The sequence below is a fragment of the Pteropus vampyrus genome, unplaced genomic scaffold, assembly GCF_000151845.1.
Source record: "Pteropus vampyrus isolate Shadow unplaced genomic scaffold, Pvam_2.0 Scaffold453, whole genome shotgun sequence".
Lineage (NCBI taxonomy): Eukaryota > Metazoa > Chordata > Mammalia > Chiroptera > Pteropodidae > Pteropus > Pteropus vampyrus.
The window spans coordinates 1020978-1093066 of NW_011889234.1; the positions used below are offsets into that span (position 1 = coordinate 1020978).

General features: G+C 35.9%; 1 protein-coding gene across 1 annotated transcript; it reads left to right on the top strand.

The window, feature by feature from the left end:
* The first annotated feature begins 2906 nt into the window (after positions 1–2906).
* PELI1 (pellino E3 ubiquitin protein ligase 1) lies at positions 2907–48856 on the top strand. The gene is made up of 7 exons (XM_011381865.2): positions 2907–3290; positions 37352–37490; positions 39020–39149; positions 42166–42267; positions 45414–45611; positions 45705–45893; positions 46449–48856. The coding sequence occupies exons 2-7, from the start codon at positions 37420–37422 to the stop codon at positions 47013–47015; spliced, it is 1257 nt and encodes a 418-aa protein (XP_011380167.1). The 5' UTR covers positions 2907–3290; positions 37352–37419; the 3' UTR covers positions 47016–48856.
* The last annotated feature ends 23233 nt before the right edge of the window (positions 48857–72089 follow it).

Consider the following 72089-nt stretch of genomic DNA (forward strand, 5'->3'; position numbering starts at 1 on the left):
ATCCTTTATTTTGTCTAAATTTCTACTGGTATGCTCTCAAATTTACTAATCTTTTCTTCTGAGTGCTTAATCTACTTCTGAGTGTTAATCCCTTCCAGTGAAATTTTTATTTCAGAAGTTGCAATTTAATCTCTACAAATTCCTTTTCTTATGTTTTTAATTTCTCTCTTTCAGCAAATGGAGCATATTTATCATAACAGTTTTAATGTTGTTGACTGCTAATTCTACCATCTCTGTCATTTCTAGCTGTGTTTATGTTGACTAACTTTTATCCTGGTTATAGATAACATTTTCCTACTCCTTTGTATGTCCTAGTTCTCTTGCTAGTGCCCAGGCATTTTCATGATCTTCCTGCCCACTCCTTAAGTGCTAGTATTCTCCAGGGTGCTATTATTGACTCCTCCTTTTTTCTGTGCATACTTTCCCTGGGTGATCTCATCCATTCCCATAATTTCAACCACCATGATGGTATATTCAAATATTCAGATGGTATCTTCTACAGTCCAGATCTCTCTTCACAGCACTAGAGTCATATAGAGTCATATAGCTCATTCCACTTCTCAACTTAGATGTCCAGAGACATCTTGAACCCAACATAGCCAAAGTAAACTCAACAGATTCCCCTTCAAAAGTTGTTCAATCTCCTGTATTCCCTACCTCTGTGAATGGCATCACTAGCTCATAATCACAGAAGCCAGAAATCTGTGACTCATTCCTCTCCTTCCTTGTAGTAGATATTGTGATCCTCCCACTTTCGTTCTCAGCTTCAATTCTTCTTTTGGGTAACTTTCATTGAGATATCCACACCTCCTCATCATAGCTTTGTGAGAAGCTGACTCCTTTGGGTATAGGGGCAGGACATATGTCTTTATCCTAAGATACTCAGTTTCATGCCATCCCCTAGCCACCATTTTTAGTTTATGTAGACACATGAATCAATTCTTGAGGCTTCTGGGAAAGTAGTTTTCTTTCTGAAAGAGTTTCCAAAAATGACTCTCTGTTCTTGTCTCTTCTTGGACCTCATGGCAAAACTTACAGCCACAGGAATTGTTGGCAACTGTCTGTCATTTGACCATAAAAAGTTAATACTAAAGAAGGAAATGCAATGAAACAAGAAAGAAATGTGTCCTTAATGACATCTGGAGCTGTTGGAATCATTCGGCCCTGTAGTCCATCTTTTTGCTGGACTTTTTATCTAGACAGATCACTGTTGGTTTATTGGTTAAGCCAGTTAGAGCTGGATTTTTCATTGCTTGTAACCAAAAACATCATGAAGAATAACTTTCCTTTATCCTTTATTCCCGAACACAGGCAATTACACACTAGGTTCTATTAATTCTTTCCCTCAAACAGTGTCTGATTACCCAGCTCTGTCGCCTGCCCCTGCCAGCTTAGGTGCTCTGCTGAATCAAAACACTCTCGGGTCTCATGCCTCTAGTACTTCTTGCTGCCCTCTACCCCCATCCCGAATTCTCTTACCCACTTCTGTCTTCCCACTCCTCTACCAAAATACACAAACACATTAACTCCTAGTCACCCTCAAGTTCAAAAGTTCTCTGGAGTGTTTTCTGATCTGGCCTGAGTCTGGAGGTAGCTGTATATCAAAGCACCTGGCATACTTTCTAATTACAGTATTCATCACACTGAGGCTGTTTATTTACCTGCCTCCTCCGCACAGTAAGTACTTTGAAAATAAGGAATGTTTCTTTTATATTCTTGTATTTCTGCTTCTGGGACCTAATAAAGTGCTTGGGATGTAGTATACTCAATAAATTTTTTTGAGTGAATAATTATGTGGTGTACAAATATAAAGATTTCTAATCTTGAGACTCAACTTTTCCTGCTCTAAATGTGTTTCCGATTTCTATGCATTATCTTTTTTTCTTCTATGGTATGGGGTTCTAGGTAGGCAGAGAAAGAAAACAAGATCTTGGGATAGGTTGCTTTTAGTCAGTCCTCTGGAAATCCATTAATGTGTCCTGCCTTTCATCACCCTCCTCCACTACCTACCTATGCACACCCGGATGCCCAGTATGGGTGTTGACTTAGCTCACCAGCCCAACAGCATACTCAGACCTTGGTTCAGACTAATCTTATTGCTAAATGGAAGTCTGCCAACATATATATAGTAAACAATTTTCAACTTTCCACTTATCTTTTGAATTTATACTTTATGAAATTCATACTTCTTAAAAATTGTAGGCCTTAAAATAATCTGGATTATTTTACACTGATCAAGTAAAATATAGAGATCTTAACCTTGAACTTTACCTCTGCTGGCCTTAAAGTTAGATGTGCCTAAGTAAAGAAATTAATTATGAGATCCTGATAGCGAATCAGATTCTGATTCTAACAGTTTTATAACCTAATTGTTAAATTACTAGAAGCAACTACATGTCTACAAGTCCTAGGTAAAACAAACAAAAACAAACAAACAAACAAACAAACAAAACCCATGAATCTAAGGCCGAAAGTTTTCGCTTGAAGGAAGGGAAGGAAATGGGTATTTGTGATTCAGGATTTGTGGACTAAAATTAAACAGCAGAGAAGACCGAAATATCGGGATGCCAGATTTCATTGCGGACTTGTGAGTGGTGAGGCTAGGAGTTGGGGGTGGAGCGAAGTAGGAAGGACTAGCTAAGGGCGGGATACCTAACAGCACCATAATACAAGAAAGGCCTTGTTTAGTCAGCAGCACTAAACAAGTTCTCTTCCTTAGTGTGTCGGTGACCATAGTAACAGTGGAGGCTGACCCTCTCTCCCCGAGCATGCGCAGTGCAGAGCGAGAGGGACGCTTCAACAATGTATCCCTTTTTCCCTTCGGTGGGGGAACTACAACTCCCAAGAGACCACAAGGCGCCGCGGCACCGCCTCCCGCTGTGGCTCGGCCCTGTCCCCTCCCTCCTGCCCCGCCCTCCTGCTAGTCCCCTCCCCTCCCACCGAGTGTGTGTCAGTGACCCAGAGGCGGTGTGAGGCGGAGGGACCGTCGGGGGGGGCGCCGCCGCCGCCGCCGCCGCCTCCACCAGCAGCACAAGCCTTGCCGCGCGCTCGGATTTGCGTCGAGCCCTCGGGAGCGCACCACAAAGCGGACCCCGCGCCTCTCCCTCCGCCCGCGGCCCCTCAGCGCTCGGCTCCTCAGCCAACTTCCCGTCGCCCGGCTTGGCCGGCTGGCGAGGAAGGCGGCGGCGAAACGCCGCGCTGTCTGCTCGCGCGACCGGCGCACGCACACTTCACCCCCTCGCTCCGGGTTTCGGAGCCGTGCTGGGATTCCGGCCACCAGCGGTTGTCCGGTGAGTGGCCGCAGCGCGCCGCGGGAGGGGTCGCGGCGGGGTTGGTGAAGGGTGCGGGCAAGGTGGGCGCGCAACTTCCTCGGCGGCTTCCCGGGGTGGCGGGCCGCCTGCGCGCCCCCGCGCCGGAGGCGGCCAGGAGCGGAGTTTGCGGCGCCTGCATCCCGCGTCCTAGCAGGAGGAAGCGCCTTTGTCAGGAGCCGGCGGGGCGCGCCCTCCCCCTCCGCCTGAGAGCGGGGCGCGCGGCGGCCGGGTCCGAGCCCAGAGCCCAGCGCTGGCCGCCAGCTGCGCGAGGGGAGCTGTGCGGGGGTAGGGAGGAAGAGAGAAATGAAAGAAACAAAGGGGGCGGTAGGCTTTTCTTTTGTTTGTGAGAATCTGATAACTTCTTTCTCCTTCCTTACATAACGCAGACTTCTAAGTTAGTCATTCTTTTTATTGTTATGATTATTGTCATCATGTCTGAGTGGCTCTCGCCTTTCCTTTCATCTCTGGATCTCACAGCATTTTAAAACACTGATTAATTACACCTCCGGGCCCCCAAAGAAACAAGTTAATACGCCCGTTTCTGTAAGTGGATAAACTGAGGCCCGGAAGAGCCCTCTAATTGATGGATATGCTTGATCTGCCAACCGCGCCTGGGATTTGAGGAGCTGAAAGCATTTATGAGTAGGAACTCGTTCTCCAAAGTTAAAGATGCTCATTTTACTTATAGGTTAACAGAAGTCTAAAAGAAGTCTGGGTAATTGTTAGGTAGTTCAAACAATAACTCTTTTTACATAGTGTTTGTTTCTTAAAACCTCAAAGGACTCTTTAAAAAGGCTCCAAGTGGGGAAAATGCTGTAAATCATAAAGTCACCTCACCATCTACTTTTATTTTTGTACATGCAGGTCTCTTACAAGGCAAGAGAGCGATGATGGAGTGGGAGGGCAGAGATTTTTAAATGTAGGTTTAACAGATTTTAATCTCTGCACACAAGGAAATGGGTCTTGGTTTTTACAGCACCATCAACCTTTCCATCGTTTAGTCACCAACAAATGTTAAGTGAGCACTTTATCCATAGGTGCTGGTTGTGCTAAAGGCTGAAGCTTTGAGTGTATGAAGAGGTCGTCTATTTGTTTTGGTTCTGAGGCTGTGTACCTATTCTGCAAAATGTCATTTTGTTTTCATAGCAGTTGATCTTTTGTTTCAGAACTGCCTTTGTCTTTTTCAACATTGAATATGTATTTCATGATTGAGGGGAAACGTAAGAGTTTTAAAAAATTATTTAGTTTGCATAATAGTGTGAATATAAAATTTTAAATTGTGAAGAAGGTTCAGTTTCTACAGTTGTTTCAGTTTATGATGTGTTCTTTATAACTAACAAAATGTTTTCCCAGGGTGATCAGATATACATCTCTCAAAACATTGTCCTTACTGTAAATACAATATATGAATTCCTTGTTTATTCATACCAACAGCCTCTTCTGAAGGAAAATACTTAACTCTGAGGACAAGTTTATTTATTTTGGTAGTTGAACCAAACTGGAAGGTGCCAAAAATTTAAATCAAGCGTCATTTCTACTAGTTATTTCCTGAGGTGAATAATGGTCAGAACTGTAGTAACCGTGTGTACTTTCACTTATCTTAAATTCTTTTTAATTTAATTTTGTATTACTAGTTGCCCCCAGATTTTAGACTGTGGTAGTTCCATTAGAAAAGGAAAGTGAGACATCTGTTATTTTGATATTTTCCCCCCAGTCATCTAACTAGTTCCCTTTCTGTAACATATTAAAATAGATCTTGAATTTAAAACAATTGGAAAATAAAACAGTTAAATGTATGGAAAGTTGCATGTAGTGAAGTGGTTATAATGACTCGTCTAATAAATTTACAACTTTTAAGGAGAAAACTGTCACCTAGTTTTTTTATTAGTGTTATGGAAGGCTGTAATGTTAATTGTTGACTTGAAAAAAGTGAAATAGAAATCGTGGCTTAGTGGCAAATTTTTTGGAGGGATGTGGAATCTGTGCTCTCCTTAAAATTATCTTTAAGTGATCTTACAGTTGGTTATGTTGAACTTTTTCTGTAGCATTTACAAATCAAGTTTATCAGAGGTATTTTACTTTAAGGAAGCTACTAGCACAATGTCTTTGCTCAATCACTAAAGTCCAAAGGCAGAAGTTAGTGTTGACCAGCGAAAGCTGGCATCGCAGGTTTCTTGATTTTTGGGGGGACCCCTTAAAGGAAATGACTGAAAAGTACAAGGCAGGGAACTGAGTCTCTAGTACTGCCTAATGGTACAGAGGCAAGTTTCAAGGGGAAGCCTAAGTATGTTTCCATTTGACTTTGTTTCAACTTCATTTCAGGTTGTCAAAATGTCACTGGTGTATTCAGAGTATACGTCAGAATATACCTGTGTTCAGTAGGTCATATGATAAGAACTATAGTAGTTCTGTGAATAACAGTTTTCACTCAGAAATTTCTGTAGCTGATAAAGATTTTAAGCCAAAAGACTTAGAACTTAAAACTATCTTTCTAACTTTCTCAAATATATACATCTTAACCATGGCACATCAATATGAAACTATCCTAGTATTTGTTAAATCAGAAAGGCTTATATGGATTGTCTTATTACATATATTTTAACTATATTAAAATTCCATGATGACAAGTATATGGTGGCACTGAGATGGTTCTAGGAGTTTCTTTGGAAAAATTATGTTATTCCAAAAGTTACATTTGTGTCTTTTAATTGAGGAGAATACAACAAATTTAAGAGCCAGTAGAAAAAAGGAAGACAATCAATAGAATGAAGGAAACCTGATGAAGATGTTTTTAAAGAGTCCTGGCAACATTATTCTAGCTAAAATCTATAAACAGTGAATTCCACTTAGCACTTTCTGTTTATAGATTTCTAGCCATCCTTTTCAGATTCCCTCTAAATAGATCACACAGGAAAAGTAAATAGAAATCATTCTTTCCAGGGATTTGGGCTGTTGGAGATTTTTTTACACATGTGGTAGTGGCTGTTTATTGTTTTCTTGGTTTGAGTTTGATCTCTGCCAGAGAAAAATTTCCCCAGACTGAAGTGTGAGAACCTCAAAATAAGAAATATTGGTCACCAAAAGAACTTGACATAATTTTAAGTTATACCACTAGCTTTTTTTTAATGTTATCTTGAAAGACCACTAATAATAATTTTTCCTTCCAGAGGTTAAAAATAATTGCGTAATATATTATACACGTAGTAGGTCCTACATAATTTTTGATGTTACCAAATGAATTTGCAGGTAATAAAGGGAAAGCACAAGATTTCTTGAGTGAATGTCAAGGAATTTCTGATTTTTTTAATAGAAATAAGTATTGGAGATATATGAACATCTGATTGGAGCCTTTCAATTAGCATAGCTTTCTTCAGAGATAAACTTAGGAAAAGAGAGCTTCATCAGGTAATTTAAGAGAAATGAATTGTAAATGAGTCTAAGACATTATTTTTTCAGAATATTGTACAAAATGTTTTAATTTTTTTTATTTTTTTGCCACAATAAACTTTTATTTCCGAAAAAGTGAGTTCTATATAGTAGTCCTTGTATCACTTCTGTAACAACTTTTATACAGCTCAAAATACCATTTACAGAAAAATAGAATGTGTTGCTGGTGCCTATAAATGGGAAGATCCTGACATTCGTCATCCCCCAGTTAATCTTGGTCATTCATGTTGTTTTTCTTAAAAAAAAGTTTTTAATTCAAAACACATACAATTTACTTCCTTTTCAAAAAATTTATTGCTAATTTTATTTTATAATGAATCTCTTGGGATGTCGCTAATTTTAAATATATGTAGTACCCCTGGTTTCCCACCATCTTCTGCAGTTTCTTTTTTCTGTTAGTGTTTTGGCTACAATTTGCTTTTTCCCCTAAATTGTAAAATAAGCTAAGAAATGTTTAAACATACTTGACAAGAAAGACAGTAATTTATCATGCTAAACTTCAGCGCAGTTTCAACATACAAAGTATTCAACATACAAAGTATGTTGAATCTGTTTTGGAGATAGAAGTACACTTATTTCGAAGGGGGCGAAAGCAGGGATAATAAATAGATTTCACTTTGGGTACCAAATCCGATTGTTTGGTGGTGGCTGCCTAGAGTGTTTGAACATTATTCAGAAAATTGGGAGTCCTTAGTTAGACTCAGCAGGAAAGAGTACCTGTGATTAGCAATTTCTGCTGTTGAGTGGACAGTAGACCTTTGGCATAAATGTTAAATATTCCTTAAGTATTTATTGCATGCCTTTTAGTGTCAGGCACTGGTTTACATGCTGCTATTACACAGGCTAAAATCCCTGCCTTGTGGTGTTCACATTCTAATAATATGACATAGACAATAGATAAATAAATAAAATATTTAATGTTTTAAGGACAAATGACCTGGCTTCTTCAAGAAATAAATAGCAAGAAATAGCAAGAAGTAAGAGACGGAAAGGGAACTATAAGATTAAAAGAGACTTAAAAGACATATCCACCAAATGCAGTGTGGACCAACCTTACTTAGATCCTACTTTGAGCAAACTAACTGTTAAGAAGACATTTATGAAAACTTGGAGGAAATTAGGACATTGACTGGATATTTGGTGAAAAGGAATTGTTAATTTTTTTCGTTGTGGTAATGTGTTACAGTTTTTAAACAAGAGTCCTTACCTTTTAGAAATACAATGTATTTATGAATTAAACTATGATGATCTCAGGATTTTTAATTTAAAATAATTTAGAGGGGAAAGGAGCATAGATGAAACAAGATGGTCTATATTATTGAAAATTGTTGAAGGTAGATGATGGACACATGAGATTTCTTATATTCTCTCTAATTTTGTGTATGTTTGAAAATTTATATAATGAGTAGTATTACATACACACACGAAAATAAAGAAGGGATGTGAGTTTGGGGAGGGAGGAAGATGCAGAAAAGACCTCATTGAGAAAGTGATAGATATTTGAGTAAAGACCTGAAAGAAGTGAGGGAGTAAGTCTTGCAGGTAATCTTGGGCAAGACATTCTAGGCAGAAGGAACAGCTGGCCCTGAGACAGGAGCTTGACTAGAATGCAAGAAACTACAAGAAGACCAGTGTGGCTGGATTAGAGTGAGAGAGCGTAGCAGGAAATTAAGTCAGAAAGATAAAGGCAGGGTAGAGGAGACCAGATTGAGTAGGGCCTGGTTGTCCATCTTTGCTTTAAAGTAAGGATATTTATTTTATGCACATTCAAAATAAGTCTGCTTTAGTCACCCTTGAAGCTATACACTTATTTCAACAATATTAGCATTACTCAAAATATTTTTGGAACTGTTCAAAAAATTGCTTTCCTAGCCAGTTTAAGACAATAGCTCATTACTATATATACTTTATATTTGCTTCTTGTTTTTAAGGAAAATGGGAGTATTAGTCACATGATATCTCATTTTATTTATTAGATATGACTCAGAAAGGATTTTGACAGAATGAAAATAAGGAATAACTTTAGGCTCTTTCTAAAATCAGATCCATTCTGTTTGTAAAAATCAAATCCATCCATAGATTAAAAAGGAGTTTTAATAATGTTCTGGACAATTGTAGAATCGTTTAGAATAAGGATATAACCTTTGAAAGTGACTAAAATGGATGAGGCTTTGTTTGGATATTTAAGTTCTGTTTGATACATTAAAACATATACACTTATACACAACAAGACCATGACCATTTCTTAATACTTAAGTACTCAAAGTAGTTATGCAGGTAAGCTCATTTGTAACATACATTCAAGACTGAAGAGATGGCATTTATAATGAAATTGTATAACTTTCTTGTTGCTATGTCACACACTGTGGAACTGAAAGACTAGCATACTTTTAGCTAGATGAATCTGGCTCTCAGGTCTTTTTATTCATGCTTCAATTATCGGGTTAGTAGTTTCAAGAACATGCTGATTTCCCATAAAGAACTGTTTTGAAGTCTTTATTATTAAAATTATAGAAAAATTGGATCTTACCCTTCAAATGCTTTAAAGCCCCCCCCCCAAAACCCTCTATAAACATGGATTTTCTACATATTCTACTCATGTGACAATATACATGAAGAGATGACTAATTTTGAATGGTTTTTTATAGGAATCATTTTTTACAGGAATACATTTTCTAACCTGAAAAACTAAACTTTTTAATGATTTTTACTCTACTGATAACATTGAATAAATAAAACCATTCTTTTTCTAGTTAATTATGCATAATGGGAGGGCACAATGTTTTCTTTTGTATTTTTAGCCAGTAATATGCAGAATTTAATGGAAGAAAGTAGAATTTGTGAACCTTTATTATATAATAAATCGCATAGTGACCACTAAGAATATAGGTATATAAATGTATAAGGAACACTTCAACAAAGCTTCCAGGTTTAAATGTTTTTTAGAAAATTATTAGGAATCTAGTTCTTTAATTCATTCAGTTTTTGTTCCTTTGCTGTACATATGTGTATATGTGTGTGTACAGATGGGTAGCCAGACTCTTTCTTCATTTACTCTACATATTACCAGGATGAAGCTGTGAGGCTGGATTATTTAATGTGTTTTAAACATTAACTTATTAGGATGGAACACAGAGCCCATGTTTAATTCCTGGGCTTTCCTTTAACCCTGAAAGTCTTTAACAGGCTATCCTTAATTCATCTGTAAAATTAAAATGGCAATTTTTCATGAAGAACTTTGAAATTCTACGATGACGTTATTAATATGGAGTTCCTTTTAAAAATAGCTTTCAGTCTGTTGATTTGGTAGTAGGGTTATGAATCTGGTTTTCATTTTTGTTTTTGTGGAATATATAAATAACAGGATAGAGGAGGAAGAGAAAGAGAGAGGGGGAGGGATAAAGAAAAGGAAGGAAAGAAAAAAATTGGTTCTCACAAAATCGTAAACATGACCATGGATCCAAAATGTCTATGACCTAATGAGCTGAGGATGCAAATTTACAAATGAAACACAGAATTGTAATAGTACAGCCTCTATTCCAAGGAAAAAAGTTGCTTTGCAAAAGGAACATTATATATTTCATGTTGACTTAAACATTATGACCACTATAAAGCCTGTACTTAATTTGGAATTATTAATAATGATAGTTAACAATTAAGAATTATTTAAAAATTCCATTTATTAAGCTCTATCGATTTTTGCAGCATCAGGTTTCAGGTTATTCTTTTTCAGCTTATACATTACAAGATACTTGTATTCCATATCCCTGCCTCTCTCACGTCATCTCTCACTTTCATCTTTTCATCGCTCTTCCAGTAGCTGTTTATCTTCCTTTGCCAGCTTAGTAGTGCCCATTGCGCTTCCACAGTTTTCTACATTTGTCTGCTATTTTGTATACTTATAATATAGGCTTGGAGTGAATTAAGGGCCTTAAACAAATTACATATTGGACAGATGTAATACTTTTCCTTTTTGTCTTACCTATGTAACTTTATCTTTTCTTTCCCTTGTTATTGGTGCCTATTCTGTGGGAGAGACGGTAGATTAAGATAACTGTGTGACGTATAGGATGCACTACTTTTTGAACTGAATAATATTGGAAACAGTAATAAACTCACTAATTTTAAATCCTCATGAGTTAATCCTACATTTGTCCAGAACTGATACCTAAACTGGCAATATTTGATAATGGAATTAATAGCATAGTGGAATTTCAAAAGCTCTTTTCAGCTCTTGGTATATGTTATATTTTCCAAAAACGTCAAATAAACAGGATCTTCATCATCACTGTAATATTAGGTTAATTGTAAATGGCCTTGGGGAAAAACTGTGCCTGGACTTCTGTTGAGCTTTTTGACAGTCAAGAGGAAAAGATAAAAAGGTCAGTTAATGTGGTGAAGAAGTTTGTAACTTCTCTCCTTCCATCCATGGCCAAGGTGATTGGCCCTGATTTTTTGCTACTTGGTAGATGCCTGTTGTAGTGTTCAGCATAGTTGGCTTAATCTTTAGAAGGCATATTGAAGTTCAGTTTTGTTTTTTAACAAGTGAAAACAGTTGGAAGTGCTTTGTTGGTTCTTCAGAACCCTAGTGTTGTATTCCTGGTTCTCGGCAGATATATCCACAGTACTTCACGTTCCTCAGGGTTTACGCCAAATTTAATGGACTGCATGTACTGGAAGCACTAAAAGCTGATTTCCTTTCATTTTAGACTACAGTTAACACAGTGGATTTTTCTTCAAATCGTTTCTCACCACCACACTTTTAAATTTACCAACAGACCAAAACATTCCAAATTACAAAACTAGTTAACTTTATCACTCATGAGCAAATGTGTTAAAAATGTGTCTTTTGTAAAGTACTACCTGCTTCTAATTAGAAACCACAGTACTATAGACAGACTTCATGTATCTGAAAGCTTTTTAAATTTACTTATTACTTTTCTGTAATTTTCATTTAAAATGGGATAATTCAGTCTCTGAACTAGTCCTCAAAGAAGCAATGAATTGTGAGGTGGACTCTTAAACTATTCAACATAGAACAGATCTGTAACTTCTGTGATACCAGACCTTTTTTTCAATTCATCAGAGACATTTATTCAACAATAAGAAAATCCCAATTTTCTGAAGCTTCTTTGTTGTGTCTCTTTTAGAAATGGCATGCCAATTTATTTGTGTATAGTTCAGCTCTTACAGATCAGTCTTTTAAGGCTTTAGCCAGAATTTGCCTCTTGAAGCTGTCTTTAAAATGGCTTCCAAAAAGGATTTGCTAGGTTTCAGAACTGAGTAGGCTGTTAATGATTCAATATGCCCCCTCATTCTCCACCCACTTCTTAAATTGAAAGCTCCATCATAGCACCTAGGTTCCCTGCATCATCATGGCTAAACTCTACAGAATTGTCACATGGAAAAATTCACCATAAAGTAAAATTGTCAGAAAACAATCTGAGTCAGAGATCATTCATTGATTATAATGATACAACCTAGAGGTTGTGGGTTTCATTTAAGCCTCTGAATTTATTTACACGTACATGTAAATCTTTATTATAGGGCTTGTAAATTCCGAGGACTTGTTTATTCCCAGTTAAATTTTAATTTGTTTGATTTTTATTATCTATTACATGAAAATCATTTTATTTTTTTATCGAATAAATGTATCAGGAGAAGCAGTGTGATTTGGGATAAAAACCGCTATACCAGAAGTCAACAGACCTAGAGTTCGGGTCCATTTATTATGTGCCTCATATATTTCTCTTAACCTCCGGGCCTTAGTTTCCTTATCTTTTAAGGTCAGCAACTCTATGATAGCCTTCTTTAGAATCAGCCCATGGCAAATATAACTAATCACTGACCCCAAACCAGCTTCAGACTCCTTTTAGGTACAGCATGGTCAGCAGCTGTATGGCTGGCATTCTAGATGAACTCTCTCTGTCATCTCAACCTTGTAAGGTCTCTTCCAGCTCCATATTCCATGATTCCATGACTATAAATGATTTACTATGACTTTAAATGATTTGCCTATAGAAAATGTCTCTAGTTTCTGTGTCTTTACTGCTTCTTCACATTGAGCATTCAGGATTGAAACTTACTGTGTGAACTGAAGAATTCTTTATAGTCAGGGTTATAGCATGTTTGTGTTTCATGTAGTACTAATAGACTGAATGATTTTTGCCCCTCCACCCCAATTCATATGTTGAGACCTAATCTCCATTATGATGGTATTTGGAGGTGTAGAGCCTTTGAGGGGTGATTAGGCAATGAAGGCAGCTGAGCTCTCTTGAATGAGATTAATGACATTATAAAAGACCCCAGAGAAATCCCTCCCTCCTTTTGTCATGTGAGGAGACAGCAAAAAGATAGCTTTCAGTGAACCAGGAATCAGATCCTCACCTGACACTGAATCTACCAGTGCCTTGATCTTGGACTTCCCAGTTTCCAGAACTGTGGGAAATAAATCTCTGTTGTTTATAAGCCATCTAGTCTACGGTATTCTGTTATAGCAGCCTGAATGGACTAAGACATTTGTGATGTTAAAAAAAATGATTGGAGAAAATTCATGGGGGCACTTAAAATTCCAGGTGGAGTGGAAACAAATCAAAATGGTCAGTAAAAACCTGATTTAAACTCATTTCAACTCCTAAATGTTTCTGTGGCCAAAACCTCAGGTTAATGAAGTTCAGAGTTATATTGTGTCTGTTTGGAGGGAACCTAAAGAAGCAGAATCAGTACAAGACTGAGAGACTAGAGTTCTAACAAACTGTTTTTTTAACCTGTTCAGTGTCTTCATCTATGCAATGGTATTAGGCCAGTGCTTCTCAAACATTAATGTCTTGTGAGAACTACCTGTGGATCATATTGAGATGCATAGTCTCAATAAGTCTGGATGGGCCTTGAGATTCTACATTTTTAACAATCTCCCAGATACGTTACTGCTGTGTGCCATGGACAACACTTTATAGAAGTACATGATAGTATGAGGCCCCTTCTGACTTAGAAGGTCTTTAAATCATAACTTTACTTCTTTGTCTCTAGCTGGTTTACATCAAGTTTTATTAAACTTGTTCTTTTCGCAGTCTCTTGTTCTTAGACTCATTCCCTATTTTCTCAGTCTGATAGCTTCTTTAGCTTTGCTGGTTTTCCCTTTCCAGAACCAACTTCATAGGTGGTCATTCAAGTTAGAGGTTAGTGTAATAGAAAGAGGCTTTGGTTTGAAGAAAACTGTATCCATACCTCTCCCCCACTGATTAGCAGCTCTGTTCCCTTGGGCAGTTGACTCAGTTTACTTCTCAAAGCTTTGAATGCGTTCCTAGTAAGATTCTTGAAAGGAAAAGAAATATTATACAAAGCTTTCAGTTCAGTGTCAAGCACAAAGTAGATGCTCAAAAATTGGAAAGTATTTTTATTATTATTGGCACCCTGATTTGGTTTAGTAGAGGAGAAAAAAGAGAGGGGACGATCTGTCCCCAGCCCAGGACCTCCCTTCTGTGTATATTAACTAAAATTCTTCAAACTTACCATGGTCAAAAAAGACCTCTTTATTTTTCTTTCCTTATCTGTTCTGCCTCCTTCAATCCTAATGGAAGTTAATGGATCACTCTCTACATGCCCAAGTCAGGAACCTGTTGATTCTGCCTTGGTTTGGTTTCTCAAGTACTGCTTTTTCTATCTTTTACTTCTATCATTTTGACAAGGTTTGCTCTTCATAATCTTTCACCTGGGCTGTTTTTATCTGTTCTCGCTGGTACTAGTCTTTTCACGTTTCTCACATCCTCCTCCTCCTCTTCACACATCCTCCATACTGCTTTCAAAGTTATTTTCCCACACAGTCTTTAAAAAAATATTTCTTGAATGCCTACTATGTAGAAGACACTGCAGGCATTGAGTATACAGTGAGAGGACAAAATGAGACAGTTCTTTCCTAATGAAAATCACAGGCTAGGAAGGGAGATAGTTTTAAATACAAGTAAATCAGAACAAGGTGTTATGAGAGAGAATAATGATTATATTGGGTGGTCAGAGAAAGCAGTTCTTAACTCTTGAACACTTAAGCTGCTATCTCAAGTGTTCGAGAATGAGGAGACAGCTAGGCAAAGAGCAGGACAATAAAGAGCAGAACAAAAAAGAGCAGGAGAGTTGAGTATGTTTTAGTAGTGAAATAATAAGACATGGTAATGGACAGGATGTGGAGGATGAGGAAGAAGGTGGTATTAAGGACTTCCAGGTTTTCAGTATGAGCAATCACTGGGTTAATAGTGGTACCATTTACAGAAATAGAAAGATTGGGGCAGAACAGGTTGGAGCAGGGGGTGGAATAAATGTAATTATGTCAGTCCCATCTCTAATTCCCCATTTGCTGTAAAATCTGTTCCAAATTCTGTCTTGGCTTGTAAAGTTCTTAAATAGTTGGACTTTTGACCTTCACTTACCTCTCTAGCTTCTCCCTCAGTTTCTCTTCATTACTGTGCTTAAGTCATAATGAAATTCTTACTGTTCTCAAAACACTTTTGAACCTTTGCATATGTTACTCCCTTTGCCTGGAATAAATGTCTCTGGCTGGGGCCTTTTCATCCTTCAAAGCCCATCATGAGTATTATCCTTCTGTAGAGTCTTCTCCAGCTCAGCCAGTTTTAGGTTAGGGTCTCAGGCCTTTTTATTGTTATTTAGTTAACATTTGTTTAATACCTGTTATAGCACTTACCACATTGTATTAGAATTTCTCTTTTAACATGTCTGGACATATTTCACTAAACCATGAATTACACGGGTACAGAGGTCTAACTAAGCTTATTTTTGTGTTCCCAGGATCTAGCATACAAGGTACATAAGAGCTACTCAGAAAATGAACGAGTGGATATTGTTTGTCTGTAAGCAGTCAAACCCCACCCCCTGAACTGGGATGAATGTTCTTTGTTTCTGTGGAGTCGAGACACTGCTTTTACTATACTATATTGAAATTAAATTATCTTACATAAGTTTCCTGAAAACAGGAACTGAATGCTGTTGTTTTTTCTTTCTTTCTTTTTCTTTCATTCTTTTTTTCTTTTTCTTTTTCTTTTTTATTTTTATTTTTTGCGGGGGGAGAGGTCTTCCTAGTTAGTGCCTAATGCGGTGCTTAACTTAAAATCAGGAAAATGCCATTAGACTGTAGTTCCATTACAGAATGCCTCACCAATAGTGTCTTTGGTAGATGGGCATTATGGGGGCTGGAGATAGTAGGAAGGTAGATCCAGTATAATTATAAACATATCTCAAATGCTTGTTATTCTTGATAAAAAGATATGTAAGTATGCTCTAAATAAAATAATAAAATTTAATTATTTGAAATAGCTGTGGAGATCACCTATTATCTCCATATTGCAAAGTCTCAGCAGCATATTTGACACTGTCGACCACATTTTCCTACTTTTTAAAACATGCTTCACTTTACACCACACACAGCTTGATGCTGTTACTTTTTTATTTCCAGAGATGCTGCTGCTTTTTCAGATTACTAAATTTTTGAATTCCTCAAGACTTAGTCTTAGGCTCTCTTCTCTTACTCCAAGGTAATTTAATTTCATCTGTATGTTGAAGAGTTCCAGGTTTGTGTTTCCCATATGGGTAAATATTACCAAATCTCCCCATGGATGTCTCAAAGGTACCACAGATTCCCATGCCCAAGTTCAAATTCGCGGGAGCCTCAGGAGTACCAGACTAAAGAATTTTTTGAAGAATGATTTATTACTTCATAAAAATTAATTTCCAGAATTATCCCTCTCCCTAAAAATTTCTGTTTAGCAAGAGTTGTTTCTATACTAAAATAATCATTTCTAAATAATTGATAATATAAATATTCAAATAAAGAGAAATTGAATATCAGAAGAATTGTAACAATAAACTTTTATTGAGCTACTGTTATATGCTAAGCACTTTGTTTAATTTTCATAACAATCATTTGAGGTAGGTAATATGTTATCGAAAGGTAATAGACTATAATGATTGTAAGTATAGACTCTTAGTCAGAACTTCTCAGGTTTTCATCCCAGATAGCTATGTGACCTCAGGTAATTTCTCTAATCTGGGCCTCAGTTTCTTCATCTGTAAAACAGAAATGGTAATATTATTTATCTCCTAAGAACATTATTAGGAGTGAAAGAATTAATATGTAAAGATCTTTGTAAAATGCCCGGTACTTATTATGATAGGCACTGCATACATGTTAATATTATTTACTTATATTATCTTAGATTTACAGGTAAGGAAATGACAGCTATTAAATGATAGTGCCAGGAGACAAACCTAGACAGTCTGACTCCAGAACTCTTTTAACCACTCTGTTACTTTATTCAACTAATAATAATTTATCTCATCCTTTTGCACACAGACTCTATAGTAATAGTCTCATTGTGATCATAAGAGTATTATAAGAGCATTCACACCTGGTATTTAAAATGTAGATCTAAAATACGCAAGTAGAAGCTCACTTCAGTTAATCTGAGAAGCACAAAGATATTCATCTTAATGTTTTATTCTATGCTTTGTTTGTTTTTCTCCCTTTCTTGTTAGTTAAGTCACCAAGATCCCTGGAAAGTAGAAGTACTACTTCCATATTACTCTTACATATCTTTAGTTGTTGCAATTTACATACTCTGTTAAATCTTCTTTTTCTAAACATTTTTAGAATGACTTGAATCAATAGTATGTCATATTTACAGAATATTTAAAATCAGTAATTTTGGTATAAGTATTACCTCTTTTGAAATTATATAGTGATTTGTCTATTTCAGTTTCCCAAGGAGTTTTCCTTTGAATTTTGATTTTATTGGCTGCTTTTTCAATAGAAACTTTGATTTTAGTATTTTGATATCTTTGCATTAGTCAATATGTAGTTGAATATGCTTAATAGTATCAGCTTTAGTCTCTGACTCTTATTTAGGCCTTTAATAAAAACACACATCTGGTTACTATTTACAGCTTCTATAGATGATTTGCTCCCCCTGTACTTGTTATTTCTTTTTTCCATTGTTGGCTTTTTATTCTTATTCATTCATTTGTGACACCAAAAAAATTTCCTTTGTGTTAGGACAGTATAAAGCAGAAGATATAAAGTCTTGTAGCCTTTGAACTTAGCAAGGAGTTCTTGAGATTGGACTTTGAAAAACTAGAATCATCTATGAAGCAAGGTGATTTTTTTTGTACCTTGTTTTTGAAACTGAGGTCTAGTGTATTTATTCTTGTGGAAACAATTACACTTAAAATAGTGTTTCTATCAGTTAAGACTCTATATTGTGACATAAAACTCCACTCAAACTGGCTTAAATGGGGAAAAGATTTATTGGTTTGTATAAACTAGCCTGGGATAGGTGTGGCTTCAAGAATGCCTCCACCCAAGGCTCAAACAATGTCATCAGGACTTGATTTCTTTACGTTTTTTAGCACTGCTTCCACAGTTTTGGCTTTATTCTCCAGCCCTACATGAGTAAAAGATAACTTCAATCCCTTCAGCCCCTAAGTCCTCACAGTCTCTTGTGTGTCTGGAAAGAGTGACCATCTTTTCCTAGAAGACCCAGCAGAGGTCTCACTGCATCTCATTTTTTTCAGACTGGCTATTCCCCTTATAGACAGGGGAAATGAAACTCTTACTTGGACTGAGCCATGTGTCCAGCCATCGAGTTTGAGTTTGAGGGCGTAATCAATTCCACCAGATATACGTAAACTGTATGTATTTCCAAAAAGGAAATGAAGATACCATTATACCACAGGAAGATTAAATGTTTGCTGAGCAGCAGAAAGTAGATGTCTTTAACACTTGATAGTGTTTCCCTTTTTCATTTTAAAGGTTAGCACACAACTAGGAAAGACCAGGTCGATTTTTTTTTTTTTTTTTTTGAGTTTTAGTGTTTAGCACTAATTTGGGATTTGTATGATTTCACTTCCAAATTACTGGTTTAAATGAGAGTTGCTAGGACTTTTCACCTCTTAAGAGCTTTGAAAATATATTGAAATATAATTTGGTGCCACTTTAACAAATCTCATACTATTAATTTTCCTATTAGCTGTAGTAATCAAATTTATTGATAGTTCTTGTGATATAAGGCAGTGTCTTTATAGATTAACGTTCTTCTAGGTTAACACTTCAAGGCCTTGAGCAGACTGGGACATTGGATCAAGAAATTCATAATCATGACATACTAAGGTTCTGTTCTAGAGAAACTCAGGATCTTGGGGAGAGTTGGAGTTAGGAGTAAGGAGTGATGGAAGACACTAGCAAAGGCTTTATGTATTGATTTCTATGACTGATTTTAGTCTGAAAAGGAAAACTCAATTTTTACTGAAAAGGATAATAAGATAGCCCTTGTGTGGTTACTCTTCCTTTCTAACCCCCAAAATATAAAAGGAAGTGGAAAATGATACTTACATTCCAGTCTCTTATGTAATCATTTAGATAGCACCTTTCTTTCTTATGTTACATTACTATATATATGAATGACTATGCTCATCCCCATAATGTTTTAACATTCTACAGTCTTTAGAAAATTTTAATATTTTCTTTTAAATTTCTTGATACCATAGAAATATTTATGCTTTATCATCCACCACATTAAAGTGCAGACTCCATAAGATATAACTTAAACATATTTAACATCTATTTTTCCTTTATTATTAAGTGCTGCAAAATGATCAAGACAAAGTTTATCCTTTAGAGAGTTTTCAGCTTTAATAGAAGATAGCACAAGGTCATACATAACTATATTACAAAGCTGGATGTAGAGTTTAAGGGGACTTCCTAATTGGAAAAGTTATGTAAAATGGATCTTGAAACCTTAGATTATTTTACAGGTAAGTAATGACAACATTAAAACAATTGTTTACTGAGCATTTATTATATATTCAGTGATAAATGTAACATAGACAGGGATAGCCATGTCACTTTAAATTTGAGAAAAAGTTGGAAAGAATTTCAATTATGGGGGATCCAAAAGACATATGGTTTAAAATATAAAAATCAGAAGTAATGGAGCTTATTGGGACATGTCAAATGGGGAGCTTTCTGTTTTAGCCACTACAATAATTCTTGGTAGTATAAGAGTGGAGAATCATTTCTAACAAAAATTACATTGTTTCTAGGGAGGTAAGTAATGATTTAAATAAAAACTTAATAGTCTGTACATTGCCTTAGATGGTGCTAGGTTAACCTAACATTAGAGTCATTAAGTTCCTGTGACTGTATATAGAACAGCAATATTAGCAAGTAGACTGTATTCTGCATCTTTTAGAATCAGCAATGTATTTATTTGTTTGGTTTTTATATAGGTATTAGTGAGTTTCACAGATATAGTATGGTTTACTTAAAGTGGATTTTCCAAAATGCAGTGTGACTTTGAGTGGTCTTCGAAAATTTATAGTCTGAAGAACATTTTTATAATCATAAAAGGAATAATATATTTCATGAGTTATTAAGAATAGCAATTATACAAAACCTATTCAAATATGATTTTAATTACAGTTTATTGAGGTATTATTTATATGAAAATGAGCCCAAATTAGCTTAAACAAATAAGATCTGAATTTATGGTATTCTGAGCCTAGTATTTTTTCATCGAATGTCAAAGGTATATTAAAGTGCCTACATTTATGTTTCTCTATAAAAGATTGTTCTAACAGTGAGTTTAAGTCATTTTCACAATTTATTGCTGTCTAAAAATTTCCCTTGACTTCACATTTTGTTCTGAATGTCTTGGTTTCTTTCCTCCACCTACACAATTTTGAAGGCAAGTGAAGCAAGAGTTGCAAAGTTAACACAGTGAATTTGAGGACCCTGGCTTTTTTCCAAAACAAAATAAACCTTTATTATAATATGGCTTTTTACTGGTACCAAAAAAAGGGCTTTTGGCAAGTATTCAATAAATGTGTGAATAACCTAATTGATTTAGCTAGAATGAATAGGAAGCTTTGCTATTTGTCCTGGTAGATACTTGGCTCAGTAAACACAGTGATACTCTTTGGTCAAAGGTGTAAAACAACAACAACAAAAACTCCGCCAAACTTACAGATCCAAATATCAGCACTTATATATCGATGTCAGGGCCTCAAAGTGAAAGAACAATTTGTCAGTTAGAATCTTGTTTATTTCTATTATGAAAAATAATCATGTTAGCTTACATGATTAAACCCACTGCTTTGACAAATGTTAGTATGTGAAAATATTAATAGAGGAGATTCTTGCTGAGAATTATCAGCTAAATGGAATTCAAAGATATGTGTAGAAATCTAAACATACTATCATATATTCTACAATAAAACTCCAGTAAAGTCAGGAGACATAATTAAGACAAATAATTAAAGATAACAATCGAAGCAAATTAAGAATTTTTTAAAACTCATTATAGATGTCACATTAGTTCAACTCGGTCTGTAACTTTGGCTAAAAATGTAAAATTTTAGGACATTTCGAGGTCCTGTTTAAAAAAAATTTTTTTTTTCTCTAGTGGGACAGAAAAAGAAATGTTGATGCTAGTTAAAATTGTATTAGTACTTTGGAAAAGTACATTTGCAAATCTGATCACTTCTAAAAACAAGTGTATCATGTATAACTTTACTTAAAAGACATATATTAAAAACAGGAAATCTTAGAAAAATAGGGGGAAAGTTTTTTTCTAATTTTAATAGCTCTGTTAAGATAGGAATATTTCTCACTTAATTTTTGTATCTATAACTCGTAGCACAGTACCTGACCCATTGTAGGCAATCTATGTATGTTTACTACTTAACTGTAAAATATTTTAATATTTCAAGAACCATTTTATATACCTTTTCCAATCAGAAAGTCGTTCCTTATCCCCTAAGCTCTTATAACATCAATTTTAGAAATTTCATTTTAAGGCAGTATTATAAAGAAAACTGATTGTTTTTCATCTATTCAGTCTTAGCCTGAGCTGAAATTACAAGGCAACTCAATTTAATAGTGTTCCTTCTTTTCAGGTATCTAGAGTATAGAATATAGATTCTAAATTATGTGAATGGGAAGAGCCTGTTTTATCTGAGGTGACTAACTGGAAAAAAAAGATAAATTAACGTGAAGAGCTAGTTCAAAAAAAAGAATCCATTCCTGTCGAGTGGTCAGTCCTAACAAACGTAGTCAGGAGAAACTAAATTATTACTTTGAAATGTTAGCTGAGGCAATAACCTAGATTTTCTAGGTTCCAGTTTTAAGTACAGTAATCCTTTGACAACAGGGAAAAGAACTGTAGTTAGCAGAATGGAAGTTGTTGCAGTCAAAGTCTTATTGGAAGTAAAAAAAAACAATTAAAATAGCATTAAATGAATATATTTTTAACACAACAAAATTCTAGAAGACATCGATTTCCAATTCAAGCCATATTATATTCATCAATGTTAAAAAACTTGACCGAATGTTGTTTAAGAAATATCTCTGTGATCTCGTAATCTATTAAAGCGTAATCTCCCAATATTTATACAGAATTGTGCCTCTTAAAGATGTTTTCACATCAACTCTTAATGGCTTGGTATTCGATAGGTTTGTGCTTTTGTTCTCCCTTGTTTTATTGTAGTTCAATAAATATCAGCAAAAGGATTATGTTGTAACAGCCTGGATTTTTGCAAATTAATATGCTTAAGGGAATGTTTTTTCTTATCTTGCTTGGTAGTCTATCCACTGTTGAAAAAAATATTATAAAGACATTTTCTCCATTGTCCAGATATATGGAGATATTGATCATTGTTGTCATACTTTTTGTTTACAATGAACTGATTTTTTTCTTTTTTTTAAATTAAATTTACTAGGGTGGCATTAGTTAATAAAATTATATAGAATTCTAGTGTAAAATTCTATATACATCATCTGTATATTGCATATGTGTTCACCACCCAAAGTTAAATTTCCCATTATGTGAGTCATCTGTGGCAGTACTATCGATACTTACTTTTTTTTTTTTTTTGATTTGTTTAAGGAGATTCCAGGTTAGCAAAGTCCACAAAGTGCAAGTGTGAACAGCTAATTCTATTGTGCCAAAAGAAACAAATCTCCATAATATGCCTGTCATCATTTTTATTTGTCTAGTTTTCAGCTTTTTTCTTGTAGTATAAAATTTTAACAACACAGTGTAAAGACTAGAGCTGAAGGTGAATATTTGGCCATCTATGTGATAATATTTACATAACATAAGGTAAATATTATGCAAATATTATCTGCTCTGTTTTTTAGCATTTGTAGTACTGCCTCCAAAAAAAAACTAATGAAAAAAACTAACATAAAAATAAAAGATTTGTTAGCTAGCTCCACTACTTAACCCAATGCCCTTCATCAAGTCACTTACCCTCCCTAGATATAACTTTCTACTCGTCTATAAAATGAGGGAGTTGAAAAGAAAACTGAACAAGAAGAGGATAGTCTTTAAGATTCTTTTCAGCTTTAAAATGTCATTGTATAATGCAGTAAAACCAATGAGTTTTTTTTCTTCTTCCTACCTCCAACAAGGAAGAGTTATGCCTTGTTGAAAAATCTTAGGCTTCACTGTACCTTTCCTCAAAAGGATTGTAGTTACATGGATTTGGCAAGTAAAAAACTGGGCACATGTGGATATTCGTAAAGACTTACTGTAGAATAACAAATGCCATCTATATGAGTTTGCCTATGGGTTAGAGGAACATGACCTAAGTGTCATCAGTGAGGTGGAAGTAAAGGACGAAATAATTTACACAGCAGCTGTGGGTGTGGCTAGAAACAAAGGGACTGTGTGGAATGAGTTCTTCATTGCATCCTTGGAAGTATTCAGAGATCATTAAAGAAGAAGCAAAGCTCTCAGAGGTCAGGTGTGTACAAAGGTGAAATCAAAACCTTAGGCTACAACTAAAAAAATAAGAAAAGGATCTTAAAAGGCATAGAAATTGTAAGGTAAGTGCACTTTGTTTTGTATAGGTTTTTTTTTCTGGAATGATTTTTAAACATTTTCAGAGTATTGGGAGTTTATCATTGGTCTCTGACCTTAACTGAGATTATTGCCAAAAGTCCAGGCATTGTACATGAAGACAAGGAAGTTTTAAGACACCTGTAAGCCGTGCCAGATATGGAGAGTAGGGTAAAGGTCATTTAGATTCAGGTTCATTTGCCAAAGTTTGATAACTTCTCACTAGCCAAGAAACAGTTTTGTTTTTGTATTTGACGTGGCCTTCCTGATGTTATTAATCAAACATCATTGTAAATAAAGCAATGTGAAAAGCAAAAGGAAAGTTTCTTTACCGAAAAAAAAAGTCATAATTCAGATTGGGAAAGAAAAATTTAAAAATTTAATTCTAGCCTTTCTTTCTCTTATAAGTATGAGTCTCTGTCCTGTTATAAAAATAGTTCATCATACTCAGGAAATATATAGAGGTTTTGTTTTTAATGTCTTGTTAGAGCTCTTTAAGAAAAATATATTCCCTCAGACTGTTTTGTATAAATACAGAGCTCAAAATACATAAGGAATTTTTATATTCTTAATGCTCTTTCAATTGTTGAAGTAGTTTATGATGATAGCGTATGGGCTGTAAATACTTCGGTTGCCCTAGGAGTTGAGCAAGAAATATATTCCCACAATAAGAGAGTCAATATGTTAGTCTAAAGGTTTTGTGGAATAGAGGGTCAGTCACATCTCCATTCTGTTTAGTATTTGTTGTGGCACAAAGAGTCCATCACAACTGCATTCTATTTAGTATGAGTACTGGACCTGTCATGTCCGGCTTCTTGAGCAATTTCATTAGCCTAATATCACATGACAAGGCAGGCTCACCAAAGAGCAAAATCTTAGACTATGTCCAGATCATTTGTAAAGATGTTTCCTGGACTGGATGTGTATCTATATTGGACAAAAGTAGGATACCTGAGCAGATTTATGTCACAGTAACCTATGTGGGCCTGCTGCTAACAGAAGCAAAAGAAATGTTATGCAGATTTATTGAAGAACAGCTTTGGGGGGAGTTGGGGGAGGGATATGACACAGTTGTGGAATGCTGGGAAGCAGCAGAAGTAAACTTGCTGCTATAAAGTACAGGGTGGTTCATCTTGTGCCAAGGCATTAAGTGACAAAGTATTATTAGACTTAGGACCACCAAAAGTATTTTTATATAAGAGAATATCGGCCCCTAGACTCAAGTTGTGAATATCAGCATAATAGGTGGATAGTATGTATAAGTTTGTGTATGCAACTTATTGAACAGGGATGAACCAGCATTTACTCTGACTTAATTTAGCATGCTTTAAAAAAATCTCGAATATAATTAAGTATAAAGCAGGCTCACCTTTGGTTGTGTCAAGGAATAGATTAGTTCCTTGCACAGCCTTTCACCATAAGAAAACATTTCTTAAGAGAAGGTATGGCAGTAAGAGAAAGTATAGCAGGCAGTAACTCCTCAAATGAACTTACAGGTAGGGTAATCTAAGAGAGCAGCTAAGGTCGATAAGTATGGTGCCTTCAATAGCTATTTGACGAAGCTTGTACAATCCCATCTCACCTCTGGGTACTGCTGTCATTTCTCCATGTTCATGAGCACCAAATGAATCTGATTTATTTTTAAAGTATAAAGCTGGAAATAAACAACCATGATCAATTGAAAATGTGATTGAATTTTCACCTGTTCTTATGCCTGGGATAATATAGTGTTGATAACAAAACCAAAAAAATCTGATTTGATAGTGCTAATAAGGCATTCTTTCTTCACATATGAATTATTGATTCTTGTTTTAAATGGAGTGTTCCTTAACAGATTGAGTATAATACTCAATCTGTTAAAATAGTCTGTTACATGTCATGAAAAGGTATAGTATCTCAGTTATACTTCTGACATTTTAGAGCATTTATATAGTTAATTCAGTCAGCCCTTTAAGAAATAGAACTCTCCCTTTTGAAGTACCTTATTCCATAACTTGAAAATAAGCCTGTGTTAAAAATTGTTCTGTGTTTCCCATTTACTTCCGTTTCTTCCCCTTTGGGCCACAGACTTCCTTACGGAGGAGATGAGGGAGAAGTGAATTCTCACTTCAGCCAATAGAATCTGGAATTATATAGTGCTTACCTATTTTGCGTAACACAGGCTCACCCACACACATTATGAGGTGCTTAAGTGAAAGAACACTGAGCAGACAGCTATTCAGTGTGTGATTCCAAGTGTAATTGAGAGATGCTTTAATACTGTCTAGATTTTATCCTCTGGTGAGAAGGTGGTGTAGCTTCTGGTGATAGCTGTGGAATAGAGGTAGCTGTTCTCTGGCTTAATTTTAAGTGTCACATTTTCAGTCCTTCAGGTTAAAGGTAAGTTTGTAAAAGAATGATTCAAGTCATAATCAGATTGTTTATATTTAATCGTTTCACATTTTTTCCCACAGTTTTAGAAGTATATTATGTATGAATTACATTTCCTTCCCTTTTAGGGAAAAGGTTGACTAAATCTCAAGCTCCCAGGCTTTTTGTGTTTTTAGAGAGACTTTATACTGTTACTCTCACCTCCCATCAGCCTTAAAGAAAGCGTAAGAAAAATAACTATAAGTGTTAATTGCCTGTTGACAGAAATTGGAAAATTCTTCATTTGTACTATTTTCCCAGTCCAAGCTACAATATTTAGTTTTATATGCCTTAGAAGTTAATGTTGTCCATTGTTTTCTTTTGAATTATTAAATTTGACAGTCGTTGCTCTATGAAGGAGATTGGTAGCTAGAATCATGATACTATCATGGTATTTTGGTTAGCTATTGACAGTTTCTCCAGAATCTAGTTTATTTGACCATAAATCTTCTGAGGTCTTCTCAAAGAAATCTAGGCCTTTGAGATAACTACAATTTACTGTTTAAACATTTTCACAAGATAGGAAAAGTAAGAATTTTTTTTAATAGTGAGAGTGTTTCTTTATAAGGATTTTAAATACTGTTTCTACCTGAATATTTTGTTGTTCTTTCTCTGATGGGAAGAGATTTAATAATTTTAGATCCGATGATTGATGGGGGATGGGTGATCTTTCTGCTAAAAAATGAACAATGATAAGTTAACAGTAGTATCTTTTTCTGGATTATTTTATTTTCACTAAAAGAAAAGGTTTAAATGAGATTTTTTTTCTTTCTCTAGGAAATTCATGAAAAACTGAATCTGCTTGCTAAAATACTGACATGTTGCCCATTACCATGTGTTTGTTTTTGATCATTTTCTAATCTCTTTGTAAGGGAGAAGTATTCACTCTTGATTATGTATAAAATGGAAGTTAAGTTAGTGACAAGAAAAGTTGCAAATTATGATCATAATAACTTAAATTTAAATTGATCATAATAATTTACCTAATTAGGGTATTTGTAATGTGAAAATATAAGAATAATCAAGAGTGGAGAGAGGAAATTCGTAGAAATATTCCCACATGTATTTACCATTTTGCTGATGAAAAGAGTTAAATAGGAATACCATACTGAGTGATTTAAAATATTCACTCTGCTAAAAAATAGATGTTCTTAGCCTCCTACACACAATGTCTCTAAATTACTGCTATAAAAATTTATGGGGAAAACATGATTTGGTCAAAGAAAGATCAGCTGCTACTTTTGAGAACTTTTCATGAACCAAAGAGAAAACTAAAACTTGTAATGGAATTATGAGGCTATAAAAGATTTAAAGTTAACCTCCCTGTAAGAACAAGGAATACGTATATAAAATCTTAGTTGATTTAGATGTACTCTTTTTTCCCCTGTTTAGAATCAAACATTTATAGAGTATTCAACCTTGAAATTAATTGCAATGATTTTTGAGGCCTTTGATTTTATTTCTATTTGTTGTATGTTAAGAGCAGTAGAAAATTAGAATTTTTCTACATGGTATCAAAGTTATCTACAAAGAAGAGCTTGTAAACAGTTGTTTAGATACTGAGAAATAAAGATGAATCTTTGACAGAATAATTAAATCTTAAGTAGTGGAGCAGCATCACCATAAATTAATAAAGTATTATTAAGGCCTACTTTGTATACCTAACTAAATGTGTATTAGGCATTTAACAAATACTTGATTTTTTTTTACATTACATTAGGTTCTTGAGAATCACTGACTTACCTCTCACAGTTTGAATAATTTCAAGTGACCCAAAAGTCTATGATTTATGTATTTAGTGAGTGAACCAAGCAGATGGCCCAACTTCCAAATTTAAATCCAGTTTTGTTGTTCTCATTCAGTTCTCCTGAGAAATCCTATGAGGCGTGGGAAATATTGTAATCATTTTATAGGATGATAAAATCATGTGCCTACAGAGCTGATTTTGTAGATTTGGTAATCCACAAAGGACCCTGTATATAGGGTTATGCATTTTGGGGCAGCATGCCATGGAAGTGATGTGTCCTCAGTGCATCATAATCACATGATATCAAAATGTCTCACTGCAGATATGTTAACATTGATCAGTTAAGATGGTATCTGCCAGGTCTCTCCCACTGTGAAGTTACTGGTGTCCCCTGTATAATTAATGTCTTGGGGAAGATACTTTGAGACTATTATTGTTGCCCGTTTTTTAAATGCATGTAACTTGGTTAGTGTTTTATAAGGACTAGAGAAAACCCAGATTATTCTATTTCCGGGAGTAATTTAACTGTCTCAAATAATCCTTACACTGTACTTTTTTTTGGGTAGGCCCATAACCTGCATAATATTAATATGGTTTACTCCTAGAATGTAAAAAGATGACCATGGACTCAGTGTTCCATTTTCTTTATTTCATTGATTGCTATAGATTTAAAGTGTTGGGGAAAATCCATTTTATTCATTTTTTCCTAGTTTAAATTTTCTTCAAGGAACTTTTAAACCCAATTTTAAATGATTGATTGAATTACTGAGAAAATTAAAATGGTTAGTCAGTATTATAGAAGTTTATTCCCATGTTAGGGCAATAGCATTTAGGTAAACTCTCTCTCTTTTTTTAATACTTTATAATAGGAAAAGAGTTGGAGGAGTTTGTCGTTTAATTTAGTTTTCCAACGTAGTTCTCTCCTCCCCCTCTACCCCATGTACATTCAGCAGTTGCAGGGTGCTAGCTAGAGTTTGAGTTGTGAACCCTAATTTTCTTATCTAAAAATGAGGGTTATAATAGTTCATATTTCATGAGGTGGTTCTGGGGAATAAATCAGTTAATACATGTAAAGTGCTTAGAACAGAGCTTGGCACAGGGACAGAACCACTATGGAAAAAGGGTGGCATAAGCATGAGTTGACTGCCAGTGTTGGATGCTGACTTTAGAAAATGATAGAATTTCCCATGAATATTCTTTTATCCAATGTCTTTGTTCCAAATAAGTATCTAATCCCGATGAATTTGCTGCTTTCTGCAGACTTTTGTTTAAGACTTTAATGGTTAAACCTAGGGGACTTTCTGGTCTTGTTTTCTGAGAAGCATATTATCATTTTAGGAACTTTGGTAATATAAAAGAATCGAATACAGGCCAAGCATGAGCAGGGACAGAAATGTTTTAGTCCTTAGTTGTCTCTTTTAAAGTACTTTTTTTTTTTTCTGATTTTATTTTTTTTTTAATTAAGTTTATTGGAGTAACATTGGTTAATACAATTATATAATTTTTCAGGTGCCCATTAACATTTGACATCAGTATATTCTATTCCGTGTTTACCACCCAAAGTCCAATTTCCTTCAGCTACAATATATTGAATTCCCTTTGCCCACTTCATCCTCCCCATAAACCCTATATTTGACCCCCTTTACCCTGTCTACCTCTTCCCCCACTCCACTAGTAACCACTAGTCTATAGTCCTCTGGTAACCACTAGCCTATATTTGATGTCCATGAGTCTCTGTTTGTTTGTCCTGCTCATTTGTTGTAAAGTACGTTTTTTAGACGTGGGAGATTAGTGATCTTTTGGAGGTAGGGTGGTGCGGTTGTACTTAAATCTCCTTTCTCACTGCCCTGCAGTTTTTCCTTGGCTGTTATGTTTCAGCCTTTGTCCCTAGGCTGTCTGAACTCACTTCTAATAAGTTTTTCTTCCAGATGGTACTCGGAATTTTCCTTAGTGTAATACCCTGCTTTTCCCCTTGGGTTCATTTCTCCCCGCCCCATTTTTTAAATAAACATGCTAAGTCTACTTCATTTACTGAACTTTTTATTATTGGTCACTACCAGGAAACAGGGTTGACAAATAGAATGAGCATTGAGGAAGTGACAAAGGAAGTGACAAAGTTCAAATCTCAAAAAGCACTAGTCATAGTTGCATAGTTGTTGCTAGTCTATGCTGGAGTGTAACTTGTTTAGGGTTTATTTTACACAGGTGTACTTTCTATTTTTAGTCTCTCTCCTAAATGGTCCTATAATAGGGTCTTAGTCTTATTTAAGAAGCAGCCCCACCCAACCTTGTCTGGGGTGTAATTAGTAGTATCAGAAAACTCAGACTATCTAACTTCTAGGAACTTAAATTTCCCCATTTATAAAATGGGGATAAATTATTATACTTGATATATTCATGATAGAAATTAAATGAGTTAATGTACGGGTTTCAGTTCTAGTTCTGCCATATATTACCTGTTTGGCCTCAAATCAGTCATTGGCCTTTGACTTACCTGTTTGGCCTCAAATCAGTCATTAGCCTTTGACGTACTCAGTTCCCTTATCTGGAAAATGGAGTTAATAAGACTTTCCTACTTAATTCATAGGGCTATTATGAGAATCAAATAAAATAATCTATGTGAAAGCACTTTGCTGATTAACATTCTGTGCAAGCGCATGATAGACTTTAATCTGAGGTTAATTCAGATTGACACCCCATTTGCTTTAAAAGGATTCTCCCATGCTTTCTAAAGCCTGCTTTTAATTTTTCTAGGTATGGATCTCCTAGGTCATGAAGATATTCCTCCCTATTTGGCCTCCACAGATTAGCCTTTCTCTAAATGTCAGGCTACCCAGCACTGGCCTTAGAGCTAGTGCTATGGCCACCCCAGCTCCAGTTCCTGTCCTTCAACCACTGGAGAGAGGTGGTTTCAATACTAAAATATTTTAAATGCATAGAAATATCAATAATTAATCACCATCAAAGTACAATGATAGTTCTCCCATTTTCACTCCCAACCACTCTTATCAGTTCTAATAAAATTCTGAAATTGCAACTACTTTTAAAGTTGTTGTCTTCACTAACACAAGGCATAGTAATAACCCTTTAAGGCTTAGGCATTGGTATGATGATTTAGTAAGCAGACATTTATTAAATACCTTATTATGTGCCAAGCACTATGCCAAAAATAGAGGACATTCCCCCGGTAAAAACAAGTTGTTATCCCAAATTTAATATTTAGAGCAGTGGTTCTCATAGGTTTAGGGGGTAGGAAGAAAGAGGGTGAGATATTATTGATCATCACAACTAGAGATGCTACTGGCATTTTAGGGAGTATAAAGGCCAGGGTGTACTGCTGAACCTCCTTTAATCAATCACAAGCCAGCTCTTTATAATGTTGAAATGTTAGTAGTGCCAAGGTTGAGAAACCCTAGTTTAGAGGAACAAATACCATCCCTGGCAAAGATGTTAATATTTTTCCTATCAGGATGAAAATAGGTTATTATTGTAGGTCATAGAATATCAGCATGTCATTTGGCTACTCTAAAGGGAGGCATTTGCCCAGGGAGTGCCCTGTATCTTGGGAAGAAGATCATGGACTTCTTTCATTTCCTTCAGTGCTGTATTGAGAAAGCTAAAAGACACTGACAGTAATAACCTCAAACTCTTACTGCTGACACCATTGTTTCTCCTATTCCTTCTCTCCTTTTGTGGAGAAATGCTGCTTATTAATCCTACTGATTGTGAAAGAAGTAAGAAGGTGATTAATTTTTCACTCTTATCAAGAAACTGCTATAAATTTACCTCTCTTCAATCATTAACTAAATTGGTTGCATAAAATGGCTCCACCACAAATATATCAAAACAGCTCTTTCTTAGTCTTTTGAAATCAGCCACAGGGGAACTCTAGTGTAGATAGAAATCTGTTTCATCAGAGGTAATATATGTAATCCACATTATATTTCTCACTGTAAAGCATCATAACATTTTCATATTTTAACACATTTTTCCTTTTTTGTGCCTACTTACTTGCCCACCAAAATAGAAGTGTTCAAAAGATTAATGTAAACATCTACATCCCTTGTTTGGTGTTTGTTTTGCTGCTTTTAATTTTTTTTAGGGCAGGAATTTTGTACTTGTGTTTAGTAGATAGTAAGCAAAAGGCTGTATGCAATGTAAATGATAAAAGAAAATGAGTTATGTTGAGGGAGCAATTTGACAAAGATTGATTTCCCAGTTTTCCTTCTTTTGATGAAATTGACAGTTATATATTATGGAAAGCCTTTCCTTTAGGGAGGACTTGATTTGAAAGTAATTGTAGTTCACTGGACTCTAAAGAACGAATGATTCAAAATGTTCTGTCAGTCAAATTAACGAGACTATTTTAAGTTACTATATATTTTATGACCAACTTTTCGTGTTTTCCCACCACACACAGAAAATAACACTATTCCAGAATATACTACTTTAAAAACATTTTGTTTACCTTGGGAAGATTCTTGCTGATAGAGCAACATGCTTAAATTTCAAGGATCAAATAGAGCTTCAAAGTAGTAGATGTTTTATAGAAAACAGCCTTATTATCTTAGGAAGATTTTCTCCAACATTTTTCCCCAGTTTCAGGTAGACTTGATGGTGCTATTTCATGTTCTTTGTGCCTAGATCACATTGGGATAGGACTGAATATATGGGGATCTGATCAACTGACTTAATTAATTACTAGCCAACAGGAGGGGCTGGTGAGGGAGGCATTAGAATAAATTTGATGTACATAGCCACTTCAAGTCCTCAGGTGCATGCCTTTAAGAATTGATTTTGAAGAATTCTATATCTTATCCAGATTTTAAAATAGAGAATATATGAAGAGAGTGAGTGCTAGAACACTGTTTAGCTACTGGGCTTTGTTAAAGATTCTAAACCATTTTGAAGAGCATGAATCTTTCTTCAGAAGACATAAAGATTCTAATAACTTTTTACAACAGTCACCTGTCAACATGTATTAGGACTGCAATGAAAAGTTCAAGGAGAAATAGTTATCATGGCATGTTTTGTTCGTAGTTTAAGAATGCCAGTTATATATAATTGATTATATGCCTTTTTAAATTTAAGGAAACTGTTTAAATTGAGTCATTTAAGCGTATAAATAACCAATAATATTCAAATGTTTTACTATAGGTTTTAGATTATTAGATACAGAAATAGATCCAAGTTCGAGTGTTTTCCTGTGATTGAAACTTTGGTATCACTGATATAATATACCAAATTCAGGCCTTTTAAGAGACCAAAGCAGAGTAAGTATAATTGGAAATACATTGTTTTTCTAGGCTAATTTGGCTAAGGGATCTAGAAAGTACAGAATGGTGGTTATAACTGCTGGTGGGACTGCAAATTGGTATAGCCACTATGGAAAACAGTATGGAGGTTCCTCAAAAAACTAAGAATTGACCTACCATATGATCCAGCAATCCCTCTGCTGGATATTTACCCCAAAGACTTGAAAACCCGTATCCGAAAAGATATTTGCACACCGATGTTCATAGCAGCATTATTCACAGTGGCCAGGACATAGAAGCAATTGAAGTGTCTACAATAGATGATTGGCTAAAGAAGCTGTGGTACATATATACAATGGAATATTACTCAGCCATTAGAAGAGATGAAATACTGCCATTTGCGACAACATGGATGGACCTCGAGATAATCATGCTAAGTGAAATAAGCCAGAAAGAAAAAGTTGAAAATCACATGATATCATTTATATGTGGAATATAAACCTAAAAGCAACAAATGAGCAGGACAAACAAACAGAGACTCATGGACATGGACTATAGACTAGCGGTTACTAGTGGAGTGGGGGACGAGGGGGAGGGTAAAGGGAATCAAATACATGGTAGCCGAAGGAAACTGGACTTTGAGTGGTAAACACACAATAGAATATACAGATGTCAAATGATAATGTACACCTGAAAATTATATAATTGTATTAACCAATGTTATCCCAATAAACTTAATTAAAAATAAATAAATAAACAAACAAATAAATAAATATTCCATTTCTAAGGTTAAAAAAGGAAAAGAAAAAAATAGAATGGTGGTTATATGCCAGCCCTATTCTAATTCCTTGTTAAGCAAAAAATTGTTTCTTTTGATATAGAGGCAATAGGACTAAATCTATAAGTGCTATGTACACATTACTTGTAAATTCTTATTTTAAGACCAGATGGTCTCATATTTCCAGCTTCAGAATTCTCTTCATTCTACTTTAGTCTCTTCTTTTTTAGAAATGAGGAAACAGATTGCTTTGTTCAAAGAGAGCTAGAACTAGAACATGGGCTAATACTTGCAAGCCATGTGATATACTAGTGTCAGCCAAATACGGGCATTCACATATCATTTTCAGATTTTTGCAGTATCTGTGTACTTAACTATTTAGTACTATTTAAATTGACTTCTTTAAATAAACTTTTTTTAAAGGAAATTATTTGCTACTGTAAATGGAAAACCACCACTTCCTAAAAATAGAAAGTAGCTGTAAATAGGAATCCAAATTAAGACAAAGCAATGTTATTAAAATTTAATCTAAAATATAAGTTTAATTCTTATTAAAATTCATATGGGAGATAAGAGGATTTTATAGTGTATTTGAATGGAGTTTTTCTTAAAATAATTAAAGTGTGTTTGATTTCTTTAAAATAAGTTAATTTAGTAAGCAGAATTGACCAATAATAAAAGTTAGTATGTTTGTCTGAATTACTAGTCTAAATGTGTATGTCATTTATAAGGCATAAAAAGGGGTCAAACTTGCAAAGCCTTCTCCTTTTACTTGTTCTTATTCATTGAGCTACAAATATTCTTTGTTGCCTTCTCTCCAAAAGTGCTGTTATACAGGCTATATTTCTCTGTACTGTAGGGGGAAAAAAGTAGGCATTTTTAACTTATTAGTTTCCTATGAAACCTGTTGGTAGAATTTTAGAACCAGGAGACTTTTATGGGTTAGTATGAGAGTTTTGTTGTGAAACCTTTGTTAACAAGCCTAACAGAAAGACTAGAGAGAGAAATAGATAACAGGAAATACCTGGTCCCATTAAAACTGCTAATGAAATATACATGAGAATATTGTGGGGATTGTTTATTATAGTGATTTTTCTGACTTAACAGAGGCGTCAGTCTTGTTTTTCATACTTCTGTCAAATTTATGTTTTTTAATTAAACTTTTTAAGGTAATCATAGATTCACATGCAGTTGGAAGAAATACAGAGAGATTCTCTGTGTACCTTCAACCCAGTTTCCTCCAATGGTAATACCTTGCAAAATCATAGTAAAATATCACAACTAGGATATTGTTATTGATAAAAATACAGAACATTTCTGTCACCAAGGGAGTCCTTCCTATTGCCCTTTGTAGCCACGCCTACTTCCCACCTCCTCCTGCCACTTTCTTAACTCCCTACAGCCACTTATCTGTTTTTCATTTCCGTGGTTTTGTCATTTCAAAAAAAAGGTTATTACCTTTTTTTACTCAGCGTAATTCTCTGTACAGATTCATCCATGTTGTTTCATGTGCTGGCAGTTTGTTCCTTTTTGTTGCTGAGTATTAGTCCACATAATATGAATAAAGCTACTATAAACATTTGTGTACAGGTTTTGTGTGAACATAAGTCTTCATTTCTCTAATATAAATGAAATGCCAGGAATGCAATATATAATTGTCTTAAATACTTCCTTTACATATATTTGTAACCACATCAGACAGTGTTATAATTTCTGCTTTGACTTTCAGATGTAATATAGAAACTTTAAGATAAGGAAAACTTATTGTATTTACCCATTTTTTTTTTTTTTTTTTTTTTTTGTGCTTTAGAGAATTTCCTCTAGTCATCCTATTAAGGTAGATCTGCTGGTGACAAATTCTCTTGATTTTCCTTCATCTGAGATTGTCTTGATTTCTCTTCCATTTTTGCTCGCTATTGGGGTTGACAGTTCTTCTCATTCAGCACCTGAAAAAAATATGCCACTTTCTTTTTGGCTTCTGTAGTTTTTGGTGAGAAATCCAATGTCATTTTCTTTTCTTTTTTTAAAAATTTATTTCAAGCATACAGTACATTGGTTAGACATTTTTATAGTTTATAAACCAATCCCCCTAATTGCTCCTTCTCTCCTCTGGTTTTCCACCTAGCCAATATATCAATGCTAACTGCATTCCCTATGTTGTGCTCCCCATCCCCGTGACCATCTTTCAACTACTAATTTGTATTTCTTTAACCCTTCACCTCATTATCCCAGCTCCCCAACCCCCCATCCCCTCTGTATGTTCCAGTGTCATTTTAATTGCTTTTCCCCCATAGGTAAGGTGTAGTTTCTCTCTGGCTGCTTTCAAGATATTTTCTTTGCTTTTGGTTTTCAGAAGTTTAATAATGATGTGTCTTGGCATGTGTCTTTAAATCTTTTAAACCAAAAGATTTAAAATCTTTATTAGGTAATTCTAATATCTCAGTTTTGGCGTCTTAATTATCTTTTTGCATGTTTTTAAATCTTTCCGGCTCTTGATATGATGAATGATTTTCTATTGAAACCTGGACATTTTCATATTATGTTCTGAGACTCTGGATATTATCTAAACCTTGTATTTCCACTAACTTCCTGATACTAAAAAGTAGGTGCCTTTTTACTGGCAGATGGACATAGAAGTTCAGGTTCCCTACTCGGCCTCCATTGACCCCCAAGGAAAGGAGATCCTTGTTGCCACCAGGTAGAAGTGGAAGTTCAAGCTTCCCATGTATTTTCTTCTGACACTGCTAAGGTAGATATGGGGGCATGTTACCAGCCAGCAGGGTGGAAATCCTGGCTCCCTACTTGGCCTGCCCTAACACTAACCTGGTTGGGAGGTTGGGCCTTCTCATTATGGCCTTATGAAGTGGAATTCTAGGCACCCGATTTGGCTCTTAGTTCAGTGGGTGGAGGTGGTACCACGGTGTTTTCTGTGGTGTTTGGCTACGGTAGAGTGGTTATTGTCAAAAGTTTTGTCTTCCTAAGGCTGCTCTTTTCTTGTTCCTTTGGCTAAAGAGACCAAGCTTTTGTTAGGGCACTTTTTAAATTTTTTTTAAATCTCTGCCAGTGGCATTTCCAGTTTGCTGGATTCTTTAGCTCCAAATCTGGGATATGTTAGGCAAAAAGAAAACCCAGGGAGCTCACCACTGTGTCTATTTTGGGGCCTTGAAGTCCTCAGCTGATCTGCCTTCTCTCTCTTTTTCGGAATCTTCTTATGTTTTGTATATAATTTAGTCCAGGGTTTTTAGTTGTACTTAGTGGAAATAATAAGGAAAAATATGTCTATTCCATTTTCCTGGAAGTGGAAGTCCCCAAATTTACATTTTAATCTATTTAAATAATTGTAGTAAGTATACAACCATTATTCAGGAAAATGTCGCATACTTTGTATATTATGTGATAATTTATATAGTACTGTGCTTACAAGGACTGCTAGAAAATAACATTTTTATTTAAACTGTAATTCATTGTTTATATTATTAATGAAAACTTTTCTCTTCTAGGAAATAATGCAAAAGGTGTCCAAGGCTCCTGACCAGTGAACAAAAATTTGAGAAAGACAGCCAAGCTCATGTTTTCTCCTGATCAAGAAAATCATCCATCCAAAGCACCAGTAAAATATGGTGAACTCATTGTCTTAGGGTAAGGTTTCTCTAATCTGATGACACATAAAATTGAACAATGTATAGAATTTTAGCATATAGGTTAAAAAAATTTTTTTAAGAATTTATATCCTGCCTATTTCCAGAAAGAATTTAAAGCTACAAGGCAATATTACCAAATCAAGAAGCTCTTTTCTCATTTTATGCCATCACTTTTAAGTGCTCAAATACTGCATAAACTTTGCCTCACCCTCAGAAAGGACAGAACTTCTTAAAGATGAAATGAAAAATGTATTTGTCTAAAGTCACATAATCATTTCATTTGTCTTTCCTTTTTCTTCTTTTAGAAAAATTTGCCTTAGCTGACTTTATTTTTTTATAAATGGTCAGTGTAATTTCTATATATGGCAGCCTGAGTAATCTCCCTTCTTTTCTTTGTCAGCCACTAAAATAGGCCATTTTACAATCACATTCTCCTCCAACCTCAAAATGTCCTTATTCCTTGCCTCATTCCCCCCAGATTGACCAATGATGGTGAAGGGCGGGGTACAGTAAATGAGGAGAGATTAATATTAAGCTACTGTTTGTGCCATAACAGAGAAGTAAAGAATGAAAAAAAGCACAACAAACATCTGGATCCAGATTCTCTCTTTGCCAGTGTCACATGTGTGACCTTCAGGAAATAACTTTATTCCTCCGAGTCTCTGAGGAATTTCATTCTTCTGAGGAATAACTTAATTCCTAATCTGTAAAAGTAAAGAGTGATGCCAGTCTCGCAGTGTTTTTATGAGGATGGATTAAGTGAGGTGATGTATGGGATAGAACCCAAGAGTGCCTACTACATAGTAAACACTCAAATGTTTTGTTTTGAACTTTTTTTCCTATTAGTTCAGTCCTTACTTACTTGCTTACCTTCAAGACACATATATTATCATGGAGAAATAGTCATAATATCTGAACAACAAAAGTATATTTAACTGCTACATAGCAGGCTTCTCAGTTGAACAGGTTTTGCCAAAATATGTGAGTGTGTATGTACATTCAAGTAGCAGAGACTTAAGTCTAAAAATTCCTTATTTCAAAAGTTCAGCTTTTTAAAGTTGTTCGATTCACAATTAAAGGAGATTATGTTTTAAACAATTCATACTGTACTTTTAAAAGTTAGATTAGCACATGCAAACATTCACCTTTAGAAAAAAATAGAATGAGTCTTAAGGAGTTAGATATGCCAGTAATCAGCTCTTGAGTATCTTGGGTAAAAGAGAGAAGAAAAGTATAGATAACTCAAAGTAAAGAATGAAAAAAAAGTATGACAAACACCTGGATCCAAATTCTAGCTTTGTGCGTATAATCTAGAACATACTTTCTATGACTAGGAATGTGGCCAGCAAGAATCTCATTTTGTTTCATGCTCAGACTTCTGGGGATCAGCATTTGCTAAAAGGAATTTGAGATACTTAAAATGTGCTAAAAGATAATTAGGGATTGATTCTATAAAACAAAGTAAAACATTTGTTGGAATTGTGTGATTCTTAACAAGAGATGACCTAAACTTTTCTCCCCCATCAGGTATAATGGGTCTCTCCCAAACGGCGATAGAGGAAGGAGGAAAAGTAGATTTGCTTTGTTTAAAAGACCTAAGGCAAATGGGGTGAAGCCCAGCACTGTGCATATTGCTTGTACTCCTCAGGCTGCAAAGGTAAAAAAAAAAAAACCAAAAACTGTAAATTAACTGGAGAAGTTGGACTACTTATGTTTATATGTTTATATTCTTTACCATTCCCTTCACATTCTATACCAGAAATTTCCTTTTGTTTGGATGGGAGAAGACACTTTGGAGACATGATATTTGAAGAGCTGCCGTATAGAATGACATCAGGAGTTTTTTTGTTTTAGTAGTTTTTTTTTGTATAATGACAAACCGGGACGAGTGGATGGATATTAGAAGAAAATATTCTCTTTTCTTTTCTTTCTTTCTTTCTTTCTTTTCTTTTGTTGTTGTTGTTGTTTTAAGGTGGGAGTAGGGCCAGGGCTTTATCTAGCATTTAGAATTGTGCACCTGTCTCCCCAGAGTGGTAAGGAGTTCCCCACTGTTAGTAGGGGGCCTCGCCTAGGCTGAGCAGGGAATGTAGTGTATAGGAAGGCTATTTAGGTACTAGCAGCATCTTTAGATGAGGTAATTTCTTTCACTAAGGGTCTTTATCAAAGATTTTGTGGCTGATCTTGTTTTAATTTTTTCGTTTTTTGCTAGCTTTTAGGATAGTGCCTTAAAGTAAGACGTCAATAATTATTAAATTGAATCAAAGCTATGAAAGCAAATACCTAACTTTATCTATAACATAAGTTTTCAATCTCCTTGCCTATTTAATGCGTTTAGCCCCTTTTTCTTTTTCTACCAAAGTCTCCAGAACCTGGACCACCATTTCAGGATACTTGGACTTTTCTTAGAGTGATAGACCATTATGGAGAGTTTCAGATCTTCACATTTCCTATGAATTCTTCTACTTCCAATTGTATAATACAGACTGAATTTGATACTGTAATAAGTGAATAAAATTACAAAGAGTTCTTTGACTTCTGGAAATACCTATTATCTTTAGCTAAGCAGCCCCAGGATCTTTATTAATATACCACCGGAGGTGTATCTTTGTAAGTTAAATGAGAGACAGAGAAATTGACATATAATGCCTCGTTTTAGGTCATAGCTCCAGTCCCTGAAGTTAATTGGATTTTTGGCTTTGTTTTATATCCAATGTGGGTGTCTAAAACAAGAGTCCTTATGCCTTAACTAGGCCTCATCTATTACTGTTTGAGAGCCAGTGAATGTAGAAAAGGGACAGTTTCTTTTAGCTGTTCCCTTTTGCTGCTTTGCAGAGAAGGGATGTGCTAAGGTGGCAGAAGTGAACAGGTTATTGCTGCAATCTGAGGATCTTTCCAATATTTCCTCACAGGAGTGCTTGGCATTTTGGGTGTGCCTTACTTTGTCCAGGATATTTAATATTCTTGGTCCCCACCTATTAAATACTATTTAAGCCCTCAAATCGTTGTGACAGCAAAAAAATGCACCTACATATTTTTAAATGCCACTTATATAGCTAATACGACCTCAGGTTGAGAATCATTATCATTATGAAAAATATTTCTAATCCTTACCTCTATAATATCCTATTCTGTACTTTTCCCTTGCATTTTTACTGCCATGCTCTTAATGTTTTTATTGTTGCCCCCCTTTCATCTTTATTGGACAAAAAAAAAAAATCTTAGGGACCAAAGAATGACTCTTTCCTCTTTCAAATTTGGAAGAATGTAGTATGAGATCATGAAGAAAACTGTTCAGTCACACAATCATCTGGGATAAATGGATAAGCCCTGCCTTCCAGGCCAGTGAGAATTTAACTTGATATATTCCTTATTCTCAATCTAAGTAGGTTTAATAACTAAAAAAAAAAAAGGATTATAATCTCCAAGTATACAAAAACCTATGTTTTTAAAATTTCTTTAGCCATTAAGAATTAACTTCCAAAATACTGAGCAATTATTTGATTCAGAAATCAGTTGCTTAATGCTGAGTTAAAGTACTTGTAGATTTTAAAACCTATAAAACAATTATATAATGTTTATGAATACATAAATATGTAGTAAAAAAATAACATGCATAGGAATGATCTCTGCTGCATTCTTGAGGTTGAATACCTCTATGAAGAAAGGGGAGTAGGGAGGGACATGTAAGCCTCAGTTATATCTGTAGAGTTTAATTTCTTTTAAAATATCAGAAGCAAAACTGGCATTATTAAACTTTGATTAAGCTAGGTAGTTAGTATCAGGTATTTGTTTATTCTCTTTGTATAGTATATGAAAATTTCATGGTCTTATCTAATCTTAAAGCTATTGTCTTAAGGCGCTATCTATTACAGATTAGCTCCAAATTGAAACCAAATAAAATTTTATAATGTCAAAACTCTAATTAAGAAACAGTTTTTTCATTTAACCTCTCTGGGTATAATCATTCTTTTGTGTCTTCGTAGCTGTTTTCCTTTTACGCAACCTATTTCCACTTCCTTTGTTTGGGTTTTCCCCGCTCTGTAATCTTCAACTCACATACATAGAAAATGCCTGAAAACAAAACTGAAAAGTTCTCTTTAGCAATGTTTTTAGTTTGGGATAAGTCAGAAGTACAGTCGTAAGCATTACATTAATTTCCTTTGGTAACGTTTAATCATTCTATGAATTTTCTTTGTATCTAATCCAGTATACGGCAAATATCTGTCATCTATAGAGTGACAGAATGGTTAGGAAAAGCAATTAACTCTGCTTATTGGTTAACTTTGTAAAACTCTTTGAGTTACTTTAAAAGTAAGATTACTTTTGAAAGATTTTGTATTTTCTCCTTATCAGAGAAGTACTGAGTATTGTTTTCAGTTTCTACATGAGATTTGGTCTTGATTACTTTATAATTTAAAATACTTGTAAAGAAGACCTAAATTTTATGGTGTTTTTATATGGTGAAATTATGTTCTTACTCTATAACTACTTCAGAGTATTCTTCTACACTCCACTCAACCTTAGAAACTACTGTCACAGCTGAAGTTGTTAATCTCTAACATAAATTTCAGGGGGAAAATATGTCATATATGTGACAGATTACTTTTCTTTTTTAAAATTTGATTTGATTGAGCTGCCCGCTAATTTTTGCTATTAATCTTTTTTTTCCTTAGGCAATAAGCAACAAGGACCAGCATAGCATATCATATACCTTATCTCGGGCCCAGACAGTGGTGGTTGAATATACTCATGACAGCAACACTGATATGTTTCAGGTATTATAATATGTGAATTTTTTTTTTCTTAAAAACAAAAAAAGTTAAAACTTGTCAGTGACTTTTGCTATTGTCAGATTAAGGATTATCATATTTTAATGTATTTCATTAAAATAAATATTTATTTCTAAACCCCATGTATGGAAGTTAGTGTAGCACGGTTAAGAGATGATCTCTGAAATCAGAATTCTTGCTAAACATTACTTAGCCACTCTATACCTCCTGATAATGTTGCTTCTTATAATTATTGTCTCAATGACTTTTCAGTTTTTCTTCATTTTATAAGATTGAACGAATGTGAAAGATTTGGAGATGTCTTTAATTATAACCAATAGCAAAATATTTCTTTTAAGTCATTCATTCCCCCCAACCCTTTTAGTGGAATACTGAATTTTTAGAATAGTGTCTCTGTAGTTAATATTAGAATATGGATGTTGCTTTTACCAAAAAAATTAAAAATAAATAACATCCTTAATGAAGATGAAGGTTTGGATCCTAATGAGAACGTAACACAGGCTTTGAGGTGGTTTTCCACATTTTGCTGACAACCAGTTAAAACTAATGTGTTTAATTAGCTTTTTAAAAATCAAAATGTTACCTAGATATGTGATCACAGACTAGAATTTTAGTTTCAGAAAGTACTTTGTATTTATTTGTTTACCCCTTATCTTTTTGTTAGTAAAGTTACTGAAACCTCGTAAGTTAAAGATTACAAAGTTAGTTGGGGGCAAAATTGTGATTAAACGAGGCATCTTGAATTATAGAATAGTATCATCACCATCTTATGAAGGTCCTTGAATAAGTTGCGGTATATTTGATTTTCGCTTTTTTACACAGAAATAGATGTTTTTTTCCCAATAATAGTAAACTGATCATACCCTTTCTACAGGCATTATACCTATGGAAAATCCAAATATTTCTACATCAAAACCTGAGATATATCAGAAACTGCCCTGATAAATTAGCCAGTTTTTGAAGAACTGGTTTTATAAGCATTATAGGATTGCTTTCCTTCTAAACAAGAACATTTATTGTTCAAGCCATCAGATATTCAAACTCCAACTCGTAGCATTGCTTGACACTATGAGGTAAAGGAGACATTACAAGTTGATCACTCACATAGTGCTACACTGAAGTAGTCTTCTGATCGGGTTGAAGAAGGGTGAGGACAAGACTTTGTAGTAGTGACTTTTTATCTGGACCTTTTCTTTTTATCAAGTTGAGTAGGATTTTGTCAGTCCAACCAGCAGAAAGGCATTCTGACAAAAGAAAAGGCAAAGAAGTTCACAGCATGGTAGAAGACTGATGAATAAGTGGCTTGTAGCTAGAATATACTTTTTATGTGAACAGAAATAATAGGAAATTAGGCTGGGTTGGTAGATGAGAAGCAAATTATGAAGTCGGTTTCTAATTATTACCAGAAATAAGAAACGGATAAGTTTAGATAAGTTGTAAGGAACTGTTGAGGCTTTTAATGGGAATGGGAGAGAATGAGATGGTAAGATTTGTATTTTTAAAGCTAGTAGTAACAATTAGAAAGAGGAGAAATTTAAAGTCTATCTTAACACAATTATATTTTGGCATATCATCACAATCATGCAGATTTCTTCTCTTTATAGATACTTAAGATTTCTTCCTTCTTACCAATCATTACCAAATTGCTTTGATGTGTCAGAACTTCTCCAAGGCCCAGATCAAAATCAGTATTCTCTCTTCCCAAATAAATTCTGCTTCCGAATATTTTGACTCTGAATATCAATTCTCAATCCATTCCTTGGCCTACATCTTTTGGCTCTAAAAGAGTATTTTTATTTATGGAAATAAATTTTTAGTTTCAAAAGCCTGACACCATTTTCTTTGCATATCATTATCTTTAAAATAAGGAAAAGGGACATCCAATCTTATATTTGTCAATCAATTTCCTCTTAAAACTATCCAAACCAAATAAAGACTTTATACTTGATGATAAGACAAAAACACTAAAGAGTTTTATCCAAAAGTGTGCTGATATGAGGAATTCTTGAGGCTCAGTTATGCAGAGAATGACTTTTAAGAGTCATCATCTTGGTAGAGAATTGTTTTTTTTTTTTCCAGTATCCACATTCTTCAATTTTATGATATTACTTCATAATAAATACATTAATGAGCTGAACATTTTAAAATGTTTACATTAAAACCCTGTGACACATGTTGGTCTGTCATCCATTCCACTGATTTCCTTTTTTCTTTTCAACTTTCATTTTTCAAAATGAAATTATTTACTAGCTAGTACTCTGAAGACATTTTTAATTCTCTGACATTTCATGCACCAGAACTCTTATCTGGGAACCTTGTCTCTGAAATACGGCCAAGAACCAGGAAGAAAATAAAAAGGATATCTAGGCATGTAAAATTAATGCCAGATAAGTCAAGTACTGAAATTCCTTTTCTCTGCTCCCTGGAGAGTCCCTTAGGCTCTTACCAAGAACCTTTTGAAAAGGTTCTTTGAAGTTTGGTTATTTGATTTCTCAATCCATAGCAGAATAAGAGTAGCTGGTTAGAGGAGGCGTAAGCTGCTAGAGACAAGTGCGCCCAACAGCAAGAAACGATAACTGACAACCTACCAGAAAAGACAAAGAAAATCTGTGAAGTATCCATAAGACCTCAAAGCAAGGCTGTGTAAGCCCTTAATATAAGGATGGGTGTTCTTGTATGCTTTTATAGCACTTGAAGACATCACTGTACTTCAGCTGAATATAAATGTTATTTATAGTCATATTCTGGAGTTATAAAAGATTTACTTGTATGTTAACTATATTCTGTTCAAGAAGGTAGAGTAACACATATTAGACATTTTCCCATCTTAAGGGGTTAAAATTAAAATCTATAGCCATCTAGAAATCTCAGCCATCCTAAACTCTATTCCCTGAGGGTTTCACATGTTCTAGGTCATAAATACCCACTTAATTCTACACTCTAAGTGATTATTATATCAGAGCAAATCTGATAGATTAGTTTTCAAGGGTATAGATGCCCCCAGAGTTAAATATAAGTTTGAGCTTTAGAAATTTCAGAGGCTTAATGATTTCACCTGATTGCTTCTTTCTTGAATGGATTTTCCACTGTGTTCCTTTGAATAGGTTTATAGATATTTCTTTTTCCCTTAGATTGGTCGGTCGACTGAAAGTCCCATTGATTTTGTAGTAACTGACACAGTTCCTGGAAGTCAAAGTAATTCTGATACACAGTCAGTGCAAAGCACTATATCAAGATTTGCCTGTAGAATCATATGTGAGCGGAATCCCCCCTACACAGCACGGATTTATGCTGCAGGATTTGACTCATCAAAAAACATCTTTCTTGGGGTAAAAAGCTTTTTTTCTAACTGGTGCATTATTTCATAATCACTTCTATTTCCAAATTACAAATAAATGGAAGCTTACTCTTATTCCTACTAGGAGAAGGCTGCCAAATGGAAGACATCGGATGGGCAGATGGATGGCTTAACCACTAATGGTGTTCTTGTTATGCATCCACGTAATGGGTTCACAGAAGACTCCAAGCCTGGAATCTGGAGAGAAATATCCGTGTGTGGAAATGTATTCAGCCTGCGTGAAACCAGATCAGCCCAGCAGAGAGGAAAAATGGTAAGTGCTGAGATGTAGCTTCTTATTTAGCTACAGTAAACACATAGGGCAAATTGGACTGACTGCATTACGTACATATTCCCCAAAACTCTTAAATCTCTTGCTGACACGGAGTACTAAGTCTGACTATCAAACACTGACTGCTAAATACTACACTAGAGGATAATATCTTAATGTTTCAATTAGGACACGCTAAAAATGTATTCTTTCCTATTATGTTAATATATTTTAAAACCTAAGCTTTCCTAAGTTAAACAGCACTCTGTATTTTCTACTTATATCTGTATATCTTTGACCATAATATTTATTGGAAATATTAGACTTACTGATTAGCCAGATGTTTTAATCATAAATTATCTTTGCTATAAAGTCGCTCAGTATTTTATCCTTGATTTTCAAACTTATATTTTTCACAACTGTCGTTAGTTTCTTAAATATTTATTAACAGTTACAGACGATCTTGGTTCTTGAGTGAGGATCATGTAAAACCAACACCCTTACGTAAAAATCCAAAACACAGTGGTGAATGTGTTTTTTGATTCTTGTGTCCTCTAGGTGGAAATTGAAACCAATCAGTTACAAGATGGCTCGTTAATTGACCTTTGTGGTGCAACATTGCTGTGGCGTACTGCAGAAGGCCTTTCCCACACTCCTACAGTGAAGCATTTAGAAGCTTTAAGACAGGAAATCAATGCAGCACGACCTCAGTGCCCTGTAGGGTTCAACACACTGGCATTTCCTAGTATGAAGAGGAAAGATGTTGTCGATGAGAAACAACCATGGGTATATCTAAATTGTGGCCACGTGCATGGCTATCATAACTGGGGAAACAAAGAAGAACGTGATGGAAAAGATCGTGAATGTCCTATGTGTAGGTCTGTTGGTCCCTATGTCCCTCTGTGGCTTGGATGTGAAGCTGGATTTTATGTGGACGCCGGTCCTCCAACCCATGCATTTAGCCCATGTGGGCATGTGTGTTCAGAAAAGACAACTGCCTATTGGTCCCAGATCCCACTTCCTCACGGTACTCATACTTTTCATGCAGCCTGTCCCTTTTGTGCACATCAGTTGGCTGGTGAACAAGGCTACATCAGACTTATTTTCCAAGGACCTCTAGACTAACATACAGTTGTCCTCCAGGACTGCATTATAAATTTATAAGCTAAGCGAGTTGGGTTTTTCAACCTGTTGTCTACGTCACAATTTCTCTGATCTGGTCATTTGCATTAAGATGAAGAAATTTTTTAAACATTTATAATAAATAGTAACAATTTTTGAGCAAAAATCTGGGAAACTCAAGCAAAGGAATTTCTGAAATTATCAGACTTCTGAATTGAGTTTTTAAAATCTATTTTGAAGAGAAAAAAGACAGTCTAATTTGATGCCTTCATTATAGTGTTTTTGAATCACCCATCCTCAGTGTTGAAAATTGTTTTGTATAACTGAGGGTACTGTTGGTTCATACTATGTTAGTTTACAGTTTGTTGCGAACATTGTAAAATACAGCAACATTGTATATTAACTTTTTTTTCTATTTATCTTTATTATAGAAAATATCTTAGAATGTTCTTGATAGAGTAGCATGGTAACGATGGTGTCACACTCTTGGTGTGAATGGTAGTTTAGAGCGTAGCTCAAGGATTTGCAAAGTTAGGAAGAAGGACGAGAGCCTCTCTCCCCACCCCCTTCTAAATATGGAATTCGGTAAATTAGAATACTTTGTAAAATCAAATTCATATTACCGTTGTATACAAGTTGTTTGTTTTTAACCACATTGAAGATAATCAGGAAAGCTTTTTTCCCTTAATGTTTCTGTCAAGTGTAGTACTATAACAAAAACTTAATGCTAAGAAACATTTTATATGCTCCTCTGAATATGCAATTAATCTAGATTATCTATTTTTCTCCCATGATAACTAATCTGTTTTTAGTATCAGCAACATTTGGCAAGTTTATTTTTCAGATACAAACTATGGTTCATCTGTTCGCTGTTTCTAGAAAAAAAGAATCATTCCCATGAGAAAAAGCATAAATTAACAAGAAAAGAGAGTGACTTGATTTTTTAGAAAAAGAAATGCTTGTTAAATAATTATTCTGTATTTGGCCTTATCTAGACATTAAGAAATCTAAGAGATGCAAAGCATTGAATGACGGTAGTGCCCCCTTTTTTTTGACTTAGCAGACCAGCCTTAACTTTGGGTTTGAATTCTATGGAAAGCTGCCAGTGTGACTCAAATGTTCAGTTGGCAGATAAGGACCATTGACAGCAGAGTGGAGGGACATGCTTGCATGGTCTGTTTATTCTCTAGTTTCAATAATTTTTTTTGCTCTCAGGAGCAAGAAAAGGTTTCTTCTCCCACCTCTTTTTTTTTTTTCTTATTGCACCACAAGGAAAGTATAGACAGTTGCACTACATCAAACACTCTGTGGCACTTGTAGAAATCAATACACTTTTAGATTAGACAGAATCAGTATTTTAATCTTTCGATTTATTTTCCTTTCGTTTGAAAAATTGTGTAATATTTAATTGACTAGCAAAATTTCGTATGGTAGCATAGCTTTAATTTATCCTATTATAACGATGTTCTGAATTTTCTTTTGGTTTAAAAAACATCTGTTATTTAGAAGCCATGAACTATTTCATTTTACTTCAACTTGTCAAAATTTCCTTGTTTTTTAAAAATCATCATTTGGGTTCACTCAGGAAATGCATGTCAGGAAACTTGTATTATAAGTTTATTAGTTGTGATGTATCAGTAACTACTGTTACCCCCTTTTCAAAGAAATATAATTAATTTTGAAGTTTTCTAGATTGTCACATGCTTTGTGACTAATGCAAGGAAATCAAATCCTGTGTTGTATTTGTTCTAGTCATTTCTATTCAATCTATATATTGTAGCTAATTTTTATTTGCAATTAATTTATTCAAACTAAGTAAATACTTTTCAAAATAGATATTTAAATTTGTCTCTGTGAGTTCGTTTTTGCATAACAGAATGAGAAAACAGAAGTGGTAACTTGTGGACCGTTCTGCCCTACACTTCAAAAATATTCACTTGAAATAAATGAGAAGTTTGCATTTAAAGGTACAATTTGGTACAATTTTCAATCTCTGGTTCTCTTAGGAAAACATCCCTTACTTATTAATAAAGGAATTTTGTTTAGTGGTTGAATAATTGAGGCCCTTTTCAGAGTTAAGTCCTGCTAGAGAGTTGGTTCCTTGCAAGTTACATACTAGACAGTTTAGATAGTGACTCAGTGACCATGTTCTTCCCAAAGTGCCCGAATTTCCTCCTACCAACTGGGAAAAGTCTGGTTCATTTTCTATAAAATTCGTGTTTTGAAAACTTGTTGAATTTAAATCGGTAGTCCAATATTTTTCTGTTCAAGCATTTTGAATATTTGTTCTGTCATTTTGCCAGTGCCTAACAGAACACTTTTACTTAGTTGTATTAGAGGAATGTTAGTATTCTGGCCAAGGAGAAGAAGTTGTATTTAGGTCTCCTAAATGCACTAGCAAGAAAGATGTTCTTTATGGCTTAACTTTTTTTTATCAAAGCAATCTTAATATCTAAATGTTCCTTACTTCATACAGGGAATTAAATTTCCCTTCATCTACAATGGTAGAGTCATGAAGCTAGACAGTAAATATCCAGAAGGGAAGAGTCTTTTACCAGATTGTCTTCTCGAAGCTGTAATTGCTTATTTCTATCATATAAAAATATAAAACACGTAAAACAGGATAGAAATAATAATGTAAATATATAATTACACCTAACATGAGTATTCCCACTCCATTCTTCCCTAGGGTACCTCAAGAGCCATGCATGATACATGCTGCCCTTCTGACACATATTGCGTAAGGGCACTGTGAAAATTCATTGGTTATTTATTTAAATTTATAAGATAAATATAATTCTAACACTTTGGTCCCTCATCCCAATAGATCATCTTGTGCTACCCTGCTTTAGAGACCACTGGCTAAAAGATCTGTGATCCATTCTTTTGTGTTTATGTTCTAAGCATTAACCCCTGTAGCAAATTGAATCACCAAAATACTACATAATTGAACTATATTCTATCTCCTGCTTTCTGAATTATTCTTACATAAGTATATGTTAAGGCCATGCCCTAAAATTTTATTCACACATTCTTACAACAGCTATTCGAATATCCACTATTTGTTAAGCTGTGTTCTAAACTTAGGTGATAAAGCAGGGAAAAAAATCCCCTCCCTTCACAGGGTTTGTATTCTAGTGGGAAAGATAGAAGTGAATAAGAAAAATAAAAGAGACAGCATGATAGATAGCGAACAGTTTTGAAGGGACAAATAAAGCAGGAAAGGGAGATACAAAATTGTGTGTGTGTGTAGTGTTTGCAGTATTAAATAAGAGGGCAAGAGAAAGACTCACTGGAAAGGTGATATTTGGATAAAGATCTGAAGGAGCTGAAGCAGGTGCCTACTTGGGAGAAGAATGTTTAGGCAAAAGGAACAGCAATTGTAAGGGTCCTGAAGTAGAAGTGTGTTTCTATAATGCCAAAGAGTGCAGTGTGGCTCTGTGGTATGAAAAAGGGAAGAGTAGTAGGTAAAGCAACAGGTAAATGGGGTGTGGGGATGAAAATAGATTTTGGAGCGCTTTGATTGAGATGGAGGCCATAGGATTTTGAGCAGTGAAGTGACATGATCTGACATATTTTAAAGGGATCCAAATAGACTGAAGTGGTAGGGAGCAGGTAGACCAGTTTGGGGACCATTGCAGTAATCCTGGAGAGAAGTGACAGTGACTTGCATCAAAGTGGAGCCAGTTTGCAGAGTGACCCAAATTGATATGTTTTGAAGGCAGAACTGACAATATTTGCTGGTAGATTCGAGATGGGCATGAAGGAAAGGAGTCAAAGCTGATTCAGCTCAGCCTAAGCAACTGAAAAGACAGAATTGCCATTTATTAAAGCAGAGATTAAGAGAAGAGCAGTTTGTGGGTAGGATTTACTGATCGTGGAATCAGGAACTTAGTCTTGGACATTAGATTGAGACTCCTTTTAGGCAAGATGTTTGCCACAAGTAAACTGTCTTCTGCTTTTTTTTTAACCGCTATCAAATGTCTTAACTATTATGATCAGTGTTCTCCATGTATTCTATGCTAGCTCAGAAAAGAAAAAAAAAATTACTCCTCTTGATTAATGAGGGATTCCTTTAATGAAACTTGGGACACCTCTCATGTTTCTTTGTTTTGGCTGCCCTCTCAGGAAATAAAGTTCTGTTTTTCAACTGCAGTAACTTCCTTTAGCCAACATGTTCTGATACAGTTTTACTCCCCACTAATGAAGACCTTTTTCCTTTGCTTTTGTATTTTTTTTTAAGTCCTCACTTTTATTGAATCATAATATTTTACTGCTTCAAAGCCTTTCTGGCAGTGGCAGAGCACAAGTTGTGTTTTGTTTCTTTAAAATATTTTAATATTTAAATGTTTATGGAAAACAGTTTTTGAACCTATTATATGTCTAGATTTTAATATCCAGCTTCCCTTAAGGAGATATGCTTGTATTTGATAATATTGTCAACAGAAAATGTAGTATATAAGATCAAATGAGTTTTCTTAGTAATCGTTGTAAAGTATGTCCAAACATTCTGTTAGATGATATGATCGGAGTGCTGGTTTGTTTCAGTTGACATTAGATTGTAAACCTAGCTATGTAAATGTTAAACCATAGCCTAAAATCAGTGGTCCCCAACCTTTCTGGCACCAGAGACCAGTGCTCCTATGAGATAGATGCCTGATGATCTGAGGTGGAGCTGAGGTAGTGATGCTAGTGCTGGGAAGCTCACCTGCCACTCACCTCCTACTGTGCGACCTGGTTCCTAACGGGCCACGGACCGGTACCAATCCGCAGCCTGGGAGTTGGGGACCCCCTAAAATAATTACTCACAGCTAATATTTGAGTGGTTGCTATATGTCAAACTATCCTAAACACACCATTTTAAGTATATTACTGATGATATTTAAAACTCAAAACAACTGAGAATAGGAACTATTATCTCCATTTCTATCATACAACAGAAACCAGGCACAGCGATGTCTAGTGACTTATCCAAGGTTCTCATGACTTGTAACTAGAGGAGTAAGAATTTGAACCTTGGAAGCCTTGATTTATACCTGTATACACAGCCACCACATTTTCCTACCCTCTGCATTTTTTTTAATGGAATTTGAAGTCTATTCCTTTATTGCAATTTTTTAAAAAATTATTTAAGGTCATTTATAAAAATTATAATTAAGATTAAAATCATTAAAATTTTTTTGAAAGAATGAAAGAAAAATAGTTTGGCATTATAACAAGATAGGACCAGAAGTGGCATGAGTACACAAATAGATTTAATGAAGGCCTAAAAACTTTGTCAAGGTGAGTCACAAATCAACTTTGTGTAAAGATGTTTAATAGGCTATTCAATAAGGGGAACACGAATATTTACAAGATCTATGCAACTGCTTGAAAAGTTAGCAACAGATCCACTGCCGCAGAAACTCAAGCATTTCTAGTCCTGCAGCCAGAAAAATTCACATCCAAGGAAGTAGTACCATTTGTTTATATGAGTGGATTCATGCAATTTTTGTCTTTGACTGGCCTATTTGACTTAGCATAATGTCCTCAAGGTTCATCCATGTTGTCACGTTGCAGAATTTCCTTCTTTAAGGTTGAATAGTATTCCAGTGTGTGTTTATGCCATGTTTTCTTTATCCGTTCATCTGTTGGACATTTAGGTTGTTTCTATATCTTGGCTTTTATGAGTAATATTGCAATGAAGACAGGAGTGCTAATATCTCTTCAAAATTCTGATTTCGAGTCTTCTGAATACATACCCAGAAATGGTGTTATTGAATCATATGGTAGTTCTATTTTTAATTTTTTGAAGAACCTCATACTGTGTCCCTAGTGACTACACCATTTTGCATTCCCATCAACAGTGGGCAAGGGTTCCAGTTTCTGTACATCCTCACCAATAATTTGTTGTCTTTTTTTTTTTTTTTTTTTTGCTAATAGCCAACCTGACAAGTGTGAAGTGACATATTACTGTGGTTTTGATTTGTATTTCCCCGATGATTCGTGCCTTTGAGCACTTTTTCATCTATTCATTGGCCATCTGTATGTCTTCTTTAGAGAAATGTCTATCCAAGCCCTTAGCCCATTTCTTCATTGGATTATTTTGTTTTGTCTTTTTTGCTGTTATAGGAATTTCTTACATCTTTTGGAGGTTAATCCTTTGTCAAATATATTTTGCAAATATTTTCTCCCATTTCATAGGTTGCCTTTTCAATTGAATTTATTTCCTTTGATGCGCGGTCTTTTAGTGTGATATACTCCCACTTGTTTATTTTTGTTTTTGTTGTCTGTGCTTTTGGTGTCATATATGCTGCTTCCCCACTTTAATGATGGAACACACTGAAGGAATTGTTTTCCAAGTTGATAAAGGACTGTCATGGTACCTGGTACATGGTAGATGCTCAGAAACTATTTTTTAGATAATCATAGAAAATGGTTAGAACTCTGAACCATTAAGCTACCAACACAGTCTCTAAATAGTAGCATTAACAAAAGCAGTCAAAAGAATAAAGGTTTCAGAAGCTATTTATTTGATCAAAAAATGTGTTTTCATTGGCTGAAAAGACAAAAATGGAAATGGTAGAGATACTGTAAAAGGTAACAGTAACTAGACGTTTGACAGGGCTACAGAAGAAAACCCATGGATTGTGCCAGAAAAGAACAAAAAGAATCATACTGGAGAAAAGAAATATCAATTATAGCCAAAAAGGTATGTCATCCATACATTCAACTTTTTGAGCCTGTTATTGGTTTGGAAGGGCACAGAAGGCAGCCAAGGTTGAAAAGGAAAATTAAGATCTACCCACCTTAGACGTTTCTGAAGTCATACCATATCATATTACTATATAACTATTAATAAAAATATAGAATATAAACTAGAAGGGATCTTGGCAATTAACTTACGGAAGAGAAACCAAGGGTTCGTCAGGTAAGTGGTTACCAATCGAATCTATTAGTAGAACTTGGGTCTCCTATGTCTATCCTAATACTCTCGATTGTCATGAACTTGAGTCACCAAGACTCAGTTAAATGTTTTGTTTGTTGAAACAGAGATAAGTACATTGCACTTTAGTAGTTTTTATTTTTAAATTAAGTGTCAGCAGAGTCAAACCATCAGCTTTCATTGTCAAATAAACAATGGTTTCCAAATATAGGGGATGGTCCGCTTCAGAATATTTTCACTGAAAGTCTGCCTAGTTTGGAAATGAAAGACAAGAGTAGAAAGAGAATCAAGAGTTGTTCAGTAGTTCCACTTACAGCTCTTTGGTACTCTACATGAATCATTCATTCACCAGCATGGGTGCCCACCCAGTGACAAGGCTCTTGTTTTACTTTTCTTTTTAATGGGGAGTTAGCACAGTTGTTTTGCATACTGTACCTCTGTAGGAGTGCAACACATTTAGTTACTCTACACTTTCAAACGGCTTCTTTGTCAAATGAATTTTGGAAAATGAGTATTTGAAAGGTGATTGTGTCTTATCAAAATGTTAAAAATTACTATATTGTCAAGAAATTAAAAATTTTTCTTAATCTAGAATGTAATTGGATAATAACAGCACCCTGAACCCCATTGTCTAAATCTTGAATTATGGTGAACAGATCCCTAGGTGAAGAGACAGGAGTTGAATTGGGCTAGATGTACAGGAACAAGAGAAGGAATTTCCCACAACAGGTAGGAGCTCCCAAAGCAGAGATGGGCTCAGGTGGCTGCAGGGAGTAATGGGTGGAATTCCCCACTTGGTAACATGTTAGTCCTAAAGTAATTACTTCTAAAGTTGAGGTTGCACAATGATTGGGGCTGGGCTTCAGGTTTAGAGAGTATATTGTGGCCCCATAGTAATTACCCAAATGTCCAAGTGTGGAAATTATAGGAAGGAATCATAATATCAAGAGACAGGCAGTTTCTTGGAGCACTTGTTCTCTTGCTCCCCCCATACACACACACACTCAAACATCTGCTTGCAATTTGAAGTAAATATAGCCTTTTCAAGATGACTTTTTTAAAAGAACAGTGTTCAATGTTCACTTGAGCGTGTAAATTCTAACAGGTTTGTTAATGTAATTTCTATATTAGTCACAATGGCATGAATGCAAATGTTAATTATATTTTTGATTAATTAATTCAAAGAACCGTGGCAAGGATTCCTGAATCAGGTGTACTATGCAAAGTTGGTATCTAGTTGCGGAGGTAACAGTAGAACTATGAAGTGATACTTGTGATGAAATGAAAGTCAAAGATGTTACTCTTGGGGCATGGCCTTTTGCAGAGAAGCACTAAAAGAACATTTACTGCTTAGATATTATGTACATTAAAGGATTTTTCAAGTTGGAGAGTTAATAAGAGTTTGAAGGTACATTTATTGCTATTCACTTTAAATATAGTCATATTTATTTACCAAAGTGTTTTAATTCCTCTTTAAATATAAAAGGACCATTGAAAATGTCTGGATAGAATTTCACAAACACAAAGCGAGAGTCCAAGCCTTACTCCAGTCTGGCCTCAGATACTACTAGTCCTTAGATGGTCCTTTATCAAAGTAAATAACAATTGCCATTTATTCACTGTAAGTAAACTAGAGACTAAATGATTGAGCGGACTTAGAAAATATCAAGATAAGCCATCTCCTTTCAGAAAGGATCCAATGATACTGAAGCCATTATTTCCCATAATTTTGTAACATACCTTTATGTTTAACTCCTTGGCTCTATCTATGATCATGAATCTCATTACCTGCTGCTATCCTATGGGAACAAGGTAATCTAACTCTTTGGTATTAGTGAATTAATATCTGTTCTACCTCGTCTTAGTTTCTTAGGACTTTGGTACTGGTCCTGTGTGTGGAACTGGACTTGTAAAAGCAGATGGTCTCAGACTAATAAAATATATGGCTTCTCAGTTGAGGAGCTCAGTAGCCTCTCTGAAATAGAACAGAGTCCAAAAATCTTAAATAAATTAAAAAATTATCTTCAGTCTAAGGATCTTTTAAATCATTCAATGGCTAATGGAAAAGATATTCCAAATTATTCGTAGCTGAAAGGGTATAGTTTGGGAGACAGTTTAGAGCAGTGACCCAACATGTCAAATTCCTTAACAACAAATTCCAAAAATGGTCCCTATTAGCCTGTATTGGAATTTAATTATATGTCAACAAGTGGCACCAGTCTGAACATCTTTTTGACCTGCCGAAATGTTTGGTTGTAATGGAAATTCAGATGAAAAGTTGATCTTAACCTTTTCATGAATTTCTTCATAATGACGAAGTAAGCCTGCGTACCAGTGAAATATACAACAAGATGGGAGAGATGCAAATGAAAGAATTGATATGTGTAGTAGGCTAAATTTTTAGTCTGAAAATATTACATTAATTTGACTTTTGTCATTATCATTGCTCGTTAGAGCTGCCATTGTGAGCTACCAATTAACCTGGATTCTCAAATATCCTTGGTCTGATTTGTAAGTACCCCTTGTCACCACAGGACCCCATATTCGATAGAGAAGATTTACACAAAAACAAGTTTACATCTCATTAAAAGTGAGAACATTTTCAGAAAATCTATTATGTGACTTTGTTTCTTTAAAGTTTTTCTTTATGTGGAAAGATGATAGAAGTCCTTATTTAGAGAACTAGGTATGATTAAACAAAATAGAATCTTATGTAGTGACAATATCATCTGCCAGGCTGGCAAGAATACATTGACTTTTAAGGCCCCCTTTCATTTGCTTCTGTTTGCATGGTTCATTTCCAGACAACGCCGCATTTCTAAAATGCCAGCACTTGCTTTTTGTCTACTAGTGTTTGGTCTAAGCAAACTAAACTTCTGTGTGCCAACAAGGTAGTGCTGTGTTTTTGTGGAATTCTGGGAGATCCATTCTCTAAGCGAAATTGGAGTTGATTTCTTAATCTAAATTTTAATCTCCTTTCTGTACCAATTATTTTCCCATGGAGAAAAACTATGAACTACACTATGGCCAGCAAACATGTACCAGGGGGTAGTATATACTGGAATGAATGGATAAGAGAGTATAGTGCAATAGTGCAATACATCATGACCAATATAATGAGAAAAAACAGCTCAGAACAAAATTATTTTTGTTGTCTTAAATCAGTAATGGAATTTGCACCTGTATGGTTGGGACTGAAATTATTTATCTGATTTCATTCTGCTTCTTAAAGGCTAGAGGGTCTTTGGTAATAGAGTAAGCCACCACCCCCACCTGCTTGAAGGGAGGTCTCTGTGAGATAATAAAATACTTGCAGGAGACAAAGATTTGATCCTTTATAAAATCTGAGGAGATTGTAAAAAATAAGAGGATGACCTGCATATTGTCAACCTTCAGTTAAATATTCATTGAATATTTGAGCAGAGCTGGACCCTTCATCCTTCATGAAGGATGAAGAGCTATTTTTAATTTTCTAGCAACCTTGAGATCACAAGATAGGAGAGAGGGACTCCACTCCTGAGTGGGATAGGAAAGTAATGAGGGTCTTTGCTGACAGCTGCAATACACCTTTTTCTCTCTCTTTGTCCTATGGAACTCCTGGGGAAAACTCAAAGAAGAAAGCTTATTGACAAATTGGAAAGTGAGAGCTGATTTTAATTTTATCTTTTTCTCTATATGAACATCATAATTTATAGTCCTCCGTTAGACTTAGCGATTAAAAAAAAAAAACCATTAAATAAAGATGTCTGAAGTGAGCGATTCTTTTCATTCACCATGAGAGTGTTTGTTCCACTGAGTGTCTCTTAAATGCCTGACTAGTCAGACATGTTTATCCACAGGGAAAGGGAAGCATGTATTGAATACTGAATATCTACTTTGGGTTCACTTATTCAATAAAAATATATTGAGCATCTACTAAGTGAGAGGCACTGGAGATATAAAGATGAATAAAATAGACATGGTCCTTATGCTCACAATGCTGAAAATCCAGTAGAAGAAAGTAAATAAGTAAGCAATTATGATGTGTAAGTGCTATAACAAATAAAGATCCACTGAGAACACTTAGGAGGGGCACCGAACCAGACACAGGAGGTCAGAGAATGCTCTCAAAATGGAAGTAATATCCTCCAGGGACCTGAAGGAAGAGGGAGGAGCCAAGGATGGGGGCAGAGTGACAGGGGGATATTGGTAAGAGAATTCCTAGCAGAGGGAACAGCTTATTTTATGCAGAGGCTCAGTACCAATATATAACGGTGTACACTTGAGGAATTAGAATTGAATGTGGCTGAGTGGAGAGTAAAAGGAGGGTGGTGGCAAGAGAAGAGGCCAAAGATACAGGCAGGAGACACATCAGATAGAGTCTTTGTAAGAAAAGCCAAGGTGTTAAGCTTTATCCTCCTACTAGCTGTAGGGAATCAGGGAATATGCACTTCAACATAAATCAGATCTGTACTTCTAAAGAGTCTGGCTGTACTGTGGAGAAGGGGTGTACAAGACTGGAGGCAGAGAATGAATGTTGTTTGAGATCACCATAAGATAACCTGTGATATTGGTCAGTTGGCAGTGGAATGTATTAGTCTGAAGCCCCCCAAATGAGATTCACCTTGGATATAATGGATTTAGGGATCGTTAGCCTAAGGTCCTACAAGTGAGTGAGCTCTTCCAGGAGCTGTGACCTAGAGAGACAAGAACATTTACATTCAAGGGGTAAGGTAGAAGAAAAGAAACCCGTAACAAAAACTGAGAATGATGTCAGAGGAGAAAAGACGGAAAACCACAAGAAATCAATGTCATGGAAGCCAAGGGAAAAGAATACATTAAGGAGGGGTGGTCTGCGGTGTCACATTACTGAGAAGCAAAGTAAGTTGAGGACTGAGAAGTATCTATTGGATTGAGCTACAAGAAAGGCGCCCATGACCTTGATGACAGCATTTTCATGGAGTGATAGAAGCAGAAGCCATGCTCCAGAAGTTTGAGAAGATCCTGAGGGATGAAGAAGTGGAGACCCGGGAAAGTCGAGTAGTTTGAGTATGGAGGGGAGGGGAGAGAGAGGAAGAAGAAAGGGAGAGAAAGGACAGAAGGGAGTAGGGAAAGGAGAGAAAAGAAGAGGAGAGGAGGGAAAGAAGAATGGAAGAGAAGGAAAACGACAGGGATGCAAGGTTGAAGGAAAGTTTTTCTGTGTTTCTTTTGCAGAATGGATCTACTTAAGGATGTTCGAAAGCTGAAAGTGAAGTAGGGGAGGAAGATAATGGATAAAGGGTAATTCCTGGGTAGGATGGAGGAGATTGGATCCATAGCACAGGGGAGGAATTAGCCTTAGACGAGCTAATTTTTTTTTTTTTTTTTTGGTAATTGGAGGATAGGAAAAAACAATGGCTACAGATATGAGTAATCTTGGAGGTAGGCAATCAAGAGGGGGGATTCTTATCTAATGATTTCTTATATCTTCCCTCTGACATAAGCAGAGGTCAACTGGTGAGAGAGAAATGGGAGAAGAAAGAGTGAAAAGTTTGAAGAGAGTAAAGGAGGTTTGAAGTGGCTACTGGAGAGAATTGGAGACATTCTTGGACAGCAGTGAGGACCCAGATAAGGTTGCAGAATGTATTAGATATTAGCACTGATTTGCTTAGTCATGTGATTTGACCATCAGTGTCTAGAACCCCCAGTATTGGTGTGAGGGAGCAGTTAGATTGATCCAGTATTGTTATATAGTTGTGTTTGGTTGACAGACAAGCCCAAATTACAGTTGCATAAAAATGAAAGAAGTTGATTGTTCTTTTACATAAAAATCCAGGTAGACTAATAAGTCTAGAATAGAGCATCAAAGTGATAAGAATCAAGATTCATTCTAGCTTCTTGCTTTCTCTCCTCAAGATTTGGCTTCCATGTCATGGTCCAATATGGTTTCTCCAGCTCCGTCCATTTTGTTTGCATTCTAGTCATCAGGAAGAAAGAAGGACTGGGAGAAGGGCATATGCCACTCCTACCTTAATCCATTGACCCTATATAGCTTACTCCCATGGGACATCTAGCTGTAAGGGAGCCTAAGAAATATAGTCTTTATTATGGATGGCCATAATAAAGTTATGGTTATCATAGAGTTTCATTTTAAATTAAAATTTGAGCCCAGACCTTGGGAGATGCTAAGAGTCACTACCACAGTAGATTTTATCTAGGTTAAGTAAAACAAAATGGGGCTAGGAAGTAAATGATATTGTCAAGAGAGATTTAAGTAAAGACAGAAGAGAACCAATAAAGATTAGGAAGGAGCTGAGTGATCTAGTCATTTTTGTTCAGATATCCATTTACCCTAGTGTGGCTTATGTACGTCAGGGAAAAGCGAACCCCCAGCTTTGGGGTTTGGAATGTGCCCTGATGGTCTAAGCCCATATTTCTTGGCAGGATTACTATTGGCATTTGGGGCAGGCCAATTCTTCATTGTACAGGACTGTCCTGTGTATTGCAAAGTTTTCTAAACTTCTAGGTTCTACCCACTAAATGCCGATGGCACCCTTTCCTAGTCATAACATTTTCAAATATTCCTAAGGAGTCATTACTGCTCACAGTTGAGAACTGCTGGTCTAAATTAATCACAGTAGTTCCAGCTCCCTATCCACTGTGATTGGCTCAAGGGTGAATAATTTGGAGCTGAGTGAATTAAGCACATGATTGGTTCATGCTGTTGCAATTAACAGAAGGTCAAGATTTTTGTATGATGGTTGTAAACTCACTCCCTCTCATTTCCTCTCGAAGTAATGAGAAAGCATATGGGCGCATTTGCTGCTGACATCCAGCCTATAACCTCTAGGGAAGCCAGTCCTTGAATGAAGCTGACACTGGGGGTGGCGGAGTAGAGATACAGAGAGAAACCCAATCCTTGGTAACTCTGAACTGCAGCCAACACCAAGGCCCTTGCCACTGCTGAATTTTCAGTTACTTGAGTCAGTAAATGCCCTTAATGTTTAAATCTGTTAGACTTGAATTGCCTGTTACTTGCAAATGAAAACATTAATAAAAGAGGGAAGCAAAGGAAGATTGGGTCAAGGAAGTGAAAATATAGGGAAGGATGTAAATGAGAGTAAGATATGATAGATGAGTGGAGGGACTTATGTCTTGGATAGAAACCAAGGAAAACAGAATAGGTATGCTGAGTTTGGCCGGATACAAGGTTTTACAACAATTACTCTGTTCTCTTGGATTGGGGGTAATTAGAACATTTCTAGCCTTGTGCTAGGATAACCCAATGAGGTTTGTGTTAACTCTTGTGTGTAGAAGAAGAAACTTGAGACTTACGCAAGGACCCAAAACAGGTATCTGGGAGAGGTAAGTCCTAGTGAGTTTGACTCCAGTGCCCAAGTTCTATCCACTACTTCTCCATCATTTCTGGATGTCAAGGGGGTGGAATTCACCAGTGTGGGGACAAATACTTCCATCAATCCTTTCTATGCCTCACTCCAGGGTGACAGACTAGGCTGACTGGGTCCGTGGATTGTTTTCTTCTATAGGATGGATGGCCTACCTACAGGATGTATGGTACTGTGTTTGGGGTGCAAAGCACAGATGAGTCATGGGCTAGCTGGAGAGGCAAAACAGACAGCTTACAAAACCAACCTCAGTATGAATTAAAGTAACAACCGCAGGGCACACTGAAGAGAAGTGGCTTAAAGATTACTGATGAAATGAAGAGATTTAATGTTAATTGTCAAGGATTGAATATCAGATTCTGTGCATCTACATTTTTTTTTTTTTAGAAACCTTAATTTATTTTTTGAATAGTTATTGCTTATATGAAACAAATGTCTTTTTCTCTCTTTTGTCCTCCAGTTAGTTACCCTTCCTGGATGCAACCAGTGCTGACAGAATCAACCCTTGCTCTCCCCTTTCCTCCTTCGCCTTCTCTTCATTGTAGACTGGCTGAGATACATCAAGCTGAGTTCTCTTCATTCAGTAATGATACAGACCTTCCTAATGTAGCAGCCTTGAAATGTACACACTAAAAAAAATTCAGACATACAAAAATATATATATAGTAACTTTAAAATGACTTCTTGCTAAAAAGCCCCCATTCCTATTGTAGGTGGAAAATACTTATCTTTCTGATTAAAGATATCTCTGTCACTTTGTAAAACAGTCTCTCTGGAGAAATCACTCAGTCTTTTCGGGTTTTCTCTCATCCCAGAATTCTCCTCTCTCCCTTCCTTTTCCCAAAATGTGGCTCAGGTAGAGAAGAAACTACAGGGAAGGTACAGGGGAAGTCTGCCGACCTCCAGGACTGCCTTGGTGGGGAAATTGTGGTCTCTAGCCTTTGAGCCTACATTGATTCCAGCTACTGCCAGCCATGGTCCCTGTCACAGTCTTCAGTGGTAAAGGCCACCCACCATGTACTTTCTTGACCCAAGCGCAGGCCTATTCCAGCCTATTCACCCTGTCGGCCTTCATCATTCCCCCACTGGATCTCCTACAGACCAGACACAGGCCCCCAAGAACTGGGAAGCACTGTCTCAAGGCCTCTTGTTGCCAAACCATAGCATTTCCATTTCTCTGTACTTGGCCTAGTTCCAAGTGGAAAGCAGGGTACATACTTCTTCTGCTTTAGGACTTCCCCACCTCTCATGGAGGGCAACTCTGTGCTTGTACCCTCTGAATCGCCCCACTTCCTGCCTACTGTTTAAACTTTTATCTTCCTTTCCAGCCATAGGAAAATGACTCTGACATCATATCCTGTGTTCTTCCTGGCACTATCTATGATCTGTTCAGGGGCAGTTATCCAAGCTCTGCCTTACTGGTATATACAAATACATTTTTTTTTCTTTCAACAAAGTCTGCCTTTGCTAATCAAAAGTACTTGATTTCAAACTGTTTTCTTGCTAAGAATTTTTTAAGATCCTATTTTGAAATTCAAAACTAAATGACGACTTACATTTCTGGCAGCGTTTTTTGTTTTTTTGTTTTTTTTTTTTTCCTTCCCATGACTCAACGTATGCCATCAACTCAATGGGTGGGGGAGCCAAAGGTACAAGGGTTTACTGGGAAGGCAAATTCTTTGGTTGAATATCTTACAAATGTTATCTCCATTATATCAGCACAAGGTTTCCAATGCAGGCTGAAGGGAAGCCAACGTCAGTATGGTAAATGTCACTAAGTTTTCATGTTGTGACACAGGTGCACCCACTGCATGCAAAAATTTCATGGTCCTCAAAGTGAACATGATCAAAACTGAATTATTGATTTCACCACTATCCACCCAATTATTCAGGTGCAAACTAGAGCCATTCTGTATTCCTCTTTTCTTCACACTCCACATTTAATCCGTCTGCTCTTCACTCTGACATCATAGACAGTCAATTTCAGTTATAAATACAGTCTCAAAGCAAAAATTAGATAAGTCTAAGATATTAATCAAAGCTCCTGGGGAGGGGAGACATTTTCTAATTTTCACAAAGATACTATATGGGCCAGCAGTGGCCTCAATCCTGAAACTCTAGGACAAGCCACCAGTGATTGTCGTGAGACTTCTGCCATTGTCTTTTTTCTGGTCTTCCCATTTCTATGTTTGACCTCCTACAATCCATTCTCCACAAAGCAGCTAGACTTATCTTTTTAAAATATAAAATAGATCATACACTTCCCAGCTCCCTGCTTTAAACCCTCGAGTAACTTATCATCATTCTTTGACCTGGCTCTGCCTCCATCTTCAGCCTCATCTCCTTCCATGCCTTCTCTCTTACTCTGCTCCAGCTACATTGCCCACCTTTTTGCCCTTAAATACACCAGGCTCCTTTCTCCCCGCCCCACTCCCCGCCCCCCAGGTCCTTTGCACTTACTATTTCTTTGCTAGCAAATTTCTTTACTAAATTGTCACACTGCTGCCTCCTTCCCAGCCTTTAGTTGTCAACTCAGATCTCATCAAGTAGCCACATCACACCCCAGGTACCATCTACCATATTACCCTTTCTTCTCTTCTTCATATCACTTAGTTTCTGAAATTGTATTATTTGTTTATATGTTTATTACCTATCTCCTCCTCGCTTAGAATGCAACCATCTTGGACAGGGACTGGGTTTGCCTTCTTCAGCACTGTATTTTCTTGCAATAACAGTGCCTGGCACATAGTAAACATTCAGTAAATATTTGTGACCAAAACCAACTAATTTCAATCAGAGGGAAAAAAGGAGGAAGACAATATTTTTTTAACTCCATAAGCACTAGTGGTTATCTTTTCATTAGTTTACCATTTAGAAGAAACCATCCAATTCTATCAGTTTCTTTGTGAGGGAATCATAAGATTAATGTGGCTTTCTAATGAGAAACTTGGCTGCAAGACAGAACTAACATCTATATTTATGCCACAGAAAAGCAGCGTTTTCAAATAATCAACTCTGATCAAAATATAAATTGTTAGCCTTATTTGCCAGGCACAAAATTTGAATGATTGCATGTGTATTGGTATGTGCTTAACCTGCTGCAGAACACCTGCTATTTTAGGGTTCCTGATTGCTACAAGTCGTTTACTTGATTTCTTTCATTTTAAGTGTAGCTGAAGAGGCAGGGCCGATCAGAGGTAATATGTAAAAAGAGAGTCAATGTTAATGATTTTTTTCAGGCACACTATGAAATAATTTTCAACAATCTTTAGGTATTTCTTGTACTTTCAACACTGAAAACTAAACTCTCCTTGACGTGCTAAAAAAATTTGAATAACTGATACACCGGAAAGTCTTGAACAGCTGCACAAACACTGAAGCAGGGACTTTAAAACTCTGCTCTAGGGGACATGTTTTAGAACAAAGATGTGGGGAAATTAAGCCTCATCTTGGTCGGAATAGATGAGGTCAAACATTCTCTCCATTCCTGGTGTCACCAGAGTCTGAAATTTCTACCATTAGCACTTCATTTTTTATCCTGCAGTTCTCTTTTAAAATGCATACATTCCTAGAAACATATTAGACTAATTCATGAAAATTTTGAAACTAATTAGATCCATGTTCCTTCCAGTGGGAGAGATTACCAGAAAGAGAGCACTGAATGAGAAAGATGCATCAGGGGGAGATGAGAAGCACCAACTCTAGATTTTCTGAACCTAGAATGGACCCAGCACAGTACAATAGTATTTGTTGAATGACTTGGGATAATGATATTGTGGGGCAAATGATTTAAGAGTTAGCTTTGTGATGTGAGTTACTTAATTTGAGAAAATTGATTTTTTTTTTAACTTCAAGTGTTGCCATGCAATATAAATTTGATGAATTTTTTTCCAGTTAGGGTCCCAGCAGGAAACAGATGACACACTTACTTAAAGTAGGAAAATTTGAAGAAAGTTTTTTTTCAGAGTTTATTTACAAGGGGTTTAGTGAAGTATAATGGAAACCCAAGGGATAGTTTAGGAAGTTAGAAACAGCAGAGTGGTTGATGCCCATAGGTTCTCAGGGAGTGATAATCAGAATCTGGAAAGGGAGTGTTATTTGGAGCAGACCACCTTGAGAGGAGCAAAGAACTTGACACGGCTAGCCAGAGGCAACCTCTCTGAGAAAAAGACAAAGGTATTAATACATTTACCTTTTCTGCCTTCCACTGGTCTTCTGCAAGGGCTCCTCATTGGCCAAACCCAACTGGAAGCCAAAGGGAAAAGGAATATGTCCATGAAAGGTCAGCCTCCCCAGGCAGAGAGGAATATAAAATAGGTTAGAGAGTGGATCTCAGGAACAAATGGAAGATAGCCAACATAATGGTACCCCATTCACTTGACAAGAAGTGCTGAGGAAGAGCCATCTAACATCCCTCCACCTTCTCAATGCAAGCATTCAGAGCAAAGCCATTTGGGGCAGGAAGAATAAAGGATGTGTCCTAAAATCAGATTTGGAGTTTTGATTAATATTTTAGACTTATCTAATTTCTACTTTGAGACTGTATTTATAACTGAAATTGACTGTCTATGATGTCAGAGTGGACAGAAAATTTAAGGGCCTGTCAAAATTTTCATCCCAGAGCAGAGAGAAAGATGACCTTGCCCTGCCCCCACCCTATACCCTACTGTATATATATGTAAAGGAACAACAGGGACAAAAATAAATAAATAAAGTTGCATTTTGATTAACTCAGAGGATTGTGCTTATTCAACACATCACTTACATAATCTTTACCAACTTTCTCACTTTATAAGTAGTGAAGCTTGATTCACATGCCCCATTTCAGCAAGCCATTTCACACCCAAATCTATAGATGAGTTGAGACATCTATAGTATATGCAGCTATAGGCTTATATAAGCAGTTAGCACTGGGGCAAATTTTTAACAAGGTAAAAGACATTGATTAGCAGCCATACCCTTAGGTGGTGCAGCATGGTGAGTGCGGAAGTCTCACTGGCCAGGCTAGGCTTCCTCGGTACAGTGACTTATACCGCTGCTCTGAGGTTTAGACCTTAGCTTTGTGATTCGGAAACTCAATTTCATCTATTCACTCAAGAATAATTAGGTCATGGTGAAGTCATGTATTTGCCAACCTCACAACAGATTTATTGGTAAGTCAAAACGTTCATTGAATTATCCTCAGAAATGTTATTATCAAAAAGATAAGACTGGTATCAGCTGGTCAGTATTCTATAACAATTATCTGGAGAAAGACTATAGACAAATGAGACATTCACTTTTATTCTCAAGAAAATAACTCAAAGTATAAATCCATGGATAGTGGGTCAAAGGTATAACCAACACACATAAACGACAACATATAATATTAATATAGTGCTTTACTGACCATATGCCCTGCTTTTTTTGTACAAATTCCTGGGTACTTTTGATGTGTATATATCACATTGTGCTAAAACCTCAGCATCATGACACTTATTAGTCAGAACTTAATTAGAACCTTTAATTTAAAAGAATTTTTTTGATACTTGTTCCAGTTATCAATTTATTCCTTCTCAGCTCCAAATCCACCCTTCACTGCTTTGCTTTGTGATGATGGAGCTGAACCCTGTAAACATTGTTTTTGCAGCTGGCAAGATGCTTTGTCAGTAAAGAGCCCCAGAGGACCACTGCAGGAAAAAAGTATTTCTCTTTGTTCTGATGTGGGTGTCCTTTTCCTGCGGTGTATGGCAGCCAGTGGGTGCTGGAATCCCAACTTAGCTGAACCACCCAGCAAGTCTCTCAGGTACCCCAGAAGGTGATTTCTTGTTTCCCAGTCCCAACTTGCAGCACCTCAGTGAACTTCTCTACCATGTAATCAGTGACAGCTATATCCTCTCCAGAGACATTAGAATCTCAGCCTTGGGGCAGAAAGGGCATTTCCAAATTCGTTCCTTTCTTGGGTACTCAGCCTTAGTCCTAGGGCAAGAATTCTCATTGTGGGGTGGGGGTGGGAGGATGAATATTCGTTCTTGGTAGGGGTGAAATAATCTTCCTAATTATAATGATTTGTGGCCCTCCAAAGGACCACAGTACAGAAACAGATATATAGTGTGTCTGCAGTTTTAAAATTTCATGGAAGGGAGGCAATAAGGAAAAGAAAGGCTAAAAGTCTCCTTAGGGGAGCAATAATGAAAAAAAAAAAAAGTTGCGTAACACTGCCCTAGAAGTGGTAGTTGCTGTACCTACTATTCCTATATTCTTTAAAGAGTTCTCTTTACTCCTTAGAAATTAATTAACTTCTAAGTTCACAGTAATTTGAACTTTCTCTGTTTAAATTACTATGTAGTTTCTGTCTTCTGGCTGGACTTTGACAGATATAGTACATTTGACTCCTAAGAACAGAAGGTGAGTAATAATTGAAAATATGCTACAATCAGAGGCCACATTAAAAAAAAAAAATCCAGAATATTTCCTAGAACTTGTAGAGATCAATCTCCAGCTACTTACATCTGTACAGTGGGGTAGGTGTTCTAAATGATGATCTTGGGACCGTGACAGATGCTGAATGACCAAAGATGGGTTATTAATATAAACTTAGTAGAGCAAAAGATTGATAAAAACTGGGATTGAAACAATATAGGTTTTCTGGGTAGCCTTTAACAAGTACAATGCATATTATGAATACTTAACATACTTTGCATTTATAACTATCTTATTAAGTACCAAATTCTGTAATAATGATTATTATGATGATGATAATAACTAACATTTATTAGGTACTTGATAGATGCCAGCACTGTTCTAAGCTCTATCACTCTGACAAGAAGGCTGAGAATGAGTAAGAAAAAGCCCAAGGTACAAGCAAGGAGACCAGTTAAAGAGGCTACTGCAGAGTCCAAGCATGAGATGATGGTGGCTTAGACTAGAATGACAGCAGAGAGATAAGAGACCATGTCGTTGACTGCTACCCAGATCAGAAAGGGCTCTCTAGCCTCTTCAGCCACCAGTCTGTACCAGAGCAATCATTCGATTCACTACCAGAGAAACAAAATTAGAGATAGAAATGAAATTATTTATTTATTTGTTAAGTTTATATTATGTGGCCAGCACTGTGTTACACAGTGTTAGGGGTACCCAATAATAATAACAACCCATTTTCGAGTATCTTGTGACCCCCTATAAAGCTATAAAATGAATACGAAGGCTGTGGTTCCATAGTATAGCGGTTAGCACATCTGCTTTATACACGGAAGGTCCTGGGTTCACACCCCAGTGGAGCCATAGTCCATGGTCTATGGCCATGCCACCTTGAACAAGCCCGATGTGTAATCTCAGAAACTAAGCAGGGTCGGGCCTGGTTAGTACTTGGATGAGACATCACCTAGGAAGACGAGGTGCTATAGACATTAAAAAAAAAAAAAATTGAATGCTAATAAAAAACATGTAGAATATATTTGATACTTTAAGATAGGGAAGAACTTTGTAAATCAGACCCAAAAAGCACAAGCCATAAAACTATGTTGATAAATTTGACCACACCAAAATTTAAAGATTTATGTTCAGTGAAGGCCATCATAGGCAAATTTATTCAGACAGAGGACATTGAAAGAAAATACTTAGAAGTTATTTCAAACCAACAAAGAATTATAACCTAGCACATATAAGGAGCTCCAGCAAATCAGATAAAGTGCCCAATAGAAACTGTTAAAGAAAAAAGTACACAATGACTATTTTTCCACCTAAGAAACCTTCAACCAGTAGGGAATTTTTATGAGTTTATTTGAGTCAAACTGATGACATATGCTAGGGAAGCAAGATTGCAAATGCTCCAGAGGATAACAGTTTTGCAGATCCTTTTATGCATTTGAAATTAAGGAGGGGATCTAAGGAAGATTATGCGAAGGTTGGAGAAAGCAAGGCAGGGATTGGATTACAGGATAGTTAAGATTATTTGCTCTCTTGAAGTGGTTAGGTAGGGACACAGGGTGGGTAGTGGTGCTGTCCGAAAGGGTACTTCACATAGAAGGAGGGTTATAAAAAGAGGCATTTCAAAGGTGTGTTAACCTAGATGCACAGACACAATGGACAGGATTTGCTTAAGGCAAAAATGAGCCTTTTACTAAAGAAATTATATGCCTGGGGCATGACTACCCACCACAACCTGCCCCGTTAGGAATTTATGATCAGATCACCCTGTGAGGTTACTCTCCATAAAACCCCCTTTTTCCATCCACAACTTGTTAAAGATAGTAAGGTAGCCTTCATTCAGGACCAGCATGATAGGTATAGGGGCCACCACAGTGGAATGTTACAGTGGAAGAGAGAGACTAGGCTCAATTCCAAACACAGTGGGCAAGCGGAGATTTATAGCCAAGAAGCAGGTTGGGTCAGTGGATGGAAAATTGCTAAGAGGAAACATCAGCAGTGTGGGGAGGAGGGTGGGTCTGGCCAAACCGACCTAACAGGGTTCTTGCTGGAGGTAGGCCAGGGTGAGCAGAGACATCACCTGGGGAACTAATGGTGGAGGAAGAGGGACTCAATCAGATACCCAGGGTGAGCAGATATCAAGGGTCAGCGTTCTGGTTAAACCGACTTAGCAGGGTTCTTGCTAAAACTGAATTTTACAAAGAAGTACGTAGACGGGCCTAGGAGGAGGTTCGGAAAACTGACTAAACTGATTAAAGTTTGGTCAAGCAAAGAATCTTTGTCAAAACATTGAAGTGAAAACCCATATGACTAAGAAGGGTTGAAGACAAGTTCAATGTCACTATTAAACAGAGAAATGCATGTTAAGACAATCTGAGATACCACCTCATACCCAACAGATTTGTAAAAATTAGAAAGTTGGTAGTCTTAGCAAAGATGTGGGGAAACAAGAACCCTTATGTGCACCTGGTGTGGCTATAATTAGATACAGGGATTCTAGAGAGCACTTTGGCAGTATTTAAGTGTGTACGTGTGTGTGCACGTAGACTCACGTGCATGCACACATGCGATCAGTGACTCAGGAACCCCTTTTCACACAGATTCATAAGGAAACATGTATGCAGATGTTTATCACAGGGTTGTTTGGTACAAAGGAACTAAAGGCAGTCTGGGTATCCATCACTAGAGGAATGGGTGCGTTAAAGTAACAGACACATAAAATGGAACCTTATGCAGCAGTTCAAAGAAATAAGCTAGATGTGCATAAAGAAATATGGAAAGTACAGCCTTAAAGAACAGCATTGTGTAAAATGCAATAAACAGAATGAGAGCTATTGAACAATAGAGAATTAAAACACATATATTCATAAAACATTGTATGAAAACAACTCAGGGCTTCATGTATATCCAAGCACATATTAAATACATTAAAGTGGCTGCCAATGCTGGAAAATGAAGAGGGAGAATAATAAAATAAAACAAGAAAATAATAAAATAAAACAAGAAAAAGCCTCACGTGAATGATCATATACCATGATCCGAGGAAGGTGATGAACTCATCTTTGCATTCAAAGCCTTAAAGAAAAGAAAAAAAAGATCTATATCTTATCTTTCTTGAAATTTTTCAATCCATAACTCAGCCAGACCTTCCAAGTCTCTGGGGACAGTTGAGCAAAGCACATGCCTATGAAAAGCCAAAGGATGGAAATAAAGAGGAGGATACACTTATAAACTGAACTCTATAAAGTAAAGCCTAATTGCAGCCTTCATTATGAAACTAGAAGTGCAGTGTGAGACCAAGAAAGAACATGCTGTGGTATCAGATCAGTGACACTGGCTTGGCTATGAAAAGAGACAAATGGGTAGCTCCAAGACATCTGCAAAGACAATTTAGTCAGCAAAGGTAGATTATTTAGCATCATCAGACAATATGAAATGCATCCACATATGTATACATATTTTTAAAAGTAACTTGATCTCAGGATTCTGTTTGCTTCGAAATGCCTTCAATCAAACAGGAAACACAAAGGAGCCTGGTTTGACTCCAAGACTTCCTTTGCCAGGTCTATCTTTTTGCAGGGTCTGAGAGTAAACAAGACTGAATATTTCTCTGTGTTTCTGAGAAGGGCTTTTCTTGCAGCTGCATACATCACCTGTGGAATGAATCTGGTGCCCTTTTTCAGTTCATTCTTTTTCATCTCCACTGCCTGCCTAGACAGATGATTGCTGGGAATCCGCCTGTCTTTTGTGTTTGTTTAGCTTTAAAACTATAGCCACCTCACTTAAATAACACTCGATAGTTAGCAGAAACTGCTTTTACTGGAAGCCTGAAAGGTGGGGGAGTGAGGAAATAAGGACCAGATTCTTGATTCTTTGGTGCCAAATTATCACTTGATCCTTCCTCTGAGTTATCTTTTGTAATTAATACTACCTTTATTTGACCATTAAAGTGAGTAATTCTATAAATTCTATTAAATCAGAATATTTAGATATTTGAAAACATTTTTGGCTACCATTTCATTTGGCTATTATTTCATAGTGGACTCACAAGTTTAAGCTAAAGTATATCAAGATATCCTTTAGCTGCACACCAAATTTGATTATTTAAGTTATTTAAAGAAAATTAACATTAAAATGTATGTACGCTTAAAAATATATAACTTTTTAAAGGTATATAAAGACATTACTAAAGTAAAACTATCACAAACTCTTAGAATCTTATAGGAAAAAAGAACATTAGCAATTACTGACCAGTTCCCAACCTTTTTATTTTTTTCCTGCCTCCATTGCACAATACTCAGTAACATCATTCCTACATAATGAGTTTCACCTAGGAGGGACAAACATCTAGAGTGCAGTTTGAAAAGAGCCCCCTTTAAT

Bases quoted from the DNA above. Each gene is read 5' to 3' on its own strand.
- PELI1 (XM_011381865.2), top strand. From the start codon at position 37,420: ATGTTTTCTCCTGATCAAGAAAATCATCCATCCAAAGCACCAGTAAAA. The intron at 42,268-45,413 runs GTATTATAATAT...TTTTTCCCTTAG, and splicing joins GCAACACTGATATGTTTCAG to ATTGGTCGGTCGACTGAAAG. The intron at 45,612-45,704 runs GTAAAAAGCTTT...TATTCCTACTAG, and splicing joins CAAAAAACATCTTTCTTGGG to GAGAAGGCTGCCAAATGGAA.